The sequence below is a fragment of the Strigops habroptila genome, chromosome 2 (assembly GCF_004027225.2).
Source record: "Strigops habroptila isolate Jane chromosome 2, bStrHab1.2.pri, whole genome shotgun sequence".
Lineage (NCBI taxonomy): Eukaryota > Metazoa > Chordata > Aves > Psittaciformes > Psittacidae > Strigops > Strigops habroptila.
This window is the reverse complement of record NC_044278.2, coordinates 35133606-35205694: the sequence shown is the minus strand read 5'-3', so window position 1 is coordinate 35205694 and position 72089 is coordinate 35133606. Positions and strand designations below refer to the sequence as shown.

The following is a 72089-nucleotide window of genomic DNA, read 5'->3' as shown; positions in this document are numbered from 1 at the left end:
AAGAAAAATAATAACTATTTCATTTTAGAAAACCCTGTAATTGACATCAATGTTTTGTTTTGTTTTTTTCCACACAATGCATTAGATTTTTCATGGTAGGAGGCTCTGGGTGGCTAGGAAGGTACTGGACTTTAAACCTAACCTCGGAAGAATGCTAGTAGTATCAGGGCTAATGGTGGTGTAATTTTAGTAGAATATGGATGGGAGATTCAGTGAAGATTTTTTATTAAGGAGTAGAAGTACAAGGTATAATCCTACAGCAGATTAAAATTTGAGGTGTCAAAGGTATTTCAAATTATCAAATATGTCTGTAGTTTATCATAGGGATGCTACCATCATGAGTGCAATATATATATATCAGTGTAGTTTCACCAGGAAACTTTTGAGACGTTTTATTTACATATTTTTGCTTTCTGTTAAATCCTGCTTTCCAGAAATCAGGCCAAATCTGAACTAGTTCGATGGACTTTTCTTAGGGGACTCTGGTCTCCACATCAATGTAAGCAAAATAACTGACAGTTCACACCAACTGTGTGTTAATGATGGCAGCAGAGCTATTGTTTCATAAGAAGTATCTCAAAAATGGTGTACACGCCCAAGGACAAAAAAAAGTGAGCATCTATGCCAAAAGATTTTGGACAAAGGATTCACATTCTGAGTGCTCTCACTGCATAATGGCTTTCCTTCACTGCTAGCTTTCATATTTTGATGAAATAGCACTCATCCTTATTATCTGAGATGTCTTTTGTGAGCAGTTCATAGGCTGAAGTCTGCAGACCGAATCGTTCATGATTTTCTATGGGCATGATTCTGCACCAGGAAAGTTGATGTGAATTTTATTGGTGATTCGTCAGGGCATCTGAGGCTTTTATCTTAGAAATGTTCATATGAAAAAAAGTTTAAAGTACTTTTGATATTACATTTTATTCTTCTAATATGCTAACAGAAATCCAATGAGCCAGTGCTGATATAGATTTAGATGATGTGGACTGTGTAAAATTGAAGGCTCTGAAGAGCTGCCTGCAAGTAGCAGGCAGTGGTAGCAACAAGTAGCAAGCAAAACTAATCTTTAAAAACGCATTAATTTTTATTGAAGAAGATGATTGTGCTAGTAACACACTAGACACTTAGAATATGGGAAGCAAACTAGCGAAGCATCACCTGAAAACTGTGGAAATGCAAAAGGTCTGACCAACTTCATCCCTCCCCCCCAGCCTGCCCAAGAAAAAGCAATAAATAACACAGAGAGTTTCTATACTTTCCTGGTCAGAATGTAGTTTTCAGTTGACACATTGCTGTGATATGCAAATTTTAAGGATAAAATATTTGGGTTTTGTTAAGGTAGATTGTATAGCAACTGTACAAAAAATCAGATGTTTTCAGCACAATTTCACATGTGCTGTTCCCTTTTATCATCTGATTCTGTTCTGCCAGTTTCTGGGGAGATTGGCTGAGAAGCCACTCACTGGATTATGCAAAATGAGCCAGAATATTGCATTGTCTTCAGAGATAATTCTTTTAGTCCTTTTAATCCCTAAAGTTTGTATTATTCTATTCTAGTCTAGTCTAGTCTAGTCTAGTCTAGTCTGTTCTGTTCTTACAGGATTAGTTTCTAGTGCTGTATGTATTAGAGTGTTATGCATAAGCTGAACCAGCACCTGTTTACTGCTGCCAGTATTTATGACAATTATTAAAACCACAAATCTCTGTTTTGCACTAAACTGCATTTCAAGGGTTCCTGCCATGCATAAAAAAGAAGATTTGTCATGGTGACACAGTGCCACAGACCAGACCTTGCAACAGGTCTTTGCTATGGCACAGAGTATGTGAAGGGCTGGAGGAGCAAGCAGGGCATGAGCCACGGGCTCCCCCAGGCACTGTCTGCCTGACTGTGCTTCAGCAGCCAGTTTCCCTGGGCTCTGCACAGGCCCAGCAGCCCCGACCTCCCCGGCACTCAAACACTGTGGAAGAAAAGCTAAGTGTCAGCACTTGGCTGACTCTGGTCACTATTAAAAAGTCCCTTTGTAGGCCATGGAGATGGATTTTATCAGCTCTGAGTGTCCATTGGTCACGCACAAGGAACCCTCTTACATGATGGTATATATAGTGAGTAACACTACAGAAATGCTAGCAGCTAGTATTGAGACTGACTGTATTTCAACATGGAAAAGTCAATGTTCAGAGGTATTTATTCATTACATGGAGAGCTTTGGTTTGAAACAAGTACCCATGAGACATTCATTCACATCCCAAGGTTTCCCAAAGAAAATGTTCAGCCTCCTAGTAAAGGCAGTACATGATTAAGAGTGTCTCTCAAAAAAAGAAGGATATAGATATCACTCTTTAGCATATACACATGCCTATTTAGATGTGGTCTGGTGAAGATGATCTGAAAAGTAATCAGGTCCTTACACAGCTAAAGGCTTTAAGTATGAAAAACTGAACCTGACTATTTTCACATGGTCCACAGATACCAGCAATTTGCCAGAAAGTGAAGTCCCTAGATACAGCTATAATAATTCCAAAATGGATGCCATCAACAATCCCTGACAGGTTTCCAGTACTGAGTATGTTCAATTTTACTCACACAAAAGAATACCATTCAAGGAGCTCATGCCATTTTCTGATGGACATCCATATGGGACAAACCCAGAATGTGTCATGTGAGCTCTGCCATTGTGTTGAGGAACATGAGTTCCAGCAACACCACCCATTAGTGTTTCAGATAATTATTGCAATTAAAAAGAACTATATTAAGCAGTAAGATCCTCATAAAGCCAGCACATTGTCCATGTGGGGAACTGCGGTGGCCATGGCAGGGTATTTTAACCTGGGAAGGTACCTTGGGTTGTCTCAATAATGCTCTTTGCTAGTGTGAGCAAACCCCAAGTGACAAAATAGGACTGAATTCACCCACACCAGAAGCAGGTGCAGGCTATAAGCAAGCCTACATTTGCCTCAGCTCATATCTCATAAGACAGCTGGGTATTGCTGACAGGTCCTTTTACGCCCTTTCTACAGGCAGAAGCTCTCCTCTTTCTGTGTGCAGGAGCACCCTTATCAAAGTCAACAGAGACTAGCTAAGATCTCTGGTTATTTTGACTTCATTTCCCCAAATTGTAGTATAGCACCATAATTAAACTTTCAATCTGCTGAAACCCAGAGCCACACACCATGCTCAGTAGCAGCCCAAAGCATCCAAGCAGACGCCTGTCAGAGCATCGCTTCCTCCTGTGTCTCCCTATTACCTTCAGCTGTCTAAGACAGGTGTTTTCAGCTTAGCGTTTGTGATCTGTGGAGAGGTTAAAGCAAGCTAATGCAATCTGGTTCCAGTTCAGCAGAGCTTGTAAGCACATAGCTTAATTTGATTGGAGTCCCTGGGACTATTACGTTGTGTGTTATTAACTGTCTGCTTATGTGCTTTGCTAGCCTGGGAAAGGACTTCCCAATTTTGTAGATCTCTAATAGGCAGTAGTACTGTCTAGACAGTGCCCAAAACAACCATTGTTTTTCAGTAGTTGTTTGTTAGGAGCCTTTCTTTCTTCATGCATTTTGCAATGAGGCTTTGCCTGAATATTGCAGTGAGCCCAAAAGCCTGGAGTGTGAATGCATAGGATTTATACAAGTGACATCACTGGTCCCAAGCTCTGCAGTTTGCCATCTCTGTTAGGAGAGGTTTTGGAGGAGGCTGATTATATGCCTATTTCAACCAGCCAACTGTGTTGTATTCCCTTTCCTGCTCCGTATTGCACGGCACAATTGAGGCAAGCTATTGTTAGTCTGTGAGAAAAATTGTGTTGCCTCTATGTTTTTATCAGCTGGGTCAATTGCTTACTTTTCTCAGCCTCACAATGTCAAGACTGAAGATGGCCAGTCCTCTACTCCACAGATCTGATCTGCCCAAGAACTGGTCTAGCTTTTTACCTTCTTTTCAGCCTCCAACTATTTATTTCATGCATAAAAGATGGCTGGAGATACTACAATCAAGAGATTGTAGTAATGAAAGAGGACTTCTTGTACTCTCTGTACAGAACACTATTCGTGCTGAGCCTTGATGGGCCTTCCTATCCACTTGTTGCATGCTTTTCACCAGGGATGCCTCAACAGCGCCATGAATGCTTCCTCTTGAGTGCCTGCAACAAGGCAGGCAGGTGCTGCTACCACATATGTATCTCCAAAGAACATCTGTATAACCAAAGCATAAAAATAGCCACAGTTCCTTGAAATCAATCACAGAATTCAATGGTATGAAACCCTAATCTCAGAAGCTTTCCATGGATAATCAAATTTCTTCCAAGGCAACAGATATTAACATTATAAATTAAAACATGCCAAAATCATAAATCTCTGTCAAAAACCTGATTGACCCTAGATCATAGAGCTGCTGTGCTAGAACAATTTCATGTAAATTGGACAGGAGAGGGATATAGCATTTAAGAGTATTAGCTACAACATTTGGGAAAACCAGTGCCTTTTTGTCTTCTATGTATCAGAAATTGAACATTTCAGTGTTCATTCGCTGGTTGTTTGTGCCATTTCAAAAGAGCAATTGCAATTAAAGGAAGATACAACCTTCTTTTGTCCTCAAAGTAGACTCACGTAGTCCTCTGGTTTAAAGCAGCTGGCTGTAGCAAACAAAATCTTGTAAGCCATTTATCTAAGTGTAATGACATATAATGGTGCATTTGCGCTAAACCTAAGGAAACCTTTTCTAGCCATGTGAGCCAATGCTGGACACAGGGATCATATAAGAATATCAGATGACCCATAATAAAACTCATGTGGTTCACAACAAAAATGGAAAGTGTAGTAAAACCTGTGGATATTCTTCTACCCTTTTGACATAATTTCCAACTCAGGGTTTTCCCTGGCATTGACCTACCTAGATTTTTGATCAACATATCACTGATTTTCCATAGATACAAAAGACTATAAAGCTCAGTTCTCAGGCCAGCACACCATTTGCCTCTGAAAACATGCAAAGTAGAGCATGTAAAAAAGACCTGGGATGTGTGCATGGGGGTGTGTGTGTACACAGAGATGCACTACAAATTGCCAAGTGATTCTTCGTAGTAGGATTATACAGTTCACCACACAAACTCGAAGGTCAAGCTTTTTTTTTATGCCTGATTTAGGCAGGTATGAGGCCAGAAGAAAAAGGAAGGAAACAATGTATGAGCTTTATAAATATAGAAAGCCAGGCAACTAAAATAAAACTACATGCCTCTGAATTAATGCAGAAGGGCTGAACTTCCAAGGGGTGTTCTGGAAATGTTATAAGCTTATGGAAATAGGAGGGCTGGCACAGCCTCAGGGAGAAAGGAAAAAGAAATCGGTCCCTGTGTCAGGTCCACAGCATATAGATTCAGGCAACCCCTTTGTGAGGAAGAGGGAGGGATTCTACTGTCACTTAAAGGAACAAACCCTGAAGCAGTGGGGTCCCAGCCTTGAGCCAGTCAGACCAAGCTAATTTCCTAGTACACAGAACAATCAGAAGTGATAAAAAAGATCTGTGGGTTTTTGTCTTTAGTTTGCCGTTCTAAATCAGGAGGAAAAAGTGAATTGCTTTTCATTTAGTGGGTTTTTAGATGGAATTAGCTGAGACTGGAGCTTTTTCCCTGAAAAGCCAGAACCATCAAGGGGCAGATGTCTGTTAAAAAGCAAATGGTTCCCTGTCCTGAAGGAATAACAAAATGGGGATAGTTCCATTTCTATTTCCTTACCACAGGAGAGAGGTGAAAAAAATGAATCCCAGCAGCAGGGATTGCTAAATGAAAAAGGTACAGAGGAAACATTTGACTTTCTTACATTTTATGTCAAATTTTGCACGTTTGAATTTGCAATTAGCTCACGGTGCCGCTGGATGAAACTAGTATAATATGCCTGCTGGGGGCGGCCAGCTCTAAGCAAACCCTGCTGTAACCCGAAGAACCCAGAGGATATACAAAACAGAGGATGCCCGGGGCTCCCCGTGCCGCGGCGGCGGGAGTGGAACATCTTCCCGCCGGTCTCAGTCGGTGGAGCGCCGGTTGCCATGGGAACACGGATGCTTTCCACCGCATCGCCCTGAAATCTGTGCTCCGGTTCTCTGCCCTTGCAACCGTGTGGACCTTTTTCGCTGCAAATGCGGGTGACCTGACAGACTTTGGGAGTTCCCAATGTGTGTTGGAAAGAGAGTTGACAATTCAGCCCTGCAATTAGCAGCTTTAAACTGAAAAAGGGTAGATTTAGTTAGGTATTAGGAAGAAATTCTTTACTATGAGGGTGATGAGGCACTGGAACAGGTTGTCCAGAGAAGTTGTGGCTGTCCCATTCCTGGACGTGTTCAAGGCCAGGTTGAATGAGGCTTTGAGCAACCTGGTCTAGTGGAAGATGTCCCTGCCTGTGGCAGGCGGGTTGAAACTAGGTGATCTCTAAGGTTCCTTTCAACCCAAAGCATTCTGTGATTCTATGATTATTTTCTTTCCCGCTGGATTTATATTTGGAAAGGGGTGGGGATTAGGGGGATGCAGTGTCCTCTTTATCATTTGAGCACATGCTGCATGTGAAGGACTCCGTAAACAGCCGGCGCTCGGTGCCAAAGGGGAAGGCGTGGAGATGCAGGGGGCAGGCGGGGAGGCGCGAAGCTGTGGCAGGCAGCCAAGCCCCAGGCCCGATCCCCTTCCCAGTCCCAGTCCCGGGTGGGTAGCTGCCCGCAGGTTTCCCGAGTCGATGCCGCCCTCTCGCGGGCTGCGGGGCCGGCAGCCGGGGCTGCGGAGCTCCAGGCAACCTTCTTCCTGTAGAGGAAGAAAAAAAGATTAAAAAAAAAAAATCCGGGCAAATACCTACCTTTCCAAATACAGGGAGCACTCACATAGACTTAGCAGAAGCAGCGCGGGGTTCTTTTCCCTCTTCTCCCCCCTCTCCCCATTTTACAGTCATTTATTTATTTACAGATCTATTTGTATGCGCCTCCCACCGCTAGGACACACGGCTGTCATATGCAGACAGAAAGCTCCTGTCAGAGGCCATCAGCACAGGCAAACCAATTGTGGGGCTGCTGTAGTTTTAATTAGAGGTCTGCTGAAGCAAACACTCTCCCTTCAAACCTAATGCTCACCAGGCACTGGGTATCCCAGGCACCTTGCTGGAGGAAGCGCCGTGTATGAGAGCCGTCCCATGAGAGGACATTGTCATTGGTTTCAGGCACCAAAAGACCCTGCAAAAGCCACCCTGCAGACCCAACTTGCATGTGTTGTTTAGTGGTTCTTAACAATAAAATTCGCCCTTTGTTAGTAAGGCTCCAAGACAGAAAGCAATCTGGAGCCAGTATGAGGTTCTGAACACTGGTTTAAATCATGCGGCCTCATCTGGTCAAAGCTACAAAGGCTGATGGTGTCCCTGTGCTGCCAAAGACTTTTCCTGTTGCCTTAGGCAAAGTCTGTGTTGCTGGGACTTGACCTGAGTGCCTGGACACCTCGGAGATGTGGAGCAGAGGGCCTCAGTTCTCACCTGGAAAATAGGTAAGATCATGCCACTCTGCTTTACTTGGCTGTACAGGAAAGAGCGTGAGAACTCAGCTAGTCTGAGATAGGAGCTATGAAAACTACTGTGACAAAACTTTAAGCATCACAGTCTGAAGTGTCTCCAAAAGCAAACGCACTGCCTACCCGAGCCCTGGCTGCGCTGTGTCACCCTCTCAGGAACCCAACAGGTGAGTTTGCACTAGAAAGGAGAGTTTACATCTTCGTGACTCACCTGGGCAAAGATGATCTACTCCCATTATCTGGGAATCTAGGTTAAATCTAAAGTCCTCTCAGCGAGTATTTTTAAGTTGGATGTGTATACTCCAACAGCTGTAACACTAGATGGTTTGAAATGTTGTCAGGCTGTTGTGCTCTGCAGGCATTTCTTGGTTAGCAGCAGGCTTCAGGGCTACAAGAAAGGCTTCAAACCAGCAGCAACAAGGAACTCCATTGAACCTCACCTGGCCCCAGGCTGTAGGGAACCAAGGAGCATGGAGCAGCTAGGGAAGTGGATAACGTTTTTTCCACTAAATTAATCTTTCCATGGAAATGAAATGCAGGAGCTCCTGAGACTTCATCTCAAGAGCAAATCCTATTTGTTTGCTATAGTATTTACAATCCCCGTGGATAAGTAGCCCCCAACTTTCCTGCTTCCGGCACATCTGTGTGGCTGTACCTTTGAGCTTTTCAACAGTTTGGGCTTCATGAGGAAATAGCACTGCAGTTTTGCTGGTCTTGGAAGCAAAAAAAAAACAAAAACCCAAAAGCAAAAGAGCATTAGTACAAAACGCATGGAGGATATAGCCATGGCAGTAAAAGGTTTTCAGAGTTTTTCACCTATTTGGAAAGCACCAACATCTTGTTATGCTGAGTCCAGAGAATATTTGGGTGCATTTGTTCTGCATCCATTGTAGAGAAAGGGATCCGAACCATACAGAAGGGGAAAGATTTTGGACAAAAAATAAAAGAGAGGTCCTGGACATCTGTGGTTGTGAAATGATCAATTATGCTCCTTTATGAAGGGAGGAGGACTCACCACACTGTTCTAAGCCTGCCCAATCCTGCCTCCAAACTGAAATCTCCCCTGCAGCTTTACTGTTGTGTGTGGTTAAAAAGCTTCTTCTTGTCAGCCCTCTGTGAGCATAATTAATGCTATATATTCTCATTTGTGGCACACTTTGGTATCTTTAGGAAACAATAGACAGCAAATGCATGCGGAATTTGATGATTATAGAATCATAGAATCATAGAACAGTTAGGGTTGGAGTGGACCTTAAGATCATCTAGTTCTAACTCCTCTCCCATGGGCAGGGACACCTCGCACTAAACCATGTTGCCCAAGGCTCTGTCCAACCTGGCCTTGAACACCGCGAGGGATATTCACAACTTCCTTGGGCAACCCATTCCAGTGCCTCACCACCCTCACTGTAAAGATCTTCTTCCTTATATCTAAACTGAACTTCCCCTGTTTAAGTTTAAACCCATTGTTCTGTCTGTGCAGTCCCTGATGAAGGGTGCCTTCTGGCATTCTTGTAGGCCCCCTTCAGATACTGAAAGGCTGCTATGAGGTCTCCACGCAGCCTTCTCTTCTCCAGGCTGAACAGCCCCAACTTTCTCAGCCTGTCTTCATATGGGAGGTGCTCTAGCCCTCTTATCATCCTCATGGCCCTCCTCTGGACTCGCTCCAACAGCTCCATGTCCTTCTTATGTTGAGGACACCAGAACTGTACACAATACTCCAAGTGAGGTCTCACGAGAGCCGAGTAGAGAGGCAGGATCACCTCCTTTGACCTGCTGGTCACTCTTCTTTTGATGCAGCCCAGGATACATAGATTTAATATTTTCTGGATGAACAGAGGCAGCAGCAGGCTACTAATCACATCTGTATGAATCATTACATTCTGTTTGCTCCATCTCAGCCTCTTTGGTGTTCATTGTTGCTTTCACTTTCTGCTGCTTGATACAGTGAAGTAGACCTGGATGCTTTGTGGTTCCTTTAATAGGCTTAGTGCAGCAAAGTGCTTTCAGCCCACGCATGCTTCTCTTGATTTCAGGGAAGGAAAAGCAAAGTTAAGGGCATCTGCACTAGTGATTTTTTGCTGACTCAATCTTTCCAATTTTGTTCCAAATCCTTGTAAGAGTTCATTTACTCGCGTTTACTGTAGGCCTGTAACCATCTCCTCGCCTTAAAAATGGCTCTTTGCCACAATTTGTATCTACAAAGAGTGAAGCACATGGCTGTTTTCTGCATCTTCTTTCATACACTTAGTGCCAGGGTCTGTATTTCAATTGAAAACACAAAATAGCAGGAGAGAAAGAGAGGCTTTGGAGGTCACCATGAGAAAGATAATCTGACAAAGGGATTAAAGACTTGGCAGATCTGAATCCTTTTTTATTATTATTTTTTAAATCTGATCATCATGGCTCTGTTTAGGTGTTTGTGTGCATACTACACAGTTGTATACTTTTTCATATTGTTAACAACATTAAACATAAATTACTACATCCACCTGAAATAATGAAATTTGGCATTTAAAAGACATCTAATTTAAATGATGTTGTTTCTGTGGATACAGTATAGCCCAAAAAAAGGCTCAGTTTACCTCACTAGTTTAGAAATGGTCTTTTCAGACTGAAACAGAGCATTTGTTGTAAATGAGAAGGGCAAAACCATAAAACAACAGAAGGCCCATAACATATTCAGATTAGGTTAGATTAGGTAAGATTAGATGCAGATTTAGATTTAGATGGGACATTAGGAAGAAATTCTTTATTATGAGCGTGGTGAGGCACTGGAACAGGTTGCCCAGAGAAGTTGTGGATGCTTCATCCCTGGAAGTGTTCAAGGTCAGGTTGGATGGGGCTTGGAGCAACCTGGTCTAGTGGAAGGTGCCCCTGCCCATGGCAGGGGGTTGGAACTAGATGATCTTTAAGGTCCCTTCCAACCCAAACCATTCTATGATTCTACGATATTTGTCAGTCTGAAAGAAACCAAAGCCTCAGTGATAACCTGGCTCTTTTTTGTAAGGACTTAATCTTAAAATGAGTCCTTTGGAGGCACAGTTTCCAGTCCTGGGAGCAGACTGCAATGGAAATTACTCATATTCTTACTCTGTCAGAAGCTTGCAGGTTCAACACTGTATTGTCAGCCAGTTACCAATGAGCATTACTTCTCTACAGCCAGACTCAGGCAATGTCACCTAGCTCTGGTCCAGTGGCTCTTCTCAGGCAAGTGCTTATTTTTTCCCCACTAACTCTCTATCCTTCTAAAAGCCCATACTGCTTTCTTCTTATCAGTATTTGAGAAGGGACAGTGTGAGTTCCTCATCTCAAATGTTCTTCAGACTCTTTTCAGTATCCATTGGATATTCCTTTCAAACAATCCTGTTAGGTACACTTAAATAAGATGCACCAAAGTGAAAGCTGTTATCAAAAGTGGAATATTTTATTGATTCCTGTGTTCATTTACCACACACACATTTGGGCTTTGGGCAAAGTCAGCCAGAGATTTTGTTTTTTTCCACGTTACTCCCTTTCTTGGTAATCCAAGTCACGCATGAGAAATAAGGGTTAAAAGTGTAATTTTATGCCTAACGAAGCTTGAAATTGTTGGTGGTGTCCACTGATGAATTAATAGTGGACATTGATTCAAATTATGGAGTTTAAGCCTTTTTAGTTCAGCAGTTCATTAGCAACAATTAGCATACAGAATGTGGGACATCAGGCATTCTTTGCTACAGCAATCAGTTTACTTTCTGTATAGCCTGCCAAACAAGTCATCCCAAGGTGTAGTTCTGACAGCACAGGTAGGGACTGGTCCATTTGGGAGCACAAACCAGAAGGGCTGAGGAGCAGAGGACATGCAGAAGAACCTGATCCTGCATTAATGAGAGCATTGCTACGCCATCACTTTACTCATTAATGAGGACTACATCTAATCCAGGTCATCCTTGTACTGTTCTTTACCTTGGGCTTTCATAAGCTAGTAAGTAACCCCACAGACATTCTGAGGTTTATCATACGGGGACTCAGTGCAGACACCCAGATGTGCTTTGATCTTCAGCAGAGGTGTCCTACCAGGCTCACAGGTCAGCACAGCCCAATTTTCATGCCCAGTGTGAAAGCAAAGATGAGAGGGCTCAGCTTTTCTTCAGTTCAACAGTTAAGGGAGCAACTATTTGCTGAACTGTCGAAATAGTGCTCAGGCATTTGAGATGTGTGTCAGCTAATATGCCAGTGCTTTTTCTAAACTCTTCCCCAGCAGGCTCCTCTTCTTTAACCAAGCTCTATGGATTTTGCTGTCCTCTTGCATCAACAACTTGGTCTATTGGACATGCAGAACTGAATTTTGTTTCACAGCATACTTATTCTAAGTTAACTAGTAGCTTGATTTAGCATAGCCTATGATACTTAGCTGGCCAGTCTGCAGCAATATGCAGGTCAGACCACAAAGTATATGCTAGAAAAAATGCCCATTTTTAATATTTATATCTGATGGATCCCAAATAGATCTCTTCACACAAAGCAAACATTGTCAAGAACTTTAAATCATGAGATTACACCATGTTGATTGGACCATTCATGAAATACAGAAATCTGGGGGTGAAAAGACGTTCTTTATTCCCTCCGTGGAGGAACCACTAATTTCTCTCAGCACTGAAAGCTGAACAAGCAGAAATGACCAGGCAGCTTCCAGTGCCTGCCCGCAACTCTTTCTCCAGACCCCTCTCCTTCTCCTTTTTCTCTCTCCACTTACTTCTTGCACCCTGCCCTGGGCTCTGCAGTGCTGCAGCAGCCAGAGCTTGGCCATGCCTGGCCCCCATGTCCAGACCCACACATTTTCCCCAGCAAGCAGGACTGCTGCTGCTCCAGCCAAACCCAGGGAAGTACTCCTCGTCTTCAGCATTCGTGATCTTGGAGTAGCAGTTAGTGGGAGTGTACAAATCTCATGGCATCAGCCATAAAATATCCCCAGATAATCTGTATTAATATTAAACATGCTGCAGGGGTTTTTTCTTGGAGCACATCAAAGCAGGAAAATAATGTCCAATGCAGAAACAGATTATTTTTATCTATAAGAATTAACTATTCAATTAAGATAGAGAAGTGCCGAGTCAATGATATTGGAAGCTGGTCATGCCCAGCCTTTGAGAGAACATTTGCCTTCAGGGTGCAGCAGGCCAAAATCTAGGTGGGATGCAGGACTAGACTAAGAAATATCCCCAGAATGGCTTCTGCTGTCTCTATAGAGAATTGTCCAGTAGGAGCCTTGAAAACACAGGTTCCCAGAGATCGTCCAAGAGAGAAAATATCATCAGATCTTTCAAAATACACAAACATTTCCAAAGTTCTTGTGGCATCAGAAGTTATGACATCTTTTGAGAGAGATGATGACATTTTGTGTTTCATTATTGTTTATCTGATTTGGTTCTGTGCAAGAGCTCAGCTGGGAAGCGAGTTTGAGTGTGCTAAAAGTATCACTGGGAAAAAGAAAAAAAAAAGAAGCAAAGAGAAAGCATCATGTTTGTTCATGTCTAAAATCTTAATTTGAGTTTAAAGACCAGAAGTGTTGTTAAAGATCCAGTACAGCTCTGGAGGTTTGTCTTACTGACAGGCATCCAAGTGTGAAGGGAGATGCCAATGCCTTTACTGAACTATTTCTGAAGCTTTCAGAGAACTGTATTTCATCTCCTGAAACTTGAAATACAAGACATTGGGTAGCAAAGGTTGCTGCAAGCAAACTCTTGCAGCAGCAGAGTGTGGCAGGCTTTATAAAAGCTTCTTTATAAAGCTCAGTTCCTTATCTGTCAGCCAAGTGCCACATGCTCCTATGCCAGAGCACGTCTTTCACACCTGAGAAGTGACCCATCAGGAAAGCAAATGTCTTGGCTTTTCCAGCCAGCCCATCAGAGGTGGCACAGGACCTAGTGGCAGCCTGCTCAGCAACTGGGTAGCACAGGAGATAGCTCCCCCAAAATCAACTTGGCTGCTTTCCCTGGAGAGGCTTTCCCACATGGTTTAGAGGCAGAACACCCAGGGCATCCCTTGGGTGCTCTCCTATTTGGGACAGTGCCCTCCTTTCTCAGAGCTTAATCACCCCCTGACAAATTGGATCCCTAAGGCCATTCAAGGAGTCTACTCAGCAGGAGTGGGGATGGTCTAATCCATCCCTCATCTAGTCTGTGAAGACACACACAGAAAAAGTCCCCCAAATTAGTGTGACAAGAGGTGTGTGAGGAGGGGAAGGGAAGAGAGAAGGGAATGTGTCCAAAGGTGCTGGTAATAGAGGAGTTACTGTGAGCACATTACAGATGTCTCCGGGAAAAGCAACTGGGAGGGTGGGAAGGGGAGATTGCTGAGTAGCAGGTACAGTGCTTACCCCTGCTGAAGGCATGTAAGTTCATTACAAATGGCAAACAACCTAAGTAAGAAAGCTCTAGTAAATGGACAGGCAGGGTCAGAAAAGCTCCAAGGCATGAAAATCATCTAAAATGTTGCCTTTCCATTTGGTACTTCAAAGCCCTCTCCCAGAGAGTGAAATAATCAACCAAAATTAAGTCGCAACCAAAAAAGTTGATCTTTTGTTTTCCCAGAGGGTGTATTTTCTTTTCACTTTACTGCTTTTTAAAATAACTTACCTGACTCTGAAAAATAAGGGGTACCTTTTACTTCTCTAGAAGTATCCAGCATGAACAGACTTGTTATCTACTTTGCATGTCTGCCACTCGGCAAGTGGGGAAATCCCAGGACATGACAAGCGGCAAGTCACATAGTCCAGGCTGATCGTAGAATAATAGAATCATAGAATGGTTTGGGTTGGAAGGGACCTTAAAGATCATCTAGTTCCACCCCCCCTGCCTTGGGCAGGGACACCTTCCGCTAGACCAGGGTGCTCAAAGCCCCATCCAGCCTGGCCTTGAACACTCCCAGGGATGAAGCATTCACAGCTTCTCTGGGCAACCTGTGCCAGTGCCTCACTACCCTCGCAGTAAAGAATTTCTTACTAATATCTAATATAAATCTACCCTCTATCAGTTTAAAACCGTTAACCCTTGTTCTATTGCTACAAGACCTACTAAAAGATTGTCCCCCAGCTCAAGTACCAGGAGCTGGAGACAAAGAGGCAATGGAGTGACAGTCTATGACTGCATAACTATTCGTTATTGTTTTGGCTTAGATGTCTTCCTTACTGTTAAATAGTGGCTAGGGTTTACCACCAAGATACTTATTCATGTTCAGGAAGCAGGAGAATGGATTCAAGCTAGCTGTGTTGGGCCATAGGAATGTTATTTTTCTTTGCCTGTAATCCACTATTCAAAGTCTGTTACAAGGAGCACCTATAGCCCCTGATGTTAATTCTTAGCCAGCTTATGGTTTTATATCTGAATATCTACATATAAACCAGTGGTGTCTCAGCTGTGACGGTGGCTGTCACACAGGCACACACCCTCTTGTCTTTCTCCAGATACAACTGAGGTTGTAAACTCCCTTGGGAAACATCATGATGCAGGCTAAATCTTTGTAAAGATAACCCTTTCCAGATGAAGTCTGTCACATTCCTGCTCATTGCCATGTTTTCTAAATGTCTCAGTTAAATGCCACTGAAGCAAAGGAGGTGAACATAATTATTTCAATTAACAAGATACGCAAAAGATCAGCAATGTGCTCCGCTGACAATGAGATCAGCAGCCTCAGAAAGTTTGTTCCACTTCTGTGGCTCTTAGTGTTCCATGAATTTAAACAGCAACAGATGTGAAACTCCACCTCTGGCTCACTTTTCCCAGCAGTACTTATCCTATGCCTGGGCCACCGCCCCTGTCCTGAACACTGGAGCACCCTGAGAGAGGCACTCCACTGGCTGTGGAACTTTCCTCCTCAGGTCTATGCAGAGCTCATGAGGCTTGGGAAGAGAAGTCCTGCAGCACAGTGGGGTCCAACCAGTGGTGACAACGCTTTAAGGAGTACTATCAGTGTAGGTAAACACGTCCTCTATCTCAGCCCGACGGCCTTTGAACAGGAACGAGTCATGTCTCCATCATGGTGCCCTGGGACAGGAGCATGGAACCTGGCAGGAGTTGCATGGGCAGGCTTCTGATCACTAGCGCTATGCAAGGAACAGAAAAGGGACAATGAAATAACTGAACACAGAGAGGTATGCAGCGCCCAGGCAGCCTCGGAGCCTGCTCTTGCTGTGGTACCTGGGACATAACCTTCTGCTTGTTGTGCTAGCTGTGTCTGTCTGTCTCTCCTGAACCCAGGACACTGTCCCTGCCTGGAAAGCAACACCTGGTTCATTCTATGTCTTACAGTGCCAACACCATGTATTAAGTGGATTTTGTATAATGTATTTGCAAATATTGTATAAATATTTCATATGTTGTCCAGCCTGTCTTTTGGTCTGGAAAGAAAGAAAGCAAGCATTTATTACAGCTGAGTATTAGTACAAGCACTATGGATAAGTATGGAAGAGGATCTGTATTTCTAATTGTTATAAAACATCTTGTCTCCAGAAGCTTTCTCCTGAGGGTGCCATACATTATTATATAAATCATTATGCTTGGACAGAAATCATAATTGCACTAGTGGAAACGGTACAGTTTTCTAGCAGCTGCCTCAGGCCTGACAGTGAAGAAACAGAAATAAAGAAAACAACCCTTGAAAGCTCAGGGTTTCTCTTCTAAGAGTCATGCCAAAAATTTGGGTGTTTTCTCAAAGTTACAACAACTGTTGGATTCTCCGTATAACTGAGTTGCAAAGCAAGTACTGCCAATTCTTCTGACTCCACAAAAAATCTTGCAGTTATGAGGCTTTGTCTTTAAAACTTTGGTTCCAGGTTCTTATGATCATGTGAAAATCTTGGACTGTGCTTTTTGTAAAGAAGACAGATTCTGCTGTCCACAGCTGCAGAAAAGAAGCTGCAGCTAAACTTTGGTATAAGCCAACAATGCAAAAGAAATAGTAAAAATACCTATTTTCTTTCCGTTTCAGGGTTGGTTTTTTTTTTTTTTGTGGGGGGGGGGGTTGGGGTTTTTTTGGTTTTTGGTTTTTTTTGGGGGGGGGGTTGGAGTCTTTTTTTTGAAGGTGTGTGGGTTTTTTTTTTTTCTTAAGTCTCAACAGTTGTCTCAACAATTGTTTCCACAATTCTGGAAACTTTGTGAGAATAACACCATGCGTACTCCGTGACTTGGGGGCAACCACTGACCATGTGGTTCCCTTCTGCCACCTGCTTACATTTCTGGTCATCAGGCTTTATACATCAACAGATAGTTTCAGCCTTGCCTTCATGTGTAGCTGGACAGGGACTGCTTAGCCATGGAGCGATCATTTTTCACAGCTTACAAATTGTCAGATGGGCTGAAGTAGTTGGGGAAGGAGAACATCATATCCACAGGCTGTTGGGCTTAAAACATGCTCCCAACAACACTCCCAGAGCATAATGAAAAAGAAGTATAAGAAGATGCAGAGTCTTTCTGAGGTGTGAGGTCTCTTTGACAGTCACCCGCCTCCTCCTCCCCAGCACACAGTGGGACCAAACCCATTGCTTAGAGCTACTAAGTCTCTGGAAAGAAAAGTGGATGCTGACTTCTGCGAGAAGAACCATCTTTGTAGTATCTGAGCTTTTATGTCCCATCTTAATCTGGTGGAGTATGGCAAGAGATGCACGAAAACTATGGTCTTTATCAGCCTCAAATGTTGAAATTATCATAAATTCTGGCTTTGTGAAACTTTGAATGGATTCATCAGCAGTTTCACCCACATATGCATCAGAGCTGCACATCTGCTTCTGCACATGCTCTTCAAGCGTGGCAACCTGCATTCACAGCAGTGGCCACAGGCTGCCTATGAGTCACACCTTTTCTTCTGACAGTAGATAAAAGCCTGTGCCATGAACTGTATGTGTGCCAAATTGCTCAAGAAAAAGTGCTGCCTTATGGCCCTTCATCATTTGAATTACAGTTTTGCATCACCAATTTTAGCCCTGCCTATGCCTATGCAAACTTCAGATTTCAGGAAGGTTTAGGAAAAAGCAAATTTTTCTTGCTTGCAAACTTTTAAAGCAGGTACTGCAGGTACCTACCTGCTGTTCATGGAGATGAGAGATAAGCTCAGCTAATTGCTACATAATCTGTACTAAAAAGAGTTCAGCAGCTGCTAATAAAAATATAGAAATCAATTACTTTTAGGAAAAAAAAAGTATCAGATTTTTATGTTTTCTGCATTCATGCCACCATAGCTGCAATCCTAGACAAGAGAAAAGCATCCTTATTCCTTTTTTTTTCTTCTCTTCTTTTACAGGTGCTTAAAAATACCTGCTGCCTTCTGAAATGGTTTTCTGTTAGACAGCTAGAAAACACATTTTTTAACTACCTAAATGTTATGTTTCTTAACACATTGATTCATTTATAATAGTCTTTTCCTTTTCTGAATTATCATTTTCTTTTTTAAAGGCTTTCTCAGCTTCTGGTGTAATGGATTGTGGAAGTAATCTTAGCACATCGACTTTGTTTATTCTGAATTCCCTCAGACTAGTGCCGAGCAGAGACTAATGTGTGCTTGAACCTTAAGGATTATGTGTGTACACATGTGTGTATGAATAAAAGAATTTATACTCACACAGTTGCTCTGTTGCAAGGATCTGGGAGCAAGAATGAGATTTTGGCTACAGTCATCACTGCCAACTGTTTGCTAGCCATGTTCTTGTCTGACAGATTTTGTGCTGCAATATTAGCAGGCTGATGGCTGGCAACTATCAAAATGCAGGTAAAAGTAGAAGCATGAAAGTTGGATAGTTACCTGGGCTGACCATACATCTCAAACTAAAAAAAATCTGTCTTCATTTATTTAGATAAACTTGGTGGTGGGCTCAATTAGAAATTTCCCAGAGGGAGCACATAAAGTCAGAACATCTGCCTTGGGGATGATAGAATGGGAAATTTTCTCTTGGGATCTCAGCACTTCCTTTTCCAGCCTAAGCCATGCCAAAGAAGGACTGAAGTGCACAAAAATGTAAGTAGAACCCCTGTCTCTTGAGCTTGTGTATCTCATCACTCTATATGCCCAAAGTGACGGTGAACCTGGAGGTGGCAACCCTACATACTGTGCAGGGACTCATCTGGTCCATGTCATTTTCTTTCCAGTTCTAGTTGATGCTGGAGGGAAAGTTTTTCTTCTTCTGAAGGATCTTTATTTTCTTTGCAATAATGTATTTATATTGCCTAACACTATCACACATTTACCTGTAAATGCAATTTAGGCAGGATAAATTGTGCATGTGAAATATACCCCTCTCTCTGTGAACTGTAGAAACAACCTAGATGTCTTCTTGTTAGATGAAATGGGGAGAGATGAATTGTGCTCGAAGTCACTCTCTCCTTATTTGGACTGATAATAAGGGATGCTTTTGGTTATGGGTGTCCTAGAAATAAAATAGAAACTTCAAATACTAGAGGCTTGAAACTGTTTAGTCCACCTGGGTGCTTAAGCAGAAGCCATGTAAGCAGGAAATCCAACTACTTCCCCAGTCTTGGGGATGAGGAGCCAGGCAGCCAGCACACCCTGTAGGTCAGTAGCTGATATGTTACTCAGCAATGGCTCCATTGCACTTGCCTTCAATCTGTTTTGCTTGCCCTCAGCTACTAGACGGTGGCTTTTTTCCCAGTTGGAGAGAAAGTCCCATGGTAAGTGTGGGATGAAGGCCTTGGACCTCCCTGAGGGGGTTAATGTGGTGCTAGCAGGGGACATGGGCACTGCAAGGTGCTATAGATATGGGCAACCAGATTGTCACCCCCATGCTGTGGCAGCTCCACCAGGTCTGTCACTGAGTGGGTCCAAGTCTGCAATGAGTTGTCTGGGAGCAAGTGACTCAGCCATGCACCCAGGAGGACCAGAAACACTATACCCTGCCTGGGTTGATGGATAAGGGGCAAAGCAACAAGGAAGACCACATCAATTCTTGCACCTTGAAGTTGCTCCTCTGCTTGAGTCTCCCAGTGTAGCCTGCCCCTGTGCAGCCATTCTGGACAGGCAAAATGTTCAAGCCTGTTCCCTTTCTGTGGATGATCACTGCAACATGTTTCCCAAATCACCAAGTCAGGGCTGCTCCACCCAAATGACCATGTGTTCTTGGACAATATTAACCTGTCAGCTCCGCATGTGCACTGACTGCTGACTGCAGCAGGCAGGATAACCAAAGCTTTTGTATCAAGAAGGATTTTCTGGTTTATTGCATAGTAGTGAATGATATATAAGAAAAATCCTCACATGCAGATAATCAATATGTTTTAGTCTCCATATATTTGAATTACATGGCATAATACATAAATAGATACTTTTCTTCTGTGGAAAAAAAAAAAGATAAACAGATCTAGCATAGTCCTGATAGAATAATATTTAATAAATGGTATTATTTCCAATCAGATTAGTCACCAAGGGATCTGAATGTGATCAGCACACCTCAAACAAGAGTCTGAGGAGATGGCAAGCATGAACTAGAAAAGTGTGGCTATTGAAATGCAAACAAGTGTAGCTCACTCACAAGGTTGTGACTGCCTCACAATCATGGGGGACTTCAGCCACTCTGACATCTGCTGGAGGAACAAACCATCTAGTCAGTTCCTGGAAAGTATTGATATAACTTTCTGAAACAGATGATAGAGAGGCCAGTAAGAAAAGGTGTACTGCTGGACGTTATACAAGCAAACAAGGAAGGACTGGTTGGTGATGTGGAAGTTGGAGGCAGCCTTGGCTTCAGTGACCATGAGATCATGGAGTTAGGAATCATGCAAGGAACACGCAGGGCAATAAGTAAAATCACAACCGTGGACTTCAGGAGAGCTACTTTGGCCATTTCTGGGATCTTCTTGGAAGAATCCCATGGGAACAGGCCCTAGTGGGAGGAGTGGTGCAAGAGAGATGGTTAATATTCAAGATCACTTCCTCCAGGCTCAAGATCAGTGCACCCCCATGGGCAAGAAATCAAGCACAGGGTGCATGGATGAACAAGGAATTCCTGACAAAACTCAAAATACAAGCAGGTGATATACAGGAAGTGAAAGCAGGGACAGGCTGCTTGGGATGAATATAGGGCTGTTGTCAAGAGTATGCAGAAGTGTGACGAGGAGAGATAAGGCCCATTTGGAATTATATCTGCCTAAGAATGTCAAGGACAGCAAGAAGGGCTTCTTCAAACACAACAATAATAAAAAGAAAACTAGGGAAAATGTGGGCCTGCTACTGAATGGAGCAGGATCCTGGTGATAGAACACAGAGAAGGCAGGGATATTGAATGCCTTTTCTGCTTCAGTCTTAATGCCAAGGCCAGTCCTTAGGAATCCTTGGCCCAGAAGACTAGGGAGAAGGTCTGCAGAAAAAAGTCTTTCCCTTGGTTGAGGAGGATTGGGTTATAGATCATTTAGACAAAGTTGACATCTACAAGTCCATGGGCCCTGATGGGGGCATCATTGCTAGGTCACTCTTGATCATCATTAAAAGGTCATAGCAATTAGAATAGGTGCCTGAGGACTGGAAGAAAGCAAATATCATCCCAGCCTTCAAAGATGGCAAGAAGGAGGAACCAGGGAACTACAGGCTGGTCGGCCTCGCCTCAATCCCTGGAAAGGTGATAGAATGGCTCACCCTGGAGGCCATCTCTAAGCATGTGGAAGAAAAGAAGTTGACCAGGAGTAGCCAGCATGGATTCACCAAAGCAAAGCCATGCTTAACCAACCTTCTACAATGGGGCAAATGGCTGGATAGATGAGAGGAGAGCAGTGAATGTTTTCTACCTGGACTTCAGCAAAGCTTTCAACCCTATCACCCATGACATCTCCATTGGCAAGCTCAGAAAGTGCAGGCTGAACAGGTGGACAGCGAGGTGGCTTGAGAACTGACTAAATGGCAGGTCTCAGAGGGTTGTGATCAGGGGCACAGAGTCTAATTGGAGACCTGTCACTAGTCAATACTGAGTCCAGTATTGTTTAACTTACTCATCAATGACTTGGATGAAGGGACAGAGTGCTTTCTCAGCAAGTTTACTGATGATACAAAACTGGGACAAGTGGCTGGTACCCCAGAGTGCTGTGCTCCCATTCAGAAGGATCTAGACAGGCTGGAGGGATGGGCAGAGAGGAACATTTTGAAATTCAACAAAAGCAAGTGCAGGGTCCTGCACCTGGGAAGGAATAACCCCAGGCACCAATACAGGCTGGGGGTTGACCTGCTGGAAAGTAGCTCTGTGAAGTACCCTGGGGTCCTGGTGGAGAGCAGGTTGTCCATGAACCAGTAATGTGCCCTTGTGACCAAGAAGGCTAATGGTATCCTGGGCTGCATTAGAAAGAGTATTGCCAGCAGGTCTAGGGAGGTGATCCTCCCTCTCTACTCAGCCCAAGTAAAACTGAATTGTAGACCTAATATTTTATTGTAATTTTGTTTATTCCTTCTCTTTCCAGGAATATCCTGTTGATAGTCATTCCCTCATCACATAACTGTTTTCTCAGGCAAAAAATTATAGCTGGGTATTATGTCCTTAGAAATATGTTTGAAAGCCAGTCAAATTGCAGAGGAGGTAAAATTCTCCTTTCAAAAGACTCAGTGATTCACCACCATGTAACCTTCAACACCTGCAAACAAAAAACGTCCTGCAGGTAAAAAGTTCAAGCAAATATAAAATCTCACATACAGGAAGCTCCCACAGTTCAGAAAGTCTTTCACACCCAAGAGCAAACACAGCAAATTGTTTATTGCTGCAGGTTCCTTTTAATAGCTTTATGACATTCAAGATAGTAAAACTAAAACCTGCCAGAAGTCAAAATCCAAAGAGCACCAAATGAGACACATGTTTTCTTAAGCATTGTACAGTTGGTACATAGAAATAGTCTTTACACTGAGGCATTGCATTAGGTAAGGCAAGCGGCTCCAGTGTGTGCACCCCAAATTATTAGAGGCTGATGGAGCTGCAGGAACTGGTCTCAGGTGGATCTGTCATGTAGGCAAGAGAAAAAGTGCAGAAAGGGAAATTAGGGTACAGAAAAATACCAAGTGAGATCCATAGTCAGACTGCTTGCTAATGGTCCTTGCCCCTTCTGGCTTGGCTGGGCACTTCAGCCTGTGCTGTCACCTTCAGACTGCAATTATTTGTGAGAAGTTACAAGCTTCCTCAGAAGGGGTAGAAGTCAGTCTTTGGAGGAGCTGTCTTTCTTCCAGTGCCTTTTTAATACATTGCAAACCAGAAGAGAAGGTGCTGTGAATCCCTCCTCCTGGCCATATGTCTCCACTTCCAAATGCTGGTGTAGTCCTCATGTCATCCCAGAGTGAAGGTGCAGTCTCTTGTCCCTGCTGCTTGCCCTAGCACTGACTCCCCAGACTGATGGGCAGAGAGTTTTACCATGAGAAGTAGCCTTGGTGGAGCCATGCCCATGCCTCTCCAGACTAGCATCAGGTGACTTTTCCTCTCCGGCTTTGAACAAAAAGTAAACGTAGACTCCCATGTGTGGTTTTCCCTCAGTCCTCTTTTCATAGATATAAGATGAAGATTGAACTCATAATGATGCCTGTTATAACACTGCTCACAAGAATGAAAACCTTTTTTACAGTTCCTTAAGAAATACACAAAAATATTTAAAAAATTGTACCACTTGCACTATCTCTTAAAAGACTCACTAAGAAAAGAGACAACAGGCAATGCATTTTTCTAATGACTCAGGAGCACAAGGTACCCGCAAAGCTGCCTGCTGCTGCCCCCCTCATTTCCAACTCTATGGATGGATGCTCAGCTTTATGGTCTGGTCATATGGTGACAGCAAGGAATTTGCCACCCTGACCAGGCACCTGCATTGGCACTAGAAGCACTACACTGTACTTGTAGTGTGTGCCAAAGACATAGGCAGAATATAAATACAGCTACCTCCTGCTGCTGTAAATTATACTTACATCTGTGCTCGGTATTTTGGCTCTAGGTAAATCAGTGCCACTGAGGCAAGCAGTGAGCAGCTCACATTTGAGAACAATTTTCCTATCCTTCCTCTCTGTTGCTCAGACACTACAAATTGAACCTTGATTGCTTTGCTCTGCCTGTATCATATATAACCCTGTGAAGCCCTGCAGACTCACACTGCTTGTGGTGTACAGTTAAATGCTGCAAGGCTGCATACCTGTTTATTAATCAAGAAGGCATGCATACCCAGGCACTTCCACCTGCCTTCTGGGACTATCTTTTTGAAGTTGGCAGTGACTACTGCTAAACAGACCTCTGAGAAACTGTGTTAAGTGATGTTGATGGATATCATCACAGGGCTCAGTCAGTCTTTTCTCTTTAACTGGAAGCGCGTTGCCATATTAACCTTGATGAGAGATTAATTTCTGTTTGGTTTGGTTTGGTTTTTTTTAATCTAGAGCCAGATTAATCTAGAGCCAGATTTTTCCTCTGAAGCAGTCAAAATGTTTAATATGTTACTAAGTTGCGTGTAACAGAAGTAATCAATAGTATTCCAGAGCTTGTTTTGATACCACCAGATAAGTGATAGTGACTAATCATAAACACTGCTGAGATAATATAGTTACACCAGAGGCCAAGAAAACCTACTAACAATTCTCGCGATTTCAACTGATTTATTCACAGTTCTTAATTACAAAATCTGCTAATTCATTGCTTTGGCCAATTTCTAATAATTTATTATATAAATTCAAGTAATTATGTGACGAAAAAGGAGCACTTCTCTCTGTCAGTCTTAGGAAGGAGCATAATGTTAGGACCTCAGATTCTCTATTTGGGTTTTTGCAATTAGGAAAATAGGCAATCAATCAACATAATTTACTTAATACAAGAACGTGATTCCTCAGGTCACACTAGAAAGCATGCTGAATCTACAGGGTAACTTCCAGTCCAGGACTTTCGAGAAAAGAAATGACACCTTGGAAATGAGCTTTTCTGTCCTCAGCTCAGCTTCCTGACAGAGATGAGGAAATGTGTCTGTGTGACTGATTTCTACCTGATGGTACTTAGGACTGGGTCCAATTGCAAAGTGCTGGGTTCACTGCGCAGGGAGAGGAGGGCTGGCAGAAAGAGCAGTTCATCTCCCAAACCCCTGCAGTAAATTGGCTTCTCAGGAGGGGTGCTGAGGGTTTTAGGTATTCAGTGAAGTAGTCATTAATCTAGAAGAGAGATGAAGCTGTCCACACGGCTTCAGCTGATTGCATCCTGTACAGGATTTCCACAGGAAAACAGCCTTTATTTCCTTTTGGATGCTTTCTATAGGTTTCCAATGCTCTTTTTTACCTGATAGGCAGTGAGATGGCATGACAAATTTCTCTGACCTACTTTTAGCAAAGCTATTTGGTTTTTCTGTTATTGTATCAAAGGCTGGAATTTGATAGCTGTAACTGGATTCTTTATTCTGCCTGGCATTTCCACCAGGCTTCTTCTTGCTCTCAGATCAAATCTTACTGTACTTCTTTGGTATTTAACTGTCTCCACTAATGATCTCCACCGATCTCCCCATATTCCTATAATGGCTGCTTTGCTCTTAAAATCTTGTTCAAACTGCAGCCAGGCTTTGTGATCTATAACCAATACTTGTTCTCCAAATGTACTATGATGTTGAGATTGTTGTTATCTCTAACACAAGCTTTGATCTAATCTCAAATGATACCAGCAATCCATGAGCTATACACAAAGCACTTTCTTTATGGGGCTGGTAATTAAAGGAACATTTTGTTAATATCACTGAAAGTGCATTGCAAAACCCAATGCATAAAAAATTATCTGATCGTGTGAGTGTGGTGAAGGGCACACAGAATACTTGATAGCAGCAATGACACTGCACAGGATAAATCTCTCTCACATGCTTTAAAGAACATGAGCAAAGTTCAGATTTTCACATAAAGTCCTGTCCACTAGCTGGAGCATATGTTGTGCAATACCAGCAGTCTTCCCTCCAAAGGTCAGAGGGAACTTACATTCATATGGTATCCAAAGCCTGAAAAGTGAGGCCGGGCAAATCAGCAGGAGCTGCTAAACTAAAATGGAATAAAGTCAATTTAATAGTCCCTCAGAAATACAGTAGTGTAAGTCTGGTACACAGTGACAGAATCAGAGACCTAAAATACAGAGGTTGAATGTTAAACCCATGCCTGCTGAGGGCCTGAGTCCAGGAGGGAATACTCAGAAATTTCTCTCTGTTTTCAGAGGCGAAGGCTGCTCTACTGTGACTGCTCCTCACTGGCACCTACACATCTGCCTGGGGTCTTTGCGTGCCTTTTGGCCAAGATTCCTGCAGACATCTCACACTGGCAGCTACATGGGCAGCTCAGAGGTTGCTATTGGGACTGGCGCTGTTCATGTCAACATGTCAACAAACATGCCAACATGTTTGTTGGCAACGTGGACAGTGGGATTGTGTGCATCTTCAGCAGGTTTGCTGACAACACCAAGCTGTGTGGTGCAGTTGACACACTGGAGGGAAGGGATGCCATCCTTGACTGGCTTGAGAGGTGGGCCACTGCTGTATGCTGGACTGCATCAAAAGGAGTGTGACCAGCAGGTCAAGGGAGGTAATTCTCCCCCTCTACTGTGCTGTCATGAGATCCCACCTGCAGTACTGGATTCGCCTCTGGGGCCCCCAGCACAAGAGGGACGTGGACCTGTGGGACTGAGACTAGAGGAGGGCCACAAAGATGATCAGAGGGATGGAGCACCTCTTCTATGAAGACAGGCTGAGAGAGTTGGGGGTTTTCAGCCTAGACAAGAGAATGCTCAGGGGAGACCTTATAACAGTCTTTCAGTACCTAAAGCGGGCCTACAAGAAATCTGGAGAAGGAATTTTTACAAATGCGAGTAGTGATAGAACAAGGGGGAATGGCTTTAAACTGAAAGAGGGTAGATTTAGGTTAGACATTAGGAAGAAATTCTTTACTGTGAGGGTGATGAGACACAGGAACAGGCTGCCTGGAGAAGCTGTGGCTGCCCCATCCCTGGAAGTGTTCAAGGTGAGGTTGGATGGCATTTTGTGCAACCTGGTCTAGTGGAAGTTGTCCCTGCCCAGGGCAGGGGGATTGGAACTGAATGATCTTAAAGGTCTCTTCCAACTCTAACCATTCTATGATTCTAAGATTCTTTTCAAACCTGACCCCATGCCCTGAACAGTTTGCATGGCCACTTTGCCTCCAGCTTGCTCCTTCTGTTGTGCAATGAAAGCACCACACTTGTGGCCTGGCAAGGTCTTCCCCCATGAAGATGGAAGGAAGGAGCTCCAGAAGATTGAGCAATACCTGGAGCCCTCCTTCTGGACCTTCTTTGCAGTCTCTCTCACATACTGACTTCATATTGGAGCTTATATTGGAGCTGAAACTCTTAGTAGAACTAAGCATCCTGAAGGATTTATTTAACTTAAGCTTTACCTACAGCTGAGGTTTGAATTTACTCCATACCATGCACACTGTTGTCCAACAAATGGACTCCCAACAGAACTACTGAGTTTGATGTTTGGAAGAGTTTGGGATGTTTTTCACAGTTTTTCATATTTCAGCTTGATGTAACCCAGAGTACTAACCATATAATTACCAGTGTGTGTGGGAATGTAAATTTATGTGAATCAAACTTTGCAAAAGGCTCTGATATTCTCTGGAAAGCTCATCTTTGTGCCTGAACAGTAGAGTGCTAATCAACACAGATGATGAGTTAATGGCAGAGATTTCAGCTGGTGGTAACACTTAAGACGGCACATGTTCTAGGATATTTCAGATAAGCTCTGTTGATATCCTTAAGATACAAAAATTATGTGACTGCGGAGGTTGCTAAGTGGTTATAATTATGGCCTTAATAATGAAAATCAGTCTGCTAGTGATAATGTAATCTTGCTTTACAGCACTTAGGTTCTATTTACTTGTCAAAATGCATTCATAAAACAAAGAACTAAAAAATTACACTGTATACACAAATATATGAGAGGTGATGTTCTTTTATTTTGACAAAAACATTTTATATTAATGCCAGAGATTTTCCATATGTTTGAGTTCCAATTTTTAGGTGCATTGGGAAAATAAGTAACAGTGAAATCAGGACAGAATGCAAAACATTTGTGTCTTCTACCATGATTATGACCAATTTTACGCAGCATTTGGGGTACGGAGCAGATATAAAATAACACAGAACTGTGACTACTGATGACATGATCTGAGAAGTTTGACTTCCTCACATCAGTAGTTGGCAAAACTGGAAGCAAACCACCTGTAACACAATGAAGAACTCGGTGATGACATCTTTGGATAGTTTTCTTCATGTTCTTTGATCAAGAAATTGATGCATTTTTGCCCATTCTTGGCAAAATTTTGTTGTTGCTGACATAGTTGTGATCTCAAGTGAAAGCTTTGTTCGGGATGTTCCGCTGCATTTCTCAACAATTTTCATTGTTTTTTTCCTGGTAAATGCAAAAGTCTATGTCAGTCCTGTGATTTTCTATACCTTCACATTAATAATCTTACACATTTTGCAAGCTCAGCAAATTATTACTACAACTCATTCACTGAAGCAGATATAAATCAGTTAGACAGATTGCTGGGAAATGGTTTCAGCAACAGTAGCTTCTTATGTTCACCCTTCAGTGTTGCCCCTGGGGTTTTTATAGTGCATAAAGATAAGGGCCCATTGGTGAGCATTTATGAGTCAACTCTCTGTTCTAAGCAACAATTAATTTCTTTCCAAATAAAAATGTATCTATTTGGAATAAAGTTTCGTTTACTGTAAAGATTGCCACCTCTTTATCTTCTGTTGATTTCTGAACACAATTGAAATTTCCCTTTTAAAATGCAGCCATAACATTTAGAAAAGGAGGATCACTCTCAATATGATACATCAACTTCTTCCTTCCCTTCTTCTTGCACCTTCAGCAAGTCCTTAGCAAAAACCCTGATAGACCCAGCTGAGATGTTGACAAAATTTCCATTATCATCTCCTATTGGATTCATCCCATTTTTCTTAAGTGAGGCTTCAGCATCTGCTTGGTTGTGGGGTTTTTTCCCCAAATCCTACATGTCTGCAGATCTATATGAGCTAAGGTAGAACTATTCTGAGGTGTCTTATTTGTACATACAGCTGCTAAGGGCTTAGCAGTTATGCAGTTCTGACAGCCATTGCTACCCTGGAGGCTGCTAATGCCTGAGATAATCCTCGGTAACCCCTTAGGTATTTTTTTGGTTTTTACTCCAAGGGTTGAGGCAACCACAATGTGTACAATTCATCTTTTGATGTCATCTCTCCTTGTTAGAGCTGCTTTAGGCAAAATCACTTCAATCTCCATTGCTTTTTAACGAGCCTGTGGCAGCTCTTTTTAGCACTAGAGATTTTTTTAGCAAGCTTATCTATCAACTAGTTATCTAGACACACACAAGTTTCCTGTTGCTATCACAGAGGATGTTTTTGTTGCTTTCCTCTAAACTTGGCATCTGGATCATGAGGGAGTGTTGTGGTTTAAGTGTTGTTCTCAGACTAAAGTCAGAAACACTGCACTGCATCAGCTACTAAGAAGGAGAAAACTAACTGTTACGGCTAAACCCAGGACAGGGAGATGCCCATCGGTGAAGCTTTTTATTCATCAGATTCCCTGTGACCTGCTCACTGGGGCCAGCAGAGCTGTGGGAGCAGGTATCCTTATCAGCTTCAAGAAGAAAAGACTTTTTTATCCCAAATAAGCACAAACAGCAGTTGGTACATTACATTTTCTGTTTCAGAATACATATCCCTCTCACAGCCTTGGACTGGCCCCTTTTTGCTCTCTTTAGCATGCAAGCAGCAGCAATCTCAGTGATAATGAGCCTCTGTGTCAGCAGACGATCTCTCAGAGCAGTAGGGATCTTGTTCTTTTTATTTGCTATAGCACCTGGCACTTGTGTGTCTGCAGCTAGCACAACACGTTTAATTAGCACTGCACACATACCTTACTTTATAACGTACCTGCTTGTTTTTGGAGGAAGATTGATTATTCTGGCTCTCATATTGTTGCTCAGTGATTTCATAGATGTTTCTGCGTTCAGTCACTGCTGTCCTAGAATCACAGAATGGTTTGGGTTGGAAGGGACCTTTAAAGGTCATCTAGACCAACTTCCCTGCAGTGAGCAGGGACACCTTCCACTAGATCAGGATGACCAAAGCCCCATCCAACCTGACCTTGAACACTTCCAAGGATGGGAAATCTACCACCTGTCTGGTCAACCTGTTCCAGTATTTCACCACCCTCATAATAAAAAAATATCTTCCTTATATTTAGTCTGAATATACCCTCTTTTGATTTAAAAGCATTACTCCTTGTCCTGTTGCTACAGACCCTATAAAAAAGTCTCTCCTCATCTTTCTTATAAGCCCCCTTTAGTACTGAAACACCACAATAAGGTCTCTTTGGAGCATTCTATTGTCCAGGTTGAACAACCCCAGCTCTCAGCCTGTCCTCGTAGGAGAGGTGCTCCATCCTTCTGATAATATTTGTGGCCCTCCTCTGGACCCACTCCAACGAGCCTTGCTCATTTGGCACAATTAGCACACACCAGATGTCCTAATTTTTCCCACTGTAAGAAAGCCAAGACATTTCTGAAGCCTCTGGCTCTGTAGTATTGCACTCATTCTATCCTTTGGTCACACTCAGGTATGGAATATGATTGTAGAATTGGGCAACTCTCAGAACTTGTATCAATATTTAACATGAAGTGGCATTAGGATTTTCTGCAACTGTGTAAATTGTAAAGGTCTTCTGTGCTTACTTGGAAGAGGATGGACAGGCTCTCTATTTTTTCTGCGTAGCTTCACAGAGATGACATTTACACTTTGGCAATAAAAACTGTATGAGCTGTAAAATGCATGAAAAAAAAATCAGAACCACCATGTATTGAACAACCTGGTCTAGTAGAAGGTGTCCCTGCTCATGGCAGGGCGTTGGAACTAGATGATCTTAAAGGTCCCTTTGAATCCAGATCATTCTATGATTCTATCAAGGCCTTAGTTCTTCAAACCTGAAGCATAGCTTAATATATTTCATGTATTTCAGAGCAGCAATAGTAGCTAAGTACAAGCAAAATTGGTATTTGGCAACCAGTTATTATTGCAGGCATCATGTTTGGGAAGCTACTTTCATGCAAAGGTCAACCCTTCATTCCCCAACTCATGGGCAGAATGCAACTTGATTCTAGCGTAAGGTGAGGCTTGTATATTGCTGCAACCATTGACACACTAGCTCCATGGATGTCCTCCTCTCCCACGCTCATTGCTAGCACGTTTTATAAATTTCAGTAAATAAAAAAGGGTTCGTGAGTGCAGGCTGCTAGGTCTGCCGCATCGTGCAACAGGCATCCTGTCACCTATCTGCCCCCAGCCCTTCTCCTGCACCCATGACGTGCACCCATGACGGGCCCAGGTAAAACATCCGTTCGGAGGCAGCGTTTAGCTGCCCTCCCTCTCCGCCGGGGTCTCACACCGCCCCGTCGGCCCGCGCCGGGCCGGGCGACATGAGAGCACCGGGGAGGCGTGGCTAAGGGTAACCCCGCCCCTGCGCAGCGCCCATTGGTGGAGATGTCGCGGGTTCCCGCCTAGGGGCGGGGCCGGGGCGGGCGGGACGGCGGGGTGCTGTCTGCCCGCTACAGCCAGGTCGGAGTCGTTGCTGCCGCCGCGGAAGGACGGGATGGAGACAGGGGCCGGGACAGGGCGCAGCGACATGGCCGGGAAATACGACGTGGTCGTGGTCGGGGGCGGCATCTCAGGTAGGTCCGGGGGGGCGGCGCGGCCGCCGGGCATCCTTCGGCCTTCCCGGGGCATCACCCGGGTGCTCCCAGCTGGACGGCGCGGGGCCGGGGAGCTGTGAGGCCGGGGAGCGGTGGGGCCGGGGGTTACTCGTTCCAACGGCTGGCTTTAAGGCCTGGGCGATGGTTCTAGGGGGCGTCAGGTCCGCAGGGGCGTCAGCTACCCTTGGGGAAAAAAAAATAAATAAACAAAACAAAACAAAAAATTATCCAGGTTGTTATTTTAGCACATGTTGGCTGTTTCCTGCGCTGGTCTGTACTTCGTGCTCATCAGAAGAGAGTCCGTAGGAAGACTGACTGCATAGTGTCCACAGGTGCGGGAGAATGCAAGGATAAAGGCTGGGATTTGTGCATCCCGAGAAAGATGGTGTTTTGAAGTTGCGTGGTTTTAGGTTGCTCTTGCAGCACTGGCAACTGTATTCTTTTGATAAATGCTGTAGAAGGACATCTGGAATATCTGTAAAAGAACGTTAGGGTTTGTAACTGTGACAAGAGCTGTGCTACAGCCAGCCAAATTCCCCCAGTGCGATGGACTCTTCACACTTTGCTAGGAAATAATTCTCCAAACACTCTTCAGATCTACTTTAGCATTGTGACCCCTGATCCTCATGCTTAAGCATACACACACACACACACACCCCCCTCCGAAGTAATTATTCTTATGGCACGTAACTGTACCTAGAATGAGAATGGTGCTATGATGGAGAAAATCTGGTTTGTCAGCCGGATAAATACTGTGTTAGCAGCTTTGGCCATGATTCAGTTTTCAGGGAGTCTTTACTTCACTAATGATTCAGAAAACGGTGAGTTATGTCACTTCAATGATACTACAACCATTATGGCTATAGGTAAAATGAGTTTTTATTAGAATTGAGGAGAAGTTGGTGGACTTTCTTTAATCTGCAGTGAATTAATGCATAAAACAGCAAATAGTTTACTTAATTGCATTATTTAATTTGCTAAAACAATGTTAATTGTTTAATTTTTGTGACAATGTAATTATGTAAAAATCTGTAGAAAGAAAGAGCTTGGACATAGTTTTGCTTGCATTTTACTTTTATCAAATGCCTGGGTGTTTTTCTGCTATCATGAGTCATTGGGTCTTCATGCTTGAGGTTCCCGTAATGCAGAGTGCCCTTAGAAAGTTAGCACCCTCGACTGTGTGCAGCTGATGGTGATGTGAACTTAATGTGGTTTTTAGGGCTCTGAGAAGCTCTTCTTCCCTTGCTTCTCCAGCTTTCTAACCTGTAGCAGTGATTTGGAAAATGCATCGAGCATTTCTAAATGGTATCTTGCCTCACTAGTACAAGAATTAGCAAGTTTTTTCAGAACACTTATGCCTTGGACTAAAGCCTGGTGTGGAGTCTGAAATGGAGCCAAGCAGGAAATTTCAAGGCGTTGCAGTCTCTGAAAATTTGTCAGTGGCATTAGGAAGACAAATAAACATGTCATAGCACTCTTGGGGTACAGGAACATTTTTCTTACCAGTGGAAACCCGTATGTCACTCCAGTAGCATAAAAATTAGTGTTTGCCTGTTATGAATTACCACTGGCATCATTCTAAGAAAGCAGCCTTAGAAAAACAGGCTATAAATGTCTTATTTCATAATTAATCAATCTTCAATATATAATACCATTCATAGCTGGGCACTATAATTCCTATTAGCTCCTGGTTTGTTTTGCTTTTCACACAGCTTCTCTGCCACCACTGTTCCTGTACCAATACACCTACACTTCAGTTCTGTAAGAGGTTAGACAGTGCTGCTTTCTGGTCTTAAAAAATGTAGTCTGTATCGAGAACTTTGGCACTGGTGAGATAAAAACCATGCTCCAGTATGGACAGGGTTTCCCCTTAACATCTCTCGGACTCCCGTCTTGGCTTGCTGCTGCTTGTTTCTCTGAAGATCTATTTGAAGTTGCCTCGTCTGCTAAGATTACTGCCTACTCTCCTTCTACTGTATTTTAAATACTCATGACCTGGTGTTTGCAAGAAAGGATGGAAAACTTTGGGATAAACTAATTGTTTACTAGAAATACATGAAATATACATGAGGTATAAACAAGGCACTTGTTAATGTATTAATTGCGAGCTTCCCAGCAGTGAGATTGTGGCTTTAAAAAATATTTGTACAATATTCGCAAAATAAAGCTCAAATCCTGACTGGCATCTCTGCAATTACCTATTCCTCAAAGTGAAGATTGCTCTTGAGAGCAAATTTCTGTACGACCTAACACACTCTTCTCATCCATGCTCCTCTCCTCTGTATGCACACATCTGTACATGGTCATTCACAGGGACACAGAATCAAGTTTGCCTGTAGGAAGCTGCACTCTAGGGATGGAGGGAGCTTCTGCAAAGTGTGCTTCACAGTGGGGAAGCCTTGGAAGAAGAACTCATCTCTGGTAGACTCTACTGCTGATATTTTCCTGCTGTACTCCATGGAATCATGTTCAAACAACCCACACTTCCTTAGCAGGTACATTTGGACCCCTGCAGAGAGGGAGCTGCAGAGCTTGGGCTAGATTCCTCTTTTCACATGGGCGCATATGTTGAAAATGCGGATCATGGCCAGGAAAGGCCCCAGGCACATGTTTGTATCATTCTTAATGCATAATGTCTCCCGTAATACAGTTAATATTAATTATAATGTTTTATACACCAGCATATGAAATAAATTGATGCCTGAAGTTTAAGACTTTCCCCATACCCACAGGGAGTTCTTATTTATATGCCTTGAATATTTTTCCCATTTTCTACTTATAGGGTTTTCTACCGAGCTGAAGAGGGTATTCTGGTTTGGATTGATTTTGACCTTTTGCTTGTACGTTTTGGTTTAGGTTATTAAATTCCCTCATTTGTTAAACACAGCAAGCTGACAGTGCATGGTGTGCCATAGGTGCATGTCTGCTTAATCGACAGGATCATAACCCTGACATCCCATCAGAGAATCGTCTGCTGCTTGTGTTAAGGGCCTACACTAATTGAGGACTAAGACATTGTCATCCTCTGTGTTGGTAGACTAACTACTGTATGGATGGCTTCCAGAAGTTGTCCTTTTTATGTATCAGACCACTGCTATACTTCTTCTGACACACTGTCTGCATCTCACCTGTTACCTGCACCTGAAGCTAGGGCCATGGTTACAGGGAGATTCATATTTTGGCTCCATAGCCCTAGGATGCAGTGTGCACAAGTGCTCTGAGATACAAGATCAGTTATAAGGTCCAGGATGCTCAGTCACTCCTCGGGGATTGATTGTTAATGACTGGTCAGCATTAAGTCCTCAGAGAGTTTGGCAGAAACTTCAGATATTTCAACTTTTCAGATCTAGGAAATGGCTGCTGCCTGTATGTGATCTGCAATTCCTCAGAACTTTCTAACTGACCTTATTGCAGCATATTTTCACATGGATAACAAAATGTGCTATGATGACTCAAAGGCTACCTCCTTGCCAAATTTTAAGTTGCTGCTAGAACTTCCAAAATAGGAATAAAATAAAGCCATGAGTTTTCAAAATAAAAAAACCTTTGTTTCACAAAGGTTTAGAAATAGCAATTTTGACTAAGATTTTCCAGCAAAAAAGAATCAGCCTGAAAAAAAACACCCTGAAAATTCAACCTTAAATAATTCAAAATTTGGCAAAAATAGAATGTAAGCAAAATAACCTAATCTTTTTCAGTGGGAAGTTTGGGATATGTTTGCATGCCAGCCTCACCTTACACGTGAATTTTGGACACTGGGAGCCAAGTTTATCAAAAGAAGGCAAGGAAAGTTAAGAATGTTTGTCTAACATAATGCAAACCAGAGACATATCAGATATGGAGAACTACATGCAGAAGCAGGCAATCCCAAGAAAACTTGTTTACATACTTGGAAGTACGTAAACTTCCAAATATCTTTTGGAAGTCATTTCTGCACATCATGTTACAAACACAAAGCACGATGGAAGTACAGTCATCATTGAAACTTATGCTGAAAGTTACCATTCTTTGACATGGATAGTTCTTATTTCCACATAAAACCACATTTGTTCTTAGTTAGAAACAAGGAGATCTCATGGCTCAACAAAACAATGCTTAGATTTTCCAGCCACATGCAGGAAACAGCACTGTTTTCTGTTGCACTTATGGAGGAGTCCGAAGGCTACAAATTGTAGGAGAAGCTGGGATGTAAAAATAGTCGTAATTAGTCTTTATACTGAAATAAACCATATGACACCCTATTAAGGGTTTTTTTTCTCTCTCTTCGAAGAAGGGCACTATGTGTTGACATCTTCTGCTCCGGTGTGTGTGATTGGGATCCTTACCACTTGAGCTACCCACACATTGGATGAGGTCTCTGAGTGAAAAAGTGAATAATGAGGAAATGCAGATTTTCCTTGCTTGCTAAGATGGCTGCTATAATGGCAGCACAACTTATGTTGTATGTGACTTTCTTTGTTTTGACAGCATGCCAAGCTGCTAGTGGGTGGTGGTGTCAGATAAACTGTCAAATACAGTTACTGGTAGAAGATATAATCAGTCCCACCTGTGTAAATCTGGACTAGTTTTCAGTAGATTTTTTTTTTTTCTCCACTGTTGCTTCTAAATTTACCCAGAATTTGACCTGTAGGAATGCAATAGCTGGTTCCTAAAATGTATCCTGTGTTTGTCTCTTTACATTTGCCCTTTGCTGGACGCTGGCTACCTGGTTCCTTACTGCTTTCTTTCTGGATCCAACAGGAAAGCTGGTAATTGGTGATATTGTTGTCACTTAGTACCAGAAATTTCTAAATTTTTTGGGATGCAGAAATAAATAGCAATGTTTCACAGAGCTCTTGGTTCCCCATGAACTGCTAGCAAGCCGACTGTTATTATGAAAAGAGTTTACAGCAGGAACAAAACTATCAGAGCCCTGTATAAAGTGTCATAGATGTTCTATACAATAGTTGCAAATAAGCAGAAATATCAGTTTCCATTTGCCTTCATAATGTGTTCGAACGATTTTCTACTAAAGATGCAAAATCCTATGATGTAGGGCATGGATTTTGGTTAAGACACTCCTTTGTGTTATGTTCAGTGCTAGATATTTAGTTTTGGTCAAAATATGGTTTGATGTATTCATTATATAACCAGATGTACAAATATTATTTTCTTCATCATTCATAATATTTTTCATGTTGTTTTCTATGGTAAATGCATCATTTATAAATATTGTCTAACCCAGAAGGTAACCTGAGTAGTCACAGTAGTTTCTGCATCTGAGTGAAGAATATGTTAGGTTTCTTTCTGGCAAAACCAAAATGTACACCAGCATGATTCATAGGTTAGCAAATTCAGAGCTCTTGAGAGAGCGCTGAAAACCTATGGCTTGTCCTTGAGGAGCAGATTTTGCACTATGTCTCAGGCTTAGGTGAAAGGTATTAAAAGGAAGGAAAGAGTGTTTCTGTTAGCTAGGCAGGTCTGAAGTCTTAAGAGTGTTGTTTACTTCGGTAAGCAAAATAAACATCCAAGTAGTTAGGACAGATCTCTCAATATCCTAGCATAACAAAAACAGGCATGGGACAGGCATTATGCCTTTTCTGGGAATACCTATGTTCTTGATATTTGTGTCAATGACACTGATCATAGTTTAGCAGCAACATTTTTTCACATACCTATTTAGCTGAAGATCACCATTTAGCTAACAGGAATTTATTCCGCATACTGACCAAAGCAATTATCAGTAGTTAGAATTACGTGTAATTACGTCAGATGTTTCCATTAACTAGATAGTATCAAACTATCATCATCTTACCTGGTGGTGTTCATTTTAAGGGGAAGGAGGATGTTGCATTTCTAACCCGATGCTTATACTAGTTAACTTTTTTCAGTCTTTCTTTGGGGGGAGTGCATTATTCTGGATAAGAGATGTTTACTGCAATGGGCTTTGGACTTGGAAATCCCGGTGGGAGTGTATGGAGGAGTGGATTCAACCTCAGGACATAATTCCCTATCCCTGCTCACTGTTTCTGTTAACGCTCTCTGTGAGAAACTGCGTTTTGTACCCTTCAGAACAAGGCTTGCATCCATTGAAAGCATTTCGACAGTAGTGCCACTGAAACCAGTCAGAGTGGCTGGTCTCAGTTGGGCAACGTAGTCTGTAGTAAAAAATATTTGTTCTCTTCTGGTTGAAATCTTTGCTGAATCAACTGGATTATTTTTGCTTGAGGGGAAGAAAAGAATTGATGAAAAATAAGTGAAAAACATTTATCTGAAAATGACAAAATAAATAAACACAACCTCATCCCCAGAATCAAGTATTCTACATCAAGGATTGTGAAATAACATGTGGAAAGATAAAATACAGCTTCTGACAGACAGAAAGTTAGTAATGTTATGGACTTCGGCAACATGGAAGAAGAAATGAATGTACCGCAATGTGTTTTGTTACTGGTTTGTGCAAATTTGAGGGGCTGTAATGTAATTATTACTTTTTGTTGTTGTTGTTGTTAACTTCCAGTGTCAATTTTGAATCTTCAAATCCTTAGTATGTGAAAGAAAACATTTCTTTCATTCTCAGCCTTGTATATATTGTTGCCCATTTGTGGTTTCCCTGGTCAGCCTGATATAAATTAGTACATTTTAACTTTATTTTAAAACTTATTTACATACAATGGTGTACACAAAAAAAAACCCCAAACAAAAAACCCAAGCAAGGGAAAGAAAGAGGTGAGGAAGGGAGATGTTACCCTGTGGTCATGGAAAGGTTTTCATCTCTTATTGACAGGTTCGTGTTTACTTGGCAAAGAAACTTCTAGCTGAATAATGAGAGCTGATTCTAAGGTGGGCACTGCCAGATATAATTACTCAATTGTGTCTGAAAAAAGTTAGGTTTTCCATCAGTGAAATGGTAAAAATAGTCACAGTATTAGCATGCTGTTACAGTGGAACTTTAATGAGGATATATTGCCAATTGTCTTACTTTACTGATGTGTGTTAGAATAATGTGCAAAAAAGTTCAAAAATTGTTCCCTTGCTTAAGATCAGAAAAACGCAGAGATTTTGCGGAAAGCTTTTTTCTGTATGGTACTCAATTAAAGCCTGTTAGGTTAGAACACTACAGTAATGGCTTAGTAGTCTTTCACACAATGTAATTATCCCACTCATGTACAGCAGGGTGGATTAACAAGGATTTTATGAAGGAATGTTGTATTAGGCTGTTTTTTTTAAACTTTCAGCCCAATGGTGGAGCCTAAAAGGCAAACACTTTGTCAAAGCAGCTAGCAAGTAGGCAAACAGTATGTCCAGAAAACCAGCAGATAGTTACCTTTCCAATCTTAACAGCTGACTTCTGCCTTTGTTTTGGTGTGCTGAATACAGCACATACATAGTGGCCTCAGTTTGAAATGTTAAAAGGTTAGTGGTATCTATACCCTTCACTGCCTTTCTGTGGCTTGGAGATGTTCACCATGCATCACATAAGAAGTATGCTGTCTCTGGGAAAGATGCTGGTGGTTTTTGCTTCTCGTTATGGCGTATCGGTGAATCTGCCTGATGCTGTGGGGTATAGAGCCTAGATTTTGAAAAGTAGAATTACTGTACTATTACTGTAGAATTACTATCACATTTCCAATAAAGTAACTTTCTAGAAACTCCCATTGTTTGTGCTACAGAATTTATATCTGCTCATATACCCTGTATCACCTCCAGTGTTGATGCGACTTGGAATTATTCTCATAAATGCTACCCTTATAACCACTCCCCTACAAAATAGGGAAATATTTCCTACATTAGGGGGCTCGGTTGGGAATCAAGCTCAGGTGTCTCAAGTCCCAGTCTTGCGCACTACCTGTAGAGTTGAACCTTTCTTTCCTATGAGGTAGAGGCTTGCTTTGTTGTATTTTCCATGAGGCTACATACAAAATTCAGTTTTGTTCAGCATCTCTGTGTTTCAGCCATGGCATATGTCTTGTAGTCTGCAAGTTGGCTTGAATTCATCTTACTTGCTTTTATTAATTTATTTTTTAACTGTATATCCGCAGTTTTCATACACTTGAAACTGCTTTGCTTGATAGGATTATGACAATTTTCTGAAAAGAAAATAGCAGCAGTGTGATCTGTGGCAGCAGCAATTCTGAGTCCTTAATAGTGCTGCAGAATCAATAGGAATGGGGCTTTACTGCATGAAGTCTTCAGATGGGGGGGGGAGCTTGTTGTGAGATTGCCATAGAAACCCTTGTGGAGGATGTATAAGTCATCTTGTCTTGTTTATTCTCATCTAATAACAAGTGAATTTCTACAGCCAGATACTTCAAATCAGGCATAGTTTTGGCAGGCTCCTTTCATCTTTCTGAGGCAAGTAGTATATTTCTAATTCATAGAGTGATACACATGAGTTGTGCCCTCTGGCAGTTGCCAATAAGCCATTGCTGTCCCAATGTGTCTCTTGCCCTTTCCTAGTCTGTGTAGCTGTGAAGCCTTTGTTTTTTCTTCTGATCATTGTCTAAGGTGACTCTTTGGTTAACAATAATGAAACTAAAAACCTGTAAGGTGGGAGTGCAAGAATTGTTTTAACAAGCAAACAAGTTAGAGAACCTCAGTCTTATTGCCACATGTTCTTCATCCTTCAACAGTCCTTCTTTATTTGGATGTATCATCTAATTAAGCTACAAACCAGTAGCAAGCTTAACTTCCAACCCAGTCCAGTGCAACCATTATTCTTCCTACACAGCTGTGGCATGAATATAGCTATCATATACAGCATGGAATGATGGTCTTAGGCACTAAGTATTCGCATACAGTGGTTGTGGGGTTTTGTGGTTTTTTCATACCTAGGCCAGATTTTTGGCTGCTTCATGTAGGACAGGATAACAGATGAATGCACGGTCCATTTTTTCAAGACTTGTATATCTACAGTAGACTTTCTTACAAAAGAAATTTGTAATTTTGTAATTCTTACGTAAGAATTACCCACTTATGCCTGAGTGTCCAGTAATATTAATTCAGACTAGAGAAATTCAATCTTTTATTTTATATATGTAGGAAATCTTTTTTCTTTTTTTTTTTTTTGGTAACAAAAGCTATTGAATATTTGGAAAAATATGTTTTTCACATATAAAAAAATATTTGCAAGGAAATACTTCAGTTTGTATTCCCAACATTATAGAGTTGCGCCTTCTATGCTTATGTTGAGGAAGAAGATAACACCATCACAAAAGGATTGAAGAATTCAACATTAAAAAAAAAAAAAAGTTAAATGTTCTATACAGACTTTCATGCAGGAAAAAAAATGATCAAAAACTGCTGAAATAAATCAGATCAATTTAGAAGATGTTCACTCCACTGAAAAATGGCTTGCATTTTTGAAAATTAGAATACTAAATAAGTGGAAGAATCAAGTATACTTCTGCTGCAGCAGCGATCTAAAGAATATAGTGAGAGGATGTAAATTTATTTTTAGATGAGAATGAAAATCGTATATATAATTTTTGTCAATGTAAGCCATTTGAACTTCCTCAGTTCTGGTTTCCAGTGAATGGTATTCCCCTGCCCCATTAAAAGATTATGTGCACAGAAGTTTATGAGTTATTCTGTACTGGCCTCAGAATAAGCAAGTACACTTAATGCTACCCAGAACAATTCCTCTCCTCTGGTCTTTTCAGACGTGCATTCTTTGTTGGCTCATGAACAGTTGCTTTTAATCACATTTTGAGGTAGTGTAATAAACATGAATATAATATTATTATTCCTTACTGCGGGCTATCTTGGAAGTTCTGATCAATACGGCTGGCTTTCGTATACTTAAGGAAGGGAAATGACTCCAAAGAAATAATGCCTCAGTGCCAAATTGGCCTGCAGGGCAGTGGTATAATCTGATTTCACAAATTCATGATTGCTTTTTACAATTTCAGCTCACATTTGTCAAAAGCAAAGAGGACTCCTGTCCTATTGAATTTTCAGTTGTCTGTACTGCCTCTATCACAAAGTCCCATAATTAGATGATTTTTGCTGTGACTATAATTCCTTTTATAAAGTATCTATGTTTGATTGCCACGTTCAAACTCCATTGCTTAAAATTAATCTTGACAGTGAAGCAGTCTTTCTTCCTGCATGTGAATGAGGACAATGGATAGCAATAGAAGGGAAAGTTGATGAGTGAGAGAAGTTGGAAGCCTACCTTGCTGTAACATGCCTATTTAGTATATTATTATTTCTATCTCTATAGTACTGCAAGCCTCACAAACTGCGTTCTGCCTTTGTATGTACTGTGCAAATGAAGAGTAAGATTTGTGTCCTTTAATAATTGAGATTTTACTGGTTTTAAAATGCCAAAATGCTAACTGGAAGGAGGAAAACTTCAGCCTGTGAATGCTACTTATGGATATGTTTATAACACATGATTTCTGTGGTAAGACATGAAAAGTTTCTGACTTCTCTCAGGAATTTTTGAAAACAGTATTGAAATCTCTGACCTTGAAGCTTTGGTTCAGTTTTTGACCATTGCTTTAAAGCACTTTCTCTTTTTCTGGCAGGTTTGTCGGCTGCCAAATTGCTTTCTGAGTCTGGGGTCAGCGTGGTCGTTCTTGAAGCCCGGGATAGAGTTGGAGGAAGGACATTCACTGTCAGGGTAAGTGTTTCATGACATGCTGGACTCTCACTTGTGCTGATCTACAATGTGGCAAATGTCACTCCTATCTTCCAGAAGAGTAAGAAGGAGGAACCAGGGAATTATAGGTCAGTCAGCCTGAACTCAGTCCCTGCGAAAGTGATAGAGCAACTAATTCTGGACACCATTTCCAGGCACATGTAGGACTAGAAAGTCATCAGTCAGCATGAATTCACCAAGAGGAAGTCATGCTTGACCAACCCAATAACCTTCTATCATAAAATAACTGGCTTGGTAGATGAGGGGAAAACAGTGGGTATTATCTACTAGGACTTCAGTAATTCAACACTGTCTTTCATAAGATCCTCATAGACAATCTGATGAAGTATGGACTGATTGAGCAGCCAGTGAGATGGCTGAAAACTGGCTGAACAACCTGTTCCACAGGATGGTGATCTGTGGTATGAAGTCTAGTTGGAGGCTGGTAACTTGTGGTGTACCCCAAGGGTCAATACTGGGTCCAGTCCTGTTCAGCATTTTCAGTAATGATCTGGATGATGAAAGGACTGTAGCTTCTTTGCTAGGAGAAAAGGCTGAGAGAGCTGGGAGATATTCAGAAGCTGTCTGGATGCGGTCCTAGGCAACCTGCGCTAGGAGACCTTACTAGAGCAAGAGGGGTTGGACCAGATGACCTCCTGAGGTCCCTTCTGACCTCAACCATTCTGTGATTCTGTTGGTTTGACGTTAGCCAGGGGGAAAAAGGGGAGTATGAGTTCCCAAAGCAGGCAAGTGTCTCAAGTTGCCATCACTTCTGTCAAGTAATAGAGCTCTGTTTGAAGAGGTTGCACTGCAATACATGCCAGTGGGCTTCTCTTGACAGGAGGTGCTTTAAGACTGGCCTGGAAGCAACTCTGAGAGCCATCGAATGGGACTAGGGTGCCTGACCAGAAGCACGTAGTACTATTTTAGATGCCCTAGAATACCTTGCCTGGCATCCAGCTGCAAGTCTTCCATGGGTCATGAGACAAATTTGTCAGCCTTGCTCAGCTTGGGTACCTTGGGCTGTCTAAAATTGTGTTAAACATCTGTATTAAGGTAATTGAATTCCACCCACGTAGTCCGTAGCCTTTGTCCATGGCAGGATCTGCTCTGTCTTTTAACCTTACAGAGGGAAACTATCATCTTGAGACCATGAGTGTCAAAGCATTTCCCCTGTCATTCCCATCTCACTTTGCATACTGTAACAGGCATGATAACTAAGAGCCCTATAAGAAGCAGGGCCAAACATCATTACAGCTCAGACATACATTTTAACACAGCTTAAAATTATCTGAAATAACACTCCTGCTTCTAAAAATGGACTACGTCTTGCTTGCCATTAAAAAGAAAATGAAAGAAATAAGGAGTCACCTGTGGCACAGGGTAATGTAATATAGCCATTACTTCTGCTTCCCACCCTGGAAGTAAGGGAGGTTTAAATTATGTCAGATGCTGTTGCTGGGGAACCAGAGATAAACAGTGGTGTTTCGGCAGAAATCATTGTGCGTGAAACATGAAGCATAAACACCATTCTTCTGTGACACTGAGAATGCCTAGCTTAAAATGCTCACTATAAACAGTGTTAAAAGAGTTATTATCTTGGGAAATCAGCCTGCTGTAATAGTATTCATTCCTGAAACCTTTTGTTTGTTTTCTTTCTGCTTCCCAAGTGAGCATAATGCTGGCCTGAGGGGTGCATAGAGGACCTTTGGTGGCAAGCATCGCTAAGAGCTGCTAGCCAGAGCACACCAGGCTAGAGCCAAGGTGTGCAGTGCTGGAAAGGAGATTACTCTCCGTGAATACTGCAGTGCAGTACTCAGCATTTACAGCCTAAGCAGATATCTACAGAGAAAACAGGCCTTGGTGCTGGAGATGGTTTCAACAAGAAATGTTTTACGATGTTTTGGTTGGATATTTCTTCCTATTCTCAGATCTTTTGCGAGACCTAAAAGCCAATACTAAAAACAACAGGGAAATTTAAACAAGAGTTAAACCAAATTGCACTCGTGCGTGACAGAGACACTGTGATTTCTGCATGTTTGTGATTACATATGCATATAGTTGCAGTGCTAATCAGTATGGAATAATTCTTTCTGCTTCTATGTTTGTGTTGAGGAGCATCCTGTGCAGCTTCTGATTCCTGTATTCTTTCTTTTCACAGAACAATCAGGTTAATTACGTAGATGTTGGTGGATCGTATGTGGGACCTACCCAAAACCGGATTCTCCGACTGGCAAAAGAGCTGGGTATTGAGACCTACAAAGTGAATGTCAATGGCCATATGATCCATTATAAGGGGGCAAGTATTGCATTTTTCATGTTGAGGTACCTAAAGGTATCACTGAGCTTTAGAAATTGCTGACAGTCATTGAGAGTGTTTCATTTACAGCTCACTATTAGTAGTCCAGTAAGCACCTGTTTGAAGTGTTGCTATTCTATTTTAACTTACTGAGAGTGTGACCAGTGGTTCTTGTTTTCTTTTGTAAAGTATTCAAAAAAATGGGACTGACAGCAGTTAAAAAGTTTGGGATACATTTGGCAACTGGTTGTCTTTGAATATATCCTCTGAAGAATTTTTTGTGAAATTTTTATAAAATACTTGCTCTGAAATAAAGGCCAAATTTAAATAAGAAAAAAAAATTATAAAACTGTTGGATACTATTGAAAGACAATACTAGAAAACATCATTATGGGACTACTATGGGAGTAGTATAAAGTTTTTGCCCCACTTATGTAACTAGATTTACATGAGATCCCTCCCGGTTCTGTAGCGTGGGATTCATCTTACTTACAAATGGATGTCTGGAAGCTGGGCATCTATTGTGAGACTCATTGAGATTCCCTCTCTATCTAATGGTGAGAAACAAGCCTCTCCCAAGGCTTGCTGTAAGCTTCGTGTCTAAGATGTAGGGCAGTGGGAGTACAGATGGCCACTCCTGAGTAGGTGCTGGTGGCTAAAGTGAGCTAGAATGAAGCCTGTCTTCAGAGCAGATTTCCAGCCCTTAGATCTTTAGCCCACCAAATTTTTGCTCAGGTCCTATTGCCAAAACAAGTAAAGAGGGAGAGAAGCAGGGAGAGGGACAAAGAGAGACCTAAGATTCATAGGTATGAGGTACAACTATCTATCTCCATAACTCACAAAATACACTTTCCAAAGACCGTAACTTCTTATATTTTTTATTATCCTTTAGTTTTGGTACTTCCCAGGCTCTGATAGAAGGCTTGAAGCCTATATGAATCAGAGTTGACATACTTGATAGAAACAGGTCTAGTTTCTATCAAGAAACCTTAAATGGCTTCATTTCTATTATCTTTCCACTTTTTCATCCAAGAATTAGAGCAATGTGTTCATGCTGCAAAGTTTTATCATCTGGTTCTATAACCTCTCCTTATTGGGCAGATTCATGTCATGCTCATAAAACAGCCACATCTTAAATAGTTGCATAGCTACTCTATAATTCTAAAAAAGTTATTTTACACTACCTGGTAAATTCAACAGCAAGAGGGCTGGGCTGATTTGTACCAGCTGAATGTTTGGCCCACTCTATTTTATTTAAGCTCAGACATGGATCTCTTAGCATCCTAAAAGGCACTTATGTGTGTTAAATAAAAGGTTCTAATAGGTTACATGAATTTCAGCCCTTAATCCATTTTGACACTGAAGCCGCAGCTTTTTTTCATCCTACGTTACATTATGCATGTCCTTGCTAATGACCATGTAATTTTGTAAATTTTCTTTGAAGTGAAAGCATGTTTCTAAGCAAGAGGCAGCATTATGAGCTAGTCAACTGGCTGTGGGCCAGTTGTAGATTTGGTATCGTGGTCCTGCCAAGCTAACTGAGGACCCCAAAGGAGACATAGTTGTTGGACCAGTGTGACTGCAAAGCGGGTTTAAGGTCTCCCAGTGCAGACAGGCTTAAGCACTGAATAAATAATGATGCTTTTCCTCCAGTAAGTCTCATTTTTCCCACATCCTCTTCCCATCAATTGCAGGCTTTTCGTTTTCTTTTACCTAAGGTTTTCCACAGCTTCTTCTCCATATTCTTTCCGTAAGACACCACGTAGTCACCGTGCCCTTTGTTTTAGGGATCTGTTGTTGAACCCTCACTTACATCCCACTTCTACAGGAAGCTTGTTGAAAACCATCTGTGCAGTCCCGGTTATTGGCTGGGTTGGTGAGTGCTCAGGGCCCTAAGGGCTTGTACATTTTACCTACCCTGTTAGTGTGCTGTGATGATGATGAGTTGGCCAGGTAGGGATTTGTGCTATCCTGGCTATTGATACACCCCTCATATTCATTGAAGATGCTCCAGGAACCTGAGCACCTGTGGTAGCTCCTAGATAGAAAATGTTAGCAAAGAGGTGATTCGATATTAAAGGATCGTTGCCCAAGAAATTAGATATTAAACTGAAAGATGGATATGTTCAGTTTCTTGGGCTAATACGCTGTCAGCCTTGGGCCATCTGCTGCCTTTCAGGTTTGAAAAGTTTGACTGAAACTTTTCTGTTTGCGTCTCATCTGCTATTTCTGTCATCTGATGGCTGTCAGGGAGCATGTAGCTGGAGACAGACAGGAAGGTCTCTTCCCAAGGGCATTTCTCCAAAGTCTGCAATGCTATGTGATTTTGTCTGAGGCAAGAGGGAGAGTGTTTTGAGGAATGACTAAATATTTCTTTAGATTTTGTTGTGACATTCATTCAATTGTATATCATCTCCAGCACCCCCAGATTAAGAGATTTTTGGTCTTTTGTGTACCATACTAACCACTTCAGTTTAGCTCTTCTTGAAGATTTCCAGGATGCTGCTTGGACTGAGTTAGGAGAAAGCGGGGAAATGTTTACTCCTAGCAGTGGAAGCAGCCAAGGGAAAGCAAAAATCCCCAGGGGGATTTCATGAGCTTCTTTGCTCTGAAAGGAATTTTTCCCGTATGTGTGTGGAAAAATTCCATGTATTGCAAGCTTTAAAAACATGTTGCTTTGTGTGGACAGGTTCCCTTTGTAGTTACAGTTTATTTGAAAAATCAAATTATGCAACTATTGTTTATCTTTTTAATTTTGTTTATTCATTCTTTTCCATCAGTTAGCATGGTAACGAGGGCTGCTTTGATGTCAGTTGGGAATTTGATTGTATCCTGTCATTGTAAATCTGTAACTTCAAATTGTAGATTTTGATACAAGCCCCAGATTTTCCTTCCAGCCAAATGGCTCTGTGGCTACTGTCCTTTAATTCATCAAGAATGCTTTAGGAGTGAGAAAAGGCAGATGTGCTGGAGTTCTCCTTACTCAGATGGTGCAAATAGCTTTTTATTTTTACAGAGGACCTTGAAGGCCACGCTATGCTGTGTTTTCACCTTCTTTTTAGTAGAAGACCCTAGAAAGTAAAGGCATTAGGGCCTTGGTGAGGTATTAAACTTCTCATATAACTGCTGTCCTCTAATATCTGGCAGCAGCACCAAGCTCCAGTATACATAACATTAGTAAATAAGGACTGATTTTGCTTATTTGTTTGCTTATGATTTTGACAGCAAGGTAACACTTGACAAAAGGTGAGCATTTCTGTGAAGTGAAGGATGCCTACCTCAGGGCTCACGCCATAGGGAGCTGCTGCTCTAGGTGTATGCACTATGGATGGCCCATGGGCAATAGCAATCCCTGCTTTGGTGCACAAGGAATGCTCCTCCTGTGCTTCCTCATGTGCAGCTTGTCCTCAGCACAGCAGGCAGGAGACAGACTTACCAGACTGCCAAAATTGTCTGCTCCTGTTGCACAACTTGAAGCTTGGAGTGGTGTCACAGCTGGGGCAGCTTGGGCTTAATTCCTGTAGTTAATTCCTGTAAGTCACGGCTACAAGTCACAGCGTAGCCCTGGCAGGGAAAAGAGACCTTGCAGAGCACACCTCTCTGCTGCCTTTCTAACCACTGAAGTGTGGTGCTTGGGGATATTGTTTCCTTTGGGTTGGTGTGGGATAACTAATCCAGGCAGGCAGCAGGACTCAAGTCTGAGGTCTGCAGCAAAGCATTCAACACGCCAGGAAATGAGAAAAAATTGGATGAATTCTGTGGTCAGGCAGGCAGCCTTATGTTAGCATGGGAGCAAAGCCGGTAGGTTATTTGCCTTTCAGTTAAGAAAACAGTTGTTCTCAAAATAATACACCCAGAACACTATAAACTTGTTTAAAAATGGAATATTGCAAGACCTTGCTGGCTTGCAGTGATCTCCTCTGTGCAACATGCAGCCAGAGCTCCTTTGCCTAGTAGGGAGACAATATTAAAACCAAATGAATAACTTACCAACCCCAGGTCATTTGGGCTGGATTTATTCCCTGCTGTGGAGATACTTGTGCAAGAGAGAAAGAGTTGAAAAACTGATGTGGCTAAGGCTGTTTGTCACATGTTTTCTGATGGGCAATGGGAATTTCTCTCCTGGAATTTGTTAGAATTGGGCTTTCCTCTGATCAGTTCCCACCTCTTATGTGTTCAGCCACCCCTGCACAAGGAGTTAGTGTGCCTATGAACTATTTCAGGCTCTCTGAATTCAATCTCAGTCTCTTTCAGGCCTGTTAGCACTGTTGTATTTTTCCAGCTTTTCCTGCCCTTGGTCTCCAGTTTTACTGAAGTTACGGGGTTTTTTTGCATGCAGAGGAGAGCAACAAGTAACACAGCTTTAGACTGTTAAGTATCAGTTGGCATTTCAGTGGTAGTTTCGGATAGTTCAGGGGATCAGTTGGCATAGTTTTCAGGGGATAAATTATGTTTCCCCATCGATCTTCCTGGGCTATGCCATTGACCAAAGATGTGAGGTTAATAATATTTTCAGATCAGTAATGAAAGGATAGTTATTTTTTCAAATAGGAGGTAAAGGAATATCCAATTCGATATGTGTCATATTCTTGGTCAGTCCTCAGCAGTTTGTGGTCATGGTGGTCTAAAGCTAGTATAGAGGTGGAAAAGTTGGAGGAAAGTATTAGATAGCCAGGCAGTCGGAGTATTGCCCCATCCTCAGCAATTAGGGTAGTTTGGGAGTTTCTGAGCCTGAAGCTGTTGAACACAGTAGAGTTAATGCTGGGGGTTGGAAAAGTTGTTTTGGTGCAAAGCTCACCATAATGTTTCTGGGAGATACTTTTCTTGGGCTGTTGTTTCCAGCAATTTAAGGAATAGGATTGACTGAAAACAAGAGGAGGAGAGGAGCATTAGAAGTTACTTTTTTACTTTCATTTTAGAGTTAAGCAGACCAAAGATAGGAGTGGTGTTTGCAAGTTACGCCACTCAGTACAAACAGTCACTTATCAAAAAGTCTGTTGAAAAGAGGTATCACTGAACAGTGAAAAACTGAAAAGTTTTCACTGCAACTCCTGAATGGCGGGCTTATCTTTTCCCTTTGTCCCTTGCAGTGGACATGACAGAACTGCAGTAATAACTTATCTTCACCTGTTGTTGGGTGGCCTGACAGCTTTGCACCTCATCTGTGCCTAAGGGCAGGATTATTGGTGTTAAGGCACATTGATGGCACCTGCATTCTGACCAGAATAAAAAGTCTAGCAATAAGTGAACTTTGAAGGAGCAGTATTTGATGATCTTTTTGGAAAACAAAATGTTGTGCAATAAGAAGAAAATTATTAGCAATATATTACTGCTTTGTGTCATAACTTCCTTGTTTGATACAGCATGGGTTTATGATAGTAATAGCTGTAGCATGCAGTATATCCCTTTGCGTGTGTTTTTTGGTCCACTTTACTGTGTCTGAACACACAGTGCTCCAAACTGGCAGTGAAAAGTTGTACTCTGGAGAAGGAAGATGCAGCATCATGCAGAGAGTTCCCTTGCTGGTAGTTCATAGGAGCATTTTCTCTGCCCTTGGCACACCAGAATTGTGTTTTGCGTACACACATGCACCTGGAGAAGGCTGGAGCAGCATCCCCTGCCCACCTTCTTCCAACATAACTCTCTAAACCAGAATGAAATGGGGATAAAAGAAACAAAAACAAAAAAACAAACAAAAAAACAAACAAAAAAGAAGTATGTGGTACACAAGTTTAAGATTACATACCCAGAAATCCAGAGGTAACCAACCACCTCCAGAATCTTCTCAGCGAACTGAAAACTCAGGATTTGTTGGATATTTAAAAAAAAGTCTTTAAGCACTTGGATCTGAAACTGAACTAAGTACTGAGATTGCAACCTTGTGCTTTGCTTGGCCCAGAGCAGAGATTACTGTGTCTGGACTGATCAGGAGATCATGTCTGCTGTTCCCTCACTGAAAATGAGGAGGAGGTACATCATGGTCCACATGGACCCTGGAGCTGTGGCACCACTGCAGTCGTCCTCTGGGGAGAGAGGGACCAAGCAGTATTGGCCATAGCAAGATTTCTGTTCCTTACCCATGTACCCTTGTGTCCTCCATTGTACCTGCATTGGGGCTGGCAAACATTGACCAAAATGTGTGAATCTGGATTTTTTTACTGCTTTTTCCAAGTCTGGAAGCTCACTGTGGTCTCTGAGTTTCATTTGCACCTTTTATCTTTGTTATGATCTTGCAGAAAAATGTTCTGAAGAATATCAGAAATCCATATGTATTTACGCACACATACACAATTACCAGTGGGGAAGAGCTATAAATTCTCTTTCACCAAGCGTGGGGAAGGCACATTTGGCTCCTGCTTTGTGTCCCCCTGTCCCTGGGTCACCATCTCATGCATTTGCAGCCTCTCACTTGATCTGTGACTCCCACCTGCCAGGTGTGATGTGCTGGCACGGTATGCACTGCACTGAAAAGCACGTTGCACACTTCTTAGCACCGCAGTTCCTACCTGTCATGGTCCAGTGTGTTCACTGCATCCTGCCGAGTGACCTCATGTGAACTTTTGACACACCTGAAAGAGCAGAAACAATTGAAGAGGTCTGATGAGAATTTTGCCATTGATTGATATGGGGGAAGGTTCCAAGCAATTTAATAAGAGAAAATGTTGCCTGCTCATCCAATCCTTTCAGATTAAAGTTATCACAAAGAACCAGCTGCTGTTAGATAGTTTTGCTTATCACGATATCACAGGATTATCTGAAACAGTCTGTATTCCTGTTGCAGTTATGTTTTATACACATTGTAAGTACCGAAACCATTTTTGAAACTGTACAGATTTTTTCTTCCTGAAGCCAAAACCTTTTTTTGGCACATTTTTGGTAGGTTTCTCCCAAAGTACTTGGAATAATGAAGAGGCACGTTTGCTTTTATAGGTGAGGTATACCATAAAGGTGCTTAGACACTTCAAAATGCATGCAATTTTAGACCCATGCAGGTTTTAAAATGGATGTTTCAGCAGGCAGATAAGCATTAGATTCATTCATCTGTAATACTGAAGAAGGCTTAGGAATGAGGAATTTTACCTGCTTGGCCATTGCTTGTGTCTTCTTAGCCCAGAATTTGGCAGCTTGCTCAGAACAAATGTATCCCTCCCCATCCCCTCTCAATTAAACAAAAAAAGAAGTGTTATTGTCCTTTCTGATGTCAGTTCAACTGCTTTATGCCCTCATGCTTAGCTTCATATATTCCATTTCTTACATGCATATGCAGAATAAGGGGCGGGGGCGGGGAAACAAGCTAGGTCTTTTGGGGCAAAAGGTCAACCATGTGATGACTTTTGAGAATTGTGTTCTTGAGCAATGAAGATATGGTCAGTTCTATTTCAGTTACTTATGTTCTTATGTGTATTTTAGGGGAAGTCACGCTATTTCACAGGTATTACCCCTCCAACATGGAATCCCTTAGTTTATCTGGATTACAATAACTTCTGGAGGACCATGGACAAACTGGGAAAAGAGGTAGGCTGTGTAAATTGCATCTGTTTCTTAAAATGCTCATGTCATCATGAGTAAATCTGGTTTTGGTTTGTTTTGTATCTAGCAGGCATTTTTATTGCTTTTTTAATATAAAAAAGAAAAGAAACATCCCTCAGAGAAAATACCTGTGTTGCCCAGGAACTATCAGGAATAACAGGGCTTCCAAGGTGCCTTCCAACCCAAACCATTCTATGATTCCGTGAGAGGATACAAAAAGATTCAAAGGTGTCTAAGATATCTGAAAAAAATGAGGTTGAACCTTGGTACATGTACATTCCCATGCCAGGGAAAACCATTCCATGAGCTGGGAAATGAGAAGGGTTTTTCCCCTTCGCTTGTGACAGCCTTTCTGAGTAAGGATGACCTTTCCTTTTTTTTTTTTTTTTTTTTTTGCTGCCTAAAGATTGGTTTTATTTTAGTTCTAAAATTTTATTTCTAAAATTCTTAAACAGCAAATGCCTTCAAAATTCAAGCAGTACTGCAGATCTTCCTGTGTACAAAAATTAGCCTGGAACATCATACCGTCTTTCAAATATTTACCAGTTGGCTTATAGTCTGGCTACAAACCAGGGGCCCTACCTTACAATAACCTTCAAGCATAACTAATGATAGTCCTGCAAAGTTCATTGGGTTTATGTGCTTTTGCAGAATCAAATTTGTCAATGATACTACAATTTTTTTTTTGTCAAATAATACATTTTTTATAAAGATTCAAATATATGATAGCGTCATCACATGTCATGGTACTTAGATGCAATGGATTACTATTAAGAATTTAACTGTCTAAAAGTAATTGAATAGTATTTAGACATTTTCACTCCCTCTGTAGAAAACAGAGAGACATAGGGGCCTCCGAATACCCATCTGACTGAATCTCTGACTGGAGAAAGAATTTTTCCCTCAGCTGTTGGAGGACATCAGGACAACTAAATTAGAATAGACACCTTATTTCTGGAAGACTAAAGGCCAGATGAGTCCCAACATGAGGATATAGTTCACTGGTCAGCCAAAGCCAGATTTGGTGGTCACAGTACAATTCATGCCCAAAGCTGTGAGTGGAAACTATTCCATTTAGTTAATTTATTCCAAATTTACAGGGGGACAAAAGCAACTTCTGGTCAATGTATCAGTCAGCTCTGTGCTACTACCTACCTATGACCAGGCAATGATATAGCAGTAAATAACTTCTGGAATATTTCACCTCTCTCTCCAGATTCCTCTAGAAGCACCATGGGATGCTCGACATGCTGAAGAATGGGACAAAATGACCATGAAAGAGCTGATAGATAAGATTTGCTGGACCAAGTACGTAACTCCTCATTTACTTTGAAATCTAGCTACTATCTAGAATGACAGTGGCAAATTCTGGGGTACAGCTGAGTACAACTGTGGTACAGGCAGTGAGAGAGAAGGAAGTATCTGAGATGAGGCTGGTCTTTGTGATGTGCTGTTGGGGGTGGTGACAGCCTGTAAAGGATAAGGTGGTACAACAGAGCTTAGTTTGGCTGGCAGGTGGGATTAAGGTACTGGAGAAACCTGGGGTTTGCCTCAGCAGGCCCACGCACACAGGAGTGACAGCATGGGCTCTTCCCACCATACTTTCACTTCACGCAGTTGGAGAGCATGTGCCTTTGTCTTTAGGAAAAGAACCATGTAAATAAAACTCCACTTTATAGACATGAATAAAAGTCACTTGCAGGCATGGAAATGGAGGCAGACGGAGGTGAGGGGGTTTCCCCAGCCCCACGGCAGGCTAGGAGCTGGGGAGTGGTGTCCCCTGACTCTTGGCTAGGTCCTCTCCTGCACTGTTATCATATGCGTCTGCGTTTACTGTGTGAGCTGCATTTCATGTACCATGGAGCAAGCAGGTGCTGCTGGCAGATCAGAGAGCAGCAAGCCGTACCAGAGGGCAGCTGCTCTCCAGTGGTTGCTCAATGGATAGGGCAGTGTGAGACCTGAAGAGTGGGAAGCGAGCAGCTGTTGGCTCTGGAAACTCTGGAGAAGTTCAGATGCTGCTGCTTGTTTCAGCAGTAGTGCCTGCTGGGCCACCGAAACCCTTAGAGGGAAACAAGGCAGCTGAAGCAACATTTCTTGTTGCCTTTCCCCTCCCTGCCTGGTTTGTGCCTTAGCCTGTCAAGTGCTCTGCGTTCATCACAGCAAGCCTGTTGCTGCGCTTGCTCAGCTCTGCCCATTGCTCTGGGAACCCTCCTTCTCTGCTCCTGGGAAGCTGTCCTTGAATGCCAGCCAGCTCTACTGGGGCTCTTTGCCCTACGGGGTATTTTCCCATGAGATGGTGCCAAGCAGGTCCTTAAGGAGGATAAAATCAGCTCTTCCAAAATCCAGGGTTGCAATTCTGCTGTTTCAAGACAGCAGAATTGCAAAACCCTCTCAGGATTTTAAACTCCACAGTCTCATGGCCATTGTTCCCAAGGCTGCCCTTCACCTTTGCATCATCCAACAGGTCTTCCTTGTTGTGAGTAGCAGGTCGAAGAGAGCATCAACCCTGGATGATAGGAAGAGAGTCCAGGGTGTTGTATCACCTAGAAAATGGCCTCTGTGTTTTACATGTCTCTGAGGGACCAAACTGTATGAATAAAAAAACCAAACAATGTTCAATATGAGGTGATAACAACTGGAAATACACTTGTCTTCCTTTTCTTTCTCAATTAATTCTATTTATAAGGCAAAGAGAAGTGTGTTCATGTAAGCATTTTTGTCCCCACTTGCTGTGCCAGCCTCTGTGCTATTCTGTAATGCTCTCCTCCCCTGTGTATTCAGTATCTTTTATGTGTACAGCTGTGCCATTTGCCCTTTAATTCTGACCATGGTTTAGCACTATGCCTGCAGCTTCCTGACCAAAACTTTCCATTTGGAATTTATTTTGCTAGCTTAAATCTTGCTCCAGCTCCATGTGATAAAAGGTATAGCCGTTTGGACTTGCTCTTGCTCTCTATGGCATTGTGGTTTTCTTTACAATTAGTTTTATGAGCCATTTGTCTGCAAACTCGGTTACTTTGAACTGCCCTTTCTGTTGCAAGTGCACTGGCTTTTTCTCGTCTAGTTTTTACTGTTCCTCTTAGTCAGGGAGCCAGCGGAGTAGAGTATAAGCAGAACTGGGTTTATAGTGACCTCTCCTGTAACACACTTCTCTGCGAGACTGCTTCTACTACTGATGATTTTGTGGCACTCCAGTTTTAATGGATGAGCTCAGCTGAAACATGTTTAAAAACTCAGTAAAAAGCCATTTTAGATCTTTAAGCCAAGGCAGATTTTTCTACACATAGTTAAAAACCATAGCACCCTAAACAAAACAGCTCTTCCACAGCATTTTCTATATGACTTGGGACAAGATTATAAAAGAAGATTTGCTTGTCATATGTCATAGATCAACATCTTCTGATTCTGGACTTTCTTCATATTCCTTAGGTGTGAACCTGTTACAGCTGTTTAGTGTGTTGGTGCTTTCAGGATTGTGGCAAAGGGTTCTTGCATGCAGAATGTTTTCATACCCTGGTTTATGAAATAGAGGTGTCTTGACTTAATACCCAGGGAAATGAGGTTATGAAAGTTTATAAGTTACATGTTTTAGCCTAAATAACTTTCGAAGTTCCTTCCTTTAGCAGATAATTATAAATTCATGTTGTTTTATGAAACTTCATCCAAGGCAAAGACATTTCACCTTCTTTGCAAAATTATCTCAATTCTTTTAGCAATCTGTAGCCACAAATGAAAGAAATGTGAATAGCCAGGTCCTCATTTCCTGCTGCTGGAACTCTGTTTACGTTCGTTGTGGTAGACAGCTGGTCCTCTCCTTATGTTTATGGCAATGATTGCCAGTTTGATTTCTCTGGGTTATTTACTATGTCTGATTCTTGGTTTCACAAAAAGTCTGTGTAGTAGTGTTACGTAGGAGATGGAGAATGTCTTGGCTGGTTGAGTCCCTCAGGACCCATCAGATCTTGGAAATGGTGTGCCTGATGGGCTCCCCATGGAGGACAATTGCAGAAGATTTTCTCTAATAGGTTACCAAATGCATTCTGCTGTTGAGAAAAATATTTGTTCTGATGAGAGGAATAGCAGCTGGGAAACTAAAGAAAGAACTAAGGTGAAATCAGTAGGATTTCATACTGAATGGGTAAATGCTTTGGGATGGAGGGAGGTGCTGATATAAACCTACTAAAACAGACTTGCTACAAATTAAAACATGAGTCACATAATAAGCACCTTGGCTTTACTGACTTTGGGAAAGCAGCCGTTGTTGAGAATAACAAAGAAAAACCTGTAAGCAATCAGGAACTCACATTTACTCACTGGCTGTTTCTGCTCTTGTGTCTCATGCAGAGCTGTTAAAGAATTTGCCACCTTCTTTGTGAATGTCAATGTCACATCTGAGCCTCAAGAAGTCTCTGCTCTCTGGTTCCTGTGGTACGTGAGGCAGTGTGGGGGCACAGCCAGGATTTTTTCTATCACCAATGGGGGCCAGGTATAAAGTGTCTCATATTCTTCCTCCTCTCTTGAAACCATGAAAAGCAAGTGGAGTATTGTACTTGTCAAAGCCTTGCAGTTAATGAAAAGAGGGCAAAACACCAAGTACATGTGGCACTGAAGACAATTGTGTTCCCATGGGCTGGAACAGCCCTCTTGGCTAACTCTGTATAATGAGGAATTTTATTAGCTAGGTTTTGGGATAAACTGGGACAATTTAGCCATTTGTTTTTTCCTGCGTTCAACACAATTCTTTTGTTGCTTTTTGTTGCTTTCTTGCCAATTTGTTTTCTATGGGTTACTTAGCACATTTGGATGTTTTCAAGACTTCAAAGCAAGTGTACTTCAGAGTACAATATGGGTTTTTGGCATTGAAGCCTTTAATGGCAAGAGTTGGAATTAAGTAGCAAAAGACCCTTCCTTCTTGGGACAGCTCACATGGCAGCATGTTTTATGAGCTACTTCAGAGTGTTTCTCACCCTGGTTGTGGCAGGTGCCTTGTTGTGTGCAGAACATCATGGTTTTTCAGAAGAGGGGAGGGAGTGCTAGAAAATTAATTTGGCTGGAGTATATCGGCACCCTTTACGAGCCTCTTACTTCAGTTAATGCAGCCTCAGAAAGCACATGCAGCATTTCAAACTTAAGCTACTAACAGCAAAAGCAGCAACAGTATCACACCCTTCTGAGTGTGCCAGGATAGGGAGACACTAGGAGAAGTTGCCTGGAGAAATGCAAAGACTCCAACAACATCTGTCCATTGGGATAAGAATAGGCAACCATGTGCCAGGAAGGATACAAGTAGAGCTGCCCTGGAGTAGGAGCAAGACCGAAGAGCCTTCCTTCTCAGGAGCTCCTCATTTACAACATTGCAGCCATGTCAGCAACTGCTAGACATTGCAACAAGAATTAAAAATAAAATTAATCCCATGATACTTGTATCTAAACAAGATGTGGAGAGGGGAAAGCTAGCCTGGGAAGAGCACTTCCTTTCCTTTGTGGCTGGATGGAGCAATCTGTCTTGGTTTCTACCATCCTTCCCCCTCTCCTCACCCCAGTCAAAACCAGTTGAGCAAGAACACTAAGGGTTTCTGACTTACTGGCCATGACGAGTCTTACAAAACTTCTTCAGACAGCCATTTCAGTCTTTCTTCACAAGACTTTGTGGATCCTTCCCTCCCTGCCAATATCAGCATCTTATATGTAGAAGTGAACTGCTTGATATAATGCTGGTGGCTAGTAGATAAAAGAGAGTTAGTGCTTCCCCAGAGCATCTGCACAGACATTGCAAGGAAATATGTGTCACAGGTTGTGCTTTTTTCCAGACAGCAATGTCTTCATGGCTCCCAGGGACAGATAAAGCTCATTGTCTGCTACCCTTGAGGCCAGACCCAGTTAAAGATCTGTCTTGCTTCTGCACTGGTGCAGGCTTTAGTGTACAGATGCAAGCTGATGTCTTTGTCACACATGAGGGTTTTGGTAGCACAGTGATGAGTAAAATACTCAAAACATCTTTTATGAAGTGATATGTTTATACTAGCTAGAATACCTGCATTATATGTGTTTGTTCACTAGGCTTCAAGAGTCGTTAAGCCAGCAAATTGAGGAAACCATTGCAAATATGGCTTAGGTGGCAATCCCCACTGAGGCTCAGGTTTATGCCTTTGCTCTTCTGAAAGTCTGGGCCACTTTATGCACCCTGAGGACTTGCAGATTTGGCCTGGAGTTTCTTTATTGTGAGCAGAAGTCCTGTTGAATGTCATTGTGATTAATGCTGGTGATTTTTTTTTTTGTTTGTTTGTGTTTCTTTTCTGTTTGTTTTTTAGGAGAGGAAGTTTAAAGGGGGTTCTGGTCAGATATCGGAGAAAATGATGGAACGCCTCAAAGGCAAAGTTAGACTCGAGAGACCTGTGGTCCGTATTGATCAGACAGGTGATAATGTCATTGTGGAGACTCTAAACCATGAGATATATGAGGTAATTTGATCAGAATAAAAGTAGAGTATGCATTTAGTGGGGGAATACATCTGCTGTAGCTCTTAGCCAGATGTAATCAAGAAATACCCATTTGTGTGTGTCCATTTTGTGGACAATGCTGACACTCTGTGAAAACCTGCTTTACAGATTTACTTATGACTGAGTCTCTTCTTAGTGTTCTGCTAGTTAGTTTCTGTCATTACTCTGTCTTTTCTGTCTTAACATTTTCTGTGATTATATATTTTTACATTTTAGTTCTGCACTGAGACCATTTCAAAGAAAGGAAAAATAATGTTCCTCTTCATATTGAAGTTTGTGGTTTGCAGAATAACAGAAAAAGACATTTCAAAAACCTTTAGATCTGGCCTCTGTGCAGTGGTGCTGTGAAATTTTCCGTCAGTACATGATTACCTGCAGTGGCACACATAGGGTGGCAACTCCCTTCTGAACACAGAGCTCAGCCTGCCACAGGGGTTTGTGCAGGACCATCATGGTCTGGAAGATCCCCATCTCACTGGTGGCAGTGTTTGGGGGATATTTAGAGAATATTAGCAGAAAGGGAAGGGGCTGTTTGACAGAGAAGCTGGTTTAAGGATGTCCTGGAGGAGGGACTCTCTCCCTCACCCAGGAATTTTTAAACCCCAGAATAAAACCTCTGGCTTCTCCCTCCATGCTGGCTGAGTGAGAGCCAAGTTGGAGGAGACAGGATTCCTGCACTCAGTGGCCTCCCAGCATGAGAGCACCTGAGAGCAGCAGCGTCAGTTGTTATGTAGTGTCACCCTGAGCCCTGAAGCAGAGTGTCTTTCATCATTCCAATCAGACACAGGGCCTGAAAGAGGGATAGAGTGTGTTCAGGAGAGCTGAACTTGCCATCAGTGTTGCTTGTCCTGAAGTTGTATCCTCTGAAAATGCACAGAAGTGATTTTTTTTGTTGTTGTTGTAACAGCTTATAATTTGGACAAATGTGGTTCAGATTTTTCTGGACAGTTTTACCTATGCCATAAGATCTGTTTTGTCCCATTTCTCATCTGTCTCCAGCCAAGTTTCAACTCTGGTCCTGTAGTGTCCAGAAAGCTGTCAAGAATCATCTACACACAAAAAACCATGCTTTTCCAAGCTCCTTTTTCTGAAGTGGCAGAATTATTTTGATCACCTGGAAACATCAGTGTGGGAAAGCTAATTAATGCAGTCAGGTGTGGGAAATCTGTTTAACAACTAATAAGATCATCTTTCAAATGTGTCCTGTGGGGTGAGCTCAGTGTGAGGCAGTGCTTTGTCTGTACTGACTGTGTTCTACATTTCAGGCCAAGTATGTCATCAGTGCTATTCCTCCAATCCTGACAACAAAGATTCATTACAAACCAGAACTGCCACCAAAGAGAAACCAGTTAATTCAGCGTATGCCTATGGGATGTGTCATAAAATGCATGATGTACTACAGGGAAGCCTTCTGGGAGAGGAAGGGTATGTGGGGAAAATGAAAGACTTGGGAGCCTCATGCTATGAGAATTTTGAAGTTCTGCTCTCTGTTGGGAAATAAATCCAAGGGAGGTTAAAGGTGCAAAACCCCAAAATCAAACACACAGAAAAGTGAAAGGTAAAGCTCCTTAGAAAGGAGAGCTCTTCCTCCAGGCTTGAGTGCACACCTTGTCCCAAAGATGGGGCCAGACTCAAACAGGATCCCGAATCTCATTGTTGCTTGCTGGGGAGGGATGACTTAGAGAACAAGCAAGGTTTGCCTGGGAAGCATTGCTGAAAACTGCAGCAGTGGGTCCCTGCTTCTCCCTTCCAGGGGCAGAGTTAGAGCAGGCAAAGAGAATTTATAGCAGATGACAAGGAGAGCTTAAGGTGTAAGCAAGACCTTTCCAAGGTTTTAATCTTCTGTTCTACAGACTTGATTATCTCAGAGGGCTGCACAATGTAGGTTAGCTTTTTATTTAACTCAAGATACTTTTTCCACGTGCTGCAACATCATGTGTTTCTCAGCTTTAACTGATACCATTTCCAGAACTATTAGTATGAACAGATTAGTTTCCACTTCCTGTGTAATGATACTGAGAGTCTCACTGGGCAAGAATATTTCTTAATCAAAACAATACCATTTTGCATGTTTCAGGGTATAAACCAGCCACTGGGATTAGAAAGAAATGTAGGCAGGTTTATACGTTGTTATCTATATGGAAATTTTTTCATGTTCATCTGAACCATGTACTGATGTGATACTAGATTAGATGGCCCATGCTTCTGCTACAGTACTGTTATGGGACACCATTCCTGACAGTCTTACCATTAGCAAAATCAATACATGGTGTAAATTTGAGCCCAGTGTGACCAGTTGTAATTACACTGGGTTTTGCTGCTGCTGCTGTTGTTTTGGCCAAAGTTACTCATCATAGTTTTTACTAGATCTGTTTATTTTTAATCTTTATTGCTGCCAACACAGAGAGCCAGAGGGACTTGCAACAATCCACAGAAATTCCTTGCTAAGTAATAATGAAATTTAAATATGACTTTTATGAGTCCGTATACAAAATTTCCCAAAGACAGAGGAAATAGAGGAGAAAGACTCTTACAAAACCACTTCAGACATGTAGATATTACTGGTGACACAGGAATTACTGTACAATTCCTTTTTTGGATAATCTTCCTTGCTAATTGCTATCAGAAATAATGATCAAAAAGTTTCTTTGAAAATAATTTTGTTTTCTTTCCCTCTGTCAGGTTATTGTGGTTCCTTGATCATTGAGGATGAAGAGTCTCCAATTGGAATAACCATGGATGATACGAAACCTGATGGATCTTTTCCTGCCATTATGGGGTTAAGAGTTTCTAGCCTATAGTCGCAGATGTGTTTGAAGGAGTGCGAGGAGGAGGAAGAGGGGAAATGGCCAGGTTACCTCAGTGGTGCTCGCTCCCTCAGTATTCATAGATGCAGGAGAGCACTTCTGACAAGCTTCTTATGCCTTTCTAGTCCATATAACTTTTTAGGTGAAACTTATGCTACAAATAGCCTAATACAAAGGAGCTGGTTGGGAAAGAGTTGCTGAAATCAGCTGTAGTTCATTCATGTAGTTCATTCATTTTAACCATTCAGTTAAAGATTTTTTTTTTTTTTTTTTGCTGTGGAGTAGATTTAGGAATAAATCCCTTTCTCACCTAGCTTTATGAGCCTGTGTTTGGCTTATGTTGTGCCTCATATTTAGTGCCTGGGCCAAAATGAAAGTGCAGTTGTCCAATAAATCCTAATTTGCCTCCTTTCCCCATTGAGCTGAGGCAAGACAATGAACACCAGCTGGTGATTGAGCAGGACAGCAGCTGTGCAATGTAGAAATGGGAATTCTGAAGAAACTGCCAAGTAAAAAAGTAGTGGTTTGGACAAACAGATATGAAATATATGGAATAGATGGCTTTTAAAATAGGTTAAGACAATATGAGCAAACAATCTTTAGAAGTGTTTCCACTTTGTCTCACTTTGGTGAGACTGCCAAAAAATGGCCAATATAAATGTCAGGCAACTACTCCTAAAGTATCTGGCAAGGAAAGCTTGCCACTTCTACTGAACTGTACATGTTTATGGCCATGCTCAAGGCTTAAATACTTCCATTGCCTGAGAGCAATAAGCCTCCTCCGAACCCCATATGGCAAATAGTTTCCTGCTTTCTCCCTGTGGATTTATGCAACTTTCTAAAAGAGTGCAGGAACATCATCCCCCAAGTATCTCCACTAAGGTCAGATGAGCTAATTGCCAAATCTGTTTCCTTCAAGCTGAATAAATATTGATCCCAGTTCTTAACAGGACTGGTCCATGACAGTGTGCAGTGCTTGTCAGAGCAGCAGGCTCCCATCACTTGTTAACACCAAATGACATGGGCAGTGGTTTGGCCAGCTGTCTGCAAGTCTTCAAAAGCTCAAGAAAACTCAGGATCTCAGTCCTTTTGGATAAGACCTAGCTGTAAGATGGTAGGCAGTGCAGGCTAGTAACTTGTAATTATTAAATAATGAGGTATGATGAAAAAAATGTCAAGCAAATTACACACCGGTAAAGTGCTTTACCTGGCTTTTTTTGGATTAATTTCTAGCAAGACCTTGCAAATCAGCTGGGGTGCTGACACTGCATGATATTTATATGCCATATTTTTCTTTTCAGCTTCATCCTTACCAGAAAAGCTGTTAAACTGGCCCATCTCAGTAAGGAAGAGAGGTAAGAGTTCAGAGACTGTAAATATTTCAGAAGTCAGTCAGTTCTCTGGAATACTTCACCACAGGAATGTGTGTGAGTATGTGTGCGCATACACATGTATGCGCATTCTCAGTGCAACTACGAATATGGAAATTGGAGCGAAGATTTAGCTTTTAGCATAAACAGGCCAAGACGCTAATGTTAATAGCCATCCAGGTATGGATATTTCTGAGTTTCCAACTCCTGCCCACTCTTCTATGTTATGACTTAGCAGCTCTGTGTCTTTATGTGAACTGAAGAGATTTTTCCAAAGATATTCCCAGACTGCGTCCCAACTGAATGATGCTTCACCCCAGGGATATAGGGAGCGCTGACATGCATAGTTTTGGGTGTCCTTCACATTCAGACCGGGTGACAAACTGTTTAAACCTCCATGTTTACAACAGCATGGTTTTTCCTTTAGTCTGTGAAATGAACAAATAGTACTCTCTAAATGGGATTTTGGGTACACACGCAAATAAAAAAGGAGCTCAGCTTAGGAGTGTGAATAGTGTTCTCCAGATCATATTTTGTTTACAGCTATAGTAAATCTGTAGAGATTTTGCTGATTTATATTGCTTCTCTGCTGGTCTTACACCAGTGAACATGAGAATGAATTGGTTCTGCATACTAAAATAACTGTGCAAAGATCTATGTTTTTAGAGCTCATTGCCAAAATCAACCTTCATTTCCCATTCCCCAGGTCCATTTTGGATGTCACATTTAGACATCAGCATTTGAAATATTTATGTGAAGATAAGAACATGAAATCAGACTTAAAACAAAGCCAAACCCAGCTTTCTGTCCAGTATATTGTAATAAATGTGATTTTTTTTTTTATATATAAGAAAAGCAACAGCTGAGAGGGGTTCTTTCCCATCATTTTTTTTTTTTTTTTTTTTTTTTTTTAACCCTGACACTGGTTTTATTTTCATATAGGAAAATGAAGATCTGTGAGGCATATGCCAAGGCAATGGGAATGGAAGAGGCTTTACATGTAAGGAATGAATGCCTGTTTTCACCTCTGTTTTACACTAATGTTGATCCTTTGTTCTGGAGGATGAAGCCAAAATTCTTGGTACCTAAAATGTGTACCTGAAGTTGCATGTTGTTCCTTACAAGCCATACTCCCAAGGGGAGTGCAGCAGCATCTAGTACAGGAAGAAAAGAGCTGCCAGTCTCACTCTTTACAAGAAAAGAGAAGGCAGTGCACGGTTTAATTTCTCCTGTCATTTCCCCATGGGAGGCTAGTGCTTCTGTAAAAGTGAAAAGATTTGTTTTGTGCAGATGGATAGCATTAGCCAAATGACAGGGCACTCCTTTGACAGGTATCCTTAGCCTGTTTTTTCCCTCTTCAAAGGAAATTTGGATTTTTATTTCCAATTTCTCTGTCACTATTTCACTCTCTAATATTTGCTCATACTTACAGCCTGTGCATTATGAAGAAAAGAACTGGAGCATGGAACAGTATTCAGGGGGTTGTTACACAGCCTACTTCCCACCAGGCATAATGTATCCTTACGGAAGGTAAACCACAGAATTCTTTGCGTTCTAATATACATTTCTTAGCTTGTGTGCAATGATACACTTTATGCAATAAACTTATGGCACATGTAGCATACTGGGGGAATGCCAACCCTTGTTCTGCTCCCCTACTCTCCAGCTAGTAAGGATCTTACTATTGACTTTAATTACAGCAGTGTTTCTCTTGTGACCTTCAAAGACACAAGACACAGTCACAAGGGGACCTGCTAGAACCACGAAACCTTTCCCCACTAGGTTACTTACAGTATTTGCCGCTACACAATATTTGCAGTAGATCCTTTTAATGCTTTCTAGGAGCTTGAGGGCGCACATCTTGGACAGATGAAAAGTCTTGACTGACTGCAAGCGGAGCATCAGGTTCTGATAAAGCCCATTGAGTCACATCACAAGGGGAAGACATAAAACCTTACATGAAAATTCATTTGCTCCTCCCACCCAGCAAAGCCTCCCATGCCTTCCCCATGCAGAACTGCTGTATTCCTAAAGGAATGTATTAGATAATACTGATTAATATTGGGTATATTCCTGAAAAGTCTGTGGAAGTCATGGTTCAGCACATAATAGGAACAACCAGACAAGTCTTGTATCCGTAATCAAAGACCAGACAAATGATGCAGCACATCGCAGCATGAGCTCCTTAATACGTCCATCATGGAGTTACACCCTGCCTCTATGTCGAGATGCATGTGGGAAGAAGTAATCTTGTGCACAGATTCTTCTGCTGCAATTTATCTGAACACTTGATGGGTGATGCCTCTGACCTGGGAAAGCTGGTGTCAGGCAGACAGGAAAAACCTAATTGGGGGTTAGATGGGAGTCCTTAGAGCGAGCACATCTTTCTATGGGAAAGGGAGCTCATCACCTAGGGCTTGCTTAACTGGGACGCTTGTGCAGCTTTACGTGGCTGAGGGGCTGGCTTATGTGACCCTGCTGGGCAAATGCAACTTGCTGAATGCTGAGGCCTTCAGCTGCCATCCCCTTTCGGCAGGACTTGCAGTCAAGCAAGTCCAGCCTCCAAATAGAAGCTGGTATTAGTAACCCGTCACAGCAAAAACATCATTCACATCCCATTGTAATGGCAGGATAACAACAAAGCTGCCATGCCGAAGACATGAATCTATCAGCTGCACTGCATTTCTGGAGGCTGTTAGGATTATCCCTTATCCCAGCACTATTATTTTGTACAGAAGTTGGGCACACTGATTTATGCCTTAGACTTTCTCTTTCTCAGATCTTGAGTGTTGTGTGTAGAAGCAAGTATGTGGTCCTGCGGGGACAGCTTATTGCACCATACTCCCCAGCCCAGGTCCGCAGGAATTCTGGAGAACTGAATTGAGTGCTCCATCAAAGCCCATAATTGCTTTTAGAAGGATCATCACCTTTCTGTTACTTGTCATCTTACATTCTCCATTTGTTTTGAAGGATCATCCGCCAGCCCATTGACAGAATCTACTTTGCTGGCACGGAGACAGCTACCCAATGGAGTGGATACATGGAAGGAGCCGTACAGGCAGGAGAGAGAGCAGCCAGAGAGGTACAGACTGTTGATTTACTTTCAACATCTCTATTAAAAGGCTAAAAAGGATTAAGTACAGCTTGGAGGGTCTGATTTTGTGCATCATACCCTGTAATTGTGTAGAGGCTGCTAGAATTGATGGGGAAGAATCCCAGAAAAGGATGTAAACCAAAGTCTTTTTTTAAACAAACAAACAAACAAAACAAACAACTTTACTTAGTTTGTTATTGAATAAAATGAAGCCAAGAATCTCACCCAAGTCAGAACATTATGCAGTGTGTTGCTACACACTGGAGACTTAGAACGAAGCTCATGCCCTGTAGCCCATGTCTAGAGGGAAAAAACCTACAACCTGATGCTGCCCTTAGATATACTACCACAATGTCTAATAAATTAATCACGGTATGTTTTAAAAGTAATTTAAGTCATTATAAATACTTGCATCTATTTCCTATGCAGCAATCTGTAAATCTGAGCATTGTTCTCATTTTTGATCTATCCCGTCTGCTTCTCCTTTTACAAGAGAGTACCATTAGCTTGTCTTTATGAATTTGTAATGGGCAGCTCTGATAAGAGCTAAGCTCCTCATAATGACACACATTGGGCTAGGTTCCCAGCCACAGTGAAATTCCTTTACAGCAGTCTGGAAGAGGGAAAAAACCACATTAAAGGGCATACATTACAGTTACAACTGCTGTATGGCAGAGCCACAGAACTGTTATTTAAGGGAAAATCAGCCCTTTGCTTCTGTTTGACAGAACATCATATTTACCTTATAATAATCATCACTTACTTTACTTCAAGTCACCTAATTTATCTTTTCTTTTTTGCATGCCTGTGAGCAGTAGTTTCAAAGTCAGTGAGCTGTCTCTTCTGGAGACACTCATTTGCCCTCAAGAGCCTCCATGATTGTTACAATCAGTTTATTCTCAAGAAAAATCCTTTATGAGCTTTGTACTGCCAAGAGATAACTTCATGATGTACGCTTTGAAAGCTCCAGAGTTGTATTTCTCCTTTTTCTAGTTTGTGATCCAAGTAGCATCACTCCTAATAGGCTTTGCATCTTGAGTGCGTTGTGGTAACCTCACCTTTCTATTCTCACACCGTCACATGAAAAAACATTTATACTTGTACTCAGGAAAAAAATAGAAATAAACATCTGGAGAAGAAGTTACAGTTCATGGGGATTTCTGAGTCCTAATTTTTACAAATTACTCTCTGAAATCACCATACATATTCAGTTTCAAAGCACTTTCAGGTGATCATAGTTATGCGTTTTAACAACGTCACCTTGTTCTGACTTGCTCTCCTGTTCCAAAACTGAAAGTAGCATGGGTTTTTTATTTTTCCTCACATGGTACCAAAAAAAAAATACAAAAATCTTCTTCTAGATACTGCACAGAATGGGGAGGATCTCAGAGAATGAAATTTGGATGCCAGAGCCAGAGTCAAAGGTAAGTTAGACTTTCTCATTGTTACACAGTCAGGCGCACATCCCTCAGTCAGGCTGCAGTCCCTGCTTCAGTGATTTCTGTGGGGCCTGACCCCATGCAAGATTTTGGTTACCTCCCATGCTGATGGGATTCATTTTTTGTCTGAGGAATATGGTTACCCCTGTCTGAGGCATGGATGGCAAAGAGCCAGGGACAAAGATCTCGGAGCCTTGGGGACTGCAAAATTCAGGAAACCAGCCTAGTTCTGCCCTGTCCCAGGCCATAGTTTTAAGCCAAATGTAACCTCCTTCCAGTCACAAGTAACTCCACCTTCACTGCCTTGTGGCTTTTTGGGATGACAGAAAATAGGTGGTTCATAGCCGTGGCACTCCTCCCGACCCCAGTCTGGTCTTTGGGGGAAAAACTGTGATCTCCTCAACGTAGCATGGGAGGTTTGCTACTTCCTTGCTCACATGGTGAGAGAGGCCCTGCGGTGGTAACCATCTCCTCTCTCCTCCAGGATGTCCCAGCCCTACCATTCACCACCACCTTCTGGGAGAGGAACCTGCCCTCTGTGCCGGGACTGCTGCGCCTGCTTAGCTCAACCGTGTGTTTAACCTCTGTGGCTGCTGCAGGGCTGTTTGCCTACAAAAAAGGACTACTAGTTCGAAACTAGCAGGGACCACATGTCCAGTGGAAGCTGCGTACTTCCTCTTCTTCCCTTTTACCAGATGAATATTATTTTTGGAGAGAAGTGGCATGGACAGCTGGAAAGGGCAAAAGTTGTTCCTGTGATTTTTCTTCTTAGTACCATAATGAAGGCATCAAATCTACTGCCATTGCTACCAGCTAACCAGAAATAAATCAACTGTGGAGGTGTTTTTCAAATTTGCCTTTTCCTTGTCCGTTTATTTTGATTGGACATGATAATATTGATGGTATATTGCTAATGCAGGCAAGGCAAAATGCAAATCATGCCTTTATCAAAAGGCAAAGAGGCCTTTGAGAGTGCGTCATTGCCACTCACCACTTTATTTTTTACCACATAAGGTAATAAATGCCCTTATGTATTCACCTTGGTTAGCAGCTCAGAATATTTGAGATTATTCTCACAACGTTCCCGCTGCACAGAATAGATTAGCATGCCAATCAGACATAGAATTGCCAAATTAATTTTCAAATGCCTTTGATTAATTATTAATCATCACAACATGAAACTTTACCATGAACTGGATGAAAAGAGGTATTTAGCAGGAAGCAGCTTGCTAAACAGCAAGAGGAAGCATGAGTGGACTTTATTCTGCTCATTTTGAAGCAAGTGTCTGTGCTTACCTGCTCTGCAGAATGGCTACATCAGTGTGGCACAGCCATGGTGTGGTTCTGGCTTACTTCCTGGCCCAAGAGCATCCAATCCAGCCCAGACGTTTGCTGTTAAAGCAGAGTGAAATGAATTAGCAAAGTTAAAGCCCCTCCGAATGGCAGCAGGTGCTAGCTGTTGTTTTCCAAATGGCTGCAGCTTCCTGGCTACCTGTCAATTTGCTGCCCCTCATTTCGCTTGTAATCTGTACTGCCTTCTTCCAATAAGGAGAAATATATTTGGGGCTTGAATTACTGCCTTGTAAATTACAGTAATTGGATGCATCTGCCTATTCCGCTCTTATTCTGTACATGATACACTTAAAATAATCACTTTAGTGTTTAACTGAAGACTGGAATATATATTTCACAGCGTACCATCATTATGTAGTCTTTTTGCCATGAAATGTGAGCACTGTGTGTGTCCATGGACTCAACTGTCATTCAACATGGGTGAAATGTGCCTTTCAATGGTCCTGAAACCTTGATAAGAGGAGCTCTTCTATAAACTTTTCTTCAGATTCTTTCTTGCCTAGTTTTTTGTGAGTTTGTGGAAGGTGATGTTTGTTTACTGTGTTAAATCACTGGGCACATCACATGCAGCAGCCACCAACCCCTTGCTCTGCTCGATATGATCCATATGTATACACCAACAGAAATACCTACCTACCCAAGATGACTTCACTCCTGGCCTCCGCTTCAACCGCATTTGTATGTCCTCTCACTTTTTTGTACAAAAGCCTTGTAGACAATGTAAGTGCAGACCAATTGCAGCCTAGGTGCTGGTGGCTCTGAACCAGAAGCCATTTCCTAAGGGAAGGAGTGCTTCAGGTGGCCCTTTGTCATCGGATGTGAGCAGGTGCTCACAGTGCCAGTGTTAAGCATCGTGCAGAAAAGGTCATACAGACAGTATGTGTCTCCTGAGCTACTTGTTCACTGTTCACAGCTGTTCTGTGTGAGGATCAACCAGCCACAACTGGTTTCTCTGGGGGAAAAGAAGCCTAAACAGATTATTGATAAGAAGACTGTCTACATTTTCAGCTTCAAATTTCCCATCTACCTTTAATTTCACATGTACTTCAAATTACCCTCACTGGAAAGGAGGGAATAGTCTCAGTAGGATGCAGCAATGTTGGATTTTGAACACTCTAAACTGCAGTATTAAATGCTTGTTTAAAGGATTTTTGACAGATTGGTTGACAGGTCAGTTTAGCATCTACCTTAGGAACATTTTAAGCGGGGAAAAGTGACTAATGTGCGTTGCTGTTTGACTCGAGGGCTCCCTGCTGAATATGTTCTCCCCAGTTTCAGCCATTCCCAAACAGGAATTCCTGTGTGCTGGGACTACCCAGTCATGCAGCCTGGCACAACTCCAGAGCCTACCTGAGGTGTTGGGGAGGGAGCTTGGGCTTGCTCCTGACAAGTCTTTTGTGGCATGAAATGGTTCTGCACCTTTACACGCTTCCCCTAGGTGGGTATTTCCACCACCTAAAAAACCACTGTCCATATCTGTTAAAAAGTATTCATCCATATGTGTATTTGTGGCAATTAGAGCCATTCACTTTTGTGCTGACTTCAAAGTTGACATCTGAATTTCACAGCTTTTGTATGCACATGCAAAAGGGACCGCAAATCATCTGGAATACACCCATGAGCTGACAAAATCCAGCCTCATTTTTCACCCTATCCACGCACATTTCTATTGCAATTTGTGGTTTGAATTGAAAGTTCAATTCAGCTGAACTAGTCTCAAACTGTTAAACAGGGCCAGGTACAGTGTTCCCCACTTAGCAGGGAAAAAGCATGTCTTGCTGCTGTGGGAGTGGTAAGCAGCAAATGAAATAAAAGAAGTTGATTAAAATTGGCATTTCTGAAACTCCTGCAGCTCCCAGGCACCACGCTGCTGCAGAGAAAGAGCAGTGTTTGTCAGTGATTATAGACCAGTTTCCATCCTCCTTTAATGCCCTTTCTGACAATCAGAACAATTTCCCTGTTTAAACATTAAACATTTAGCTTAAATATTAACAGCCTGGCATCTTTCTTAAACTGATTTCGAAACAAAATGGGACTGAGTTGTTTGCTGCTGACAAGTCTCCAAGCAAGCTGCTGCTGTTATTAAAACCATGAGGCTGAAGCACTGTGGAAACACTTCTTCCTGCTGGAGACCAAGCAGGGTCCTCACCCAGGCCATAGAGTGGGACAGCCTCTGGTGACCTTCCCTGAGCAGGGGTGCTCAGTGCCCCAGTTTTTTAAGGAAGAGCCCTGCACTCCCTTGGCAGAGGTGGGAGATGCTCTGTCCTCTCAGAGTATGGGGTGAGATGGCAGAGGCTGAAGCCCACACCAAGTCCCTCAGCACCAGGGAGGGAACTGAATTGCATTGACACACCTGAGAAATGGGAAAGCCTCAGGTGAAAAGGCTGCTGTTTGATGCTTGGAAATAAAGCAAAGATCAGAGCAAGCACTGGCAGAAGGAGCAACAGAGGGGAAAGAGAGAGGAAAAAACAAAAAAAGAAAAAAAAGAGAAGACAAGACTAATCCTCCATACTAGCAGTGAAATAAGAAGCACCTCTCTCACGTGAGAGAACCTGCCTCTTTTTTAGCTAAATTGCTGGGTTTGCTTACAGATACCACAACAGCTGTGCCCAAGCCCCTCACAGCAGGTCACATAATTAGCCTTTCAACACCTTTCAGAGCCACAGAAATCAGCCTCAGGGATGGAAAAATACTTCTGTGAGACTCATGCTTCCCACCTCCTTTCTGCCCCTTTCCTCTTGACTGCAGCTCCTGCCCATGGAGGATGATATGGCTGCCCCCTCCCTGGCTGGCACCAGCCAGCTCCATGGGGATGGGGACCTTGAAACAAGATGGGCTGCTGGGCCACCAGGAGCTGGATGGGCAGGAGGTGCAGGAGCAGAGCTGCTGGCTGGCTTTTTGGCAGCATTGACCCAGCAAGGCTTTTCTTCCCTCACAACCTGCGCATCACACAACCTCCAAAGTGCCTGGCATGGGAACTGACAACCCAAACCCCTCTGGTTGGAAACCCACCATGTGAGAGGTTTGGAAAGAGGCCAGCATCATGAGGACGAAGTGCCAGGTTGCAGCGACTGCATGCGTTGGTGAAGTGGACATCAGCATCCCTCAGGTAAGACAGCATCCCTCCAGCCATGCTCCTAGTATGGAGGCAAGGACTAGGTCTGACCAGATTCACCTGAGATGTGCTAAAGGCACATCCAGGCTCAAGATAGATACGCTCTGGGTAAGCAAGTGTAGCTGTGCTTGGTCTCTCTGATAGTTGTTCACCAGCAATACTTTCCAGTCCATGTTTGATCCAGCCCTTGGTTTTACGCTTGATCTCATTTCCCAGGATCAAACATACCCCCAAACACTGTCACAAATTAGCATTATATATTTGAATAAATAAACCACCCAGTGGGATGTGCCAACACTGTGCAGTCTGACAGGCCGTAATGTGCAGGCTTCCCACCAGTTGGTTCCCACGTCCCATTGACCAGGGTCTGCTGCCTAGCAGCAAGGGCTTTCCCCAGCCAGAAACCAAGCTGGGAACAAGCTGGTGACTTGCTCTTAGGTTATCTGCACAGAGCTCAGCTCCCAGTTCCTGATAGCAGCATCAAGAAATAGAAAAATGGTCAAATCCTGAGAGTCCTCTTCTGTGGAAACATAATTTTAGTCGGTTTCTTTCTTTCCCTTTTGGACTGTTTCTCTTCCCTGGAGCAGTTGGAAACAATTTTGCTTTGTAAATGTTCCCTGCAACAGTTGCTTTCCACGCACACAGAGAAAGCAACTTTCATGTTGGTGAAAGTCCAGAAGGGGAAATTAAATGTGC

At 42.3% G+C, this 72089-nt stretch overlaps 1 protein-coding gene across 1 annotated transcript; it reads left to right on the top strand.

Moving 5' to 3' along the window:
- The first annotated feature begins 31103 nt into the window (after window positions 1-31103).
- Window positions 31104-68772, top strand: LOC115604161 (amine oxidase [flavin-containing] A-like). Its single transcript, XM_030476967.1, has 15 exons — window positions 31104-31241; window positions 41774-41868; window positions 44048-44185; window positions 51596-51700; window positions 52932-53023; window positions 56060-56201; window positions 58027-58176; window positions 59481-59640; window positions 60898-60994; window positions 62324-62377; window positions 63335-63392; window positions 63825-63922; window positions 65363-65474; window positions 66848-66910; window positions 67410-68772. The coding sequence occupies exons 1-15, from the start codon at window positions 31163-31165 to the stop codon at window positions 67563-67565; spliced, it is 1599 nt and encodes a 532-aa protein (XP_030332827.1). The 5' UTR covers window positions 31104-31162; the 3' UTR covers window positions 67566-68772.
- The last annotated feature ends 3317 nt before the right edge of the window (window positions 68773-72089 follow it).

Bases quoted from the DNA above. Each gene is read 5' to 3' on its own strand.
- LOC115604161 (XM_030476967.1), top strand. From the start codon at position 31,163: ATGGAGACAGGGGCCGGGACAGGGCGCAGCGACATGGCCGGGAAATAC. The intron at 56,202-58,026 runs GTATAAAGTGTC...TTTGTTTTTTAG, and splicing joins CTATCACCAATGGGGGCCAG to GAGAGGAAGTTTAAAGGGGG. The intron at 58,177-59,480 runs GTAATTTGATCA...TCTACATTTCAG, and splicing joins TAAACCATGAGATATATGAG to GCCAAGTATGTCATCAGTGC.